We start from the raw sequence: 72,089 nt of genomic DNA on the forward strand, positions 1-72,089 counted from the left end.
ATTCATTCGGCCTCGTAGGGCTTACATCGGGCCCGTCCTCCTCGTACATCAACCTGGCTGCAGGCTTCCTGCACATATGCGCCAAGTGACTGCTGACGTTGCAGTTTCTGCAGGTATATTGCTGATACCTGCAAGCTCTGGCTGGGTGTTTGCCTCCACACCTCCAGCATGAGCTGGAGGCCCCGTTGTTGGAAACAAAAGGTTCATTACCAGTCGATCATCTCTGACTGTCTCTGTATCTGTCCTTGAGCGCACCATTAACAGGTGTTGATGGCCCCATTACTGGCCGCATTGTCCATTGCAATGGCATGAATCGCTGTTCAGCTAGCCATTTTCTTTGTTGAATTCCCCCTTTGGGTTCGACTGCATGCTGGGGCATGTCCAATTGCCCTGTCTGCCTAGAGAACTGTGTGCCGTGTTAACAATGTTGCGTCCCGCATTTGCCGCATTTGAGCCAAGATTTTTGCCATAAATCATTCTGGTCTCTTCCTCCCCTGAGATAATTGTCTGGGCCATCAGAGCCACCGCTTCCAAGGTCAAGTCTTTGGTCTCAATCAGTTTCCTGAAAACCCCAGCGTGCCCGATGCCCTCAATAAAAAAGTCTCGCAGTATCTCCGCTCTGCATGCATCTGGGAACTTACATTGGCTCGCCAGTCGCCGGAGATCTGCCACGAAGTCTGGAACGCTTTGGCCTTCTCGCCACTGGTGCTTGTAAAACCAGTGTCTCGTCATGTGCATGCTGCTTGTCGGTTTAATGTGTTCCCTGATCAACTTATTGAGCTCTTCGAACGTCTTGTCCGCCGGCTTCTCTGGCGCTAGAAGGTCCTTCATCAGGGAGTACGTTCTGGATCCACAAACTGTCAGGAGATGAGCCCTGCGTTTGTCAGCCGAATCCTGTTCCAACCATTCCTTAGTGACAAAACTTTGCTGTAGTCTCTCAATAAAGTCGTCTCAATCATCACCAACACAGTACCTCTCTTCTGTGCTGCTAGTGGCCATGCTCATGTGGTTTAAATCTCAGTTTCTCGTCACCAATGATATGTCCTTACTATACAGTATAAATGCACACGAGGCCCATACTTGGGAGAAGGTCACTCTGTGACCAGTTACCTTTATTACCAAGACCTCAAGAGAGCGAAAGTGGGCGGAGCTTCCCCTTTTATACCGGAAAGTCCAGGTTAGGAGTGACTCCCACAAGTTCGCCCCCTGTGGTCAATGTTCTTAAGGTGTACAACTTAGGTCAGCTTATGCATGGGTTACAATGATAGTTGAATACATGACAGGTTCCAGCAAAGTGCTCAACCCCAGTAGAAAGTTACCAAAATAGTTGAGGAGTCCCAGGAACGAACGCAGCTCCGTCACGTTCTGTGGTCTGGGTGCATTGTTGATGGCCTCCGTCTTGGTTTCCATGAGTCTAATGCCGTCTGCCGCTATCTTTCTCCCCAAAAATTCGACCTCTGGTGCCAGGAAAACACACTTGTTTCAGCCTGAGTCCCACTCTGCCCAGTCGCTTTAGAACCTCTTCCAGGTTGTGCAAGTGTTCGGTGGTGTTGCAACCAGTGATCAAGATGTCATCTTGGAACACCACGGTGCATGGACCCGATTTCAGCATACTCTCCATGTTCCTCTGAAAGATGGCCGCAGCCGAGCGAATCCCAAAAGGGCATCTGTGGTACCCAAACAGTCCTTTGTGCGTGTTCATGCATGTCCATTTCTTTGACGGTTCAGCCAGCTCCTGTCATGTAAGCAGAGGTTAGATCTAGCTTGGTGAATAACTTTCCCCCTGCTAACGTTGCGAATCGGTCTTCCTCTTTAGGTATTGGGTACTGGTCCTGTAACGAGACTCGGTTGATCGTTACCTTGTAGTCCCCACAGATTCGGACCATCCCATCGCTCTTTAGCACCGGCACGATTGGACTGGTCCACTTGTTGAACTCAACTGACGTTATGATTCCCTCTCGTTGAAGTCTGTTCAGCTCGATCTCGACTTTCTCCTGCATCATATATGGGACTGCTCGGGCCTTGTGATGAACGGGCCATGACCCAGGAACAAGATGGGTCTGCACCTTGGCGCCTATGAAGTTGCCGATGTCTGGCTCAAATAACGCCTGAGCGCACGAGGCGTCATCCACCGAAGACAGAGCTTTGATGTCATCCCAGTTCTATCGGATCTTTCCTAGCCAGCTTCTGCCGAACAGCGTTGAGCCATCGCCTGGTACAATCCACAGTGGTAAATCATGCACCATTCCGTCGTACGATACTTTCACTGCCACACTGCCGATAACTGGTACGAGGTCTTTGGTGTAAGTGCGCAGCGTTGTGTGAATCGGGCTCAGTTTTGGCCACTGTGCCTTATTGCCCCACAGTTTCTGAAAAGCCTTCTGGCTCATGATTGATTGACTCGCCCCCGTGTCCAATTCCATGTTGAGACTGGAATGCCGTCAAGTTTTACTTTTAACATTATTGGAGGGTTTTTGGTGGTGAAGGTGTGTACCCCATATACTTCCTCTTCATCCTCAGGTTGAGTTGCCTCTCCTGCTCGTTCAGCATGATCCGCGCTGGATCAGTCGTCCTCTGCTGACTCTGCTACATGATGAGTCAAAGGTCATTTGCACATTCGCTGGAGGTGCCTCATTGTTCCACAGCCCTTGCACGCATACTGTTTGAATCGACATTGATGGGCTCTATGACTGCCCCCACAGCACCAACATGGTGTTAATGGATACACATTCACACCCCACAGCGGCCTCTGAGTCACCCTAGGCCTGGCCTCTGCAGTCGTGTGGGCCCTGCCATGTACAGTTCTGCCTGCTGAAGGCATTATTTTATGCACAGTACTTGCCGGTGAGTTTTGATGCTGTGAAGATATCTGTTTCGTGTTGTCATTCGTGGATATGAAAGCTTGGGCTATCATGATAGCCTTGCTCAGATCTAGGGATTCGGCAGACAGCAGTTTGCGAAGAATGACCTCGTGGCCGATTTCAAGTACAAAAAAGTCCTGCAACATTTCCCCCAAAGATCTGGCAAATTCACACTGTCCCGGGCATCTTAGGTCGGTGACAAAGCTCGTCACGTTCTGGCCCTCAGAGCGATGGTGCGTGTTAAAGCGATATCTGGCCATTAGGATGCTCTCCTTCGGCTTGAGGTGTTCCCGAACAATCTTGCACAGCTCTATGCAAGTCTTGTCCATTGATTAGACCGGTGCCAGCAGTTTTTTGACGAGGCCATATATCGAAGACCCACCTACGCCCTGTGCTTGACCGCCGTCTCAGCTGTGTCCAGCTCATTGGCCACGAAGTACTGGTCGAGACGCTCAATGAAGGCTTCCCAATCATCACCCTCAACAAATCTCTCACGAATACCAATGATAGCTATTACCGCGTGAAAGTTTGTGATCTGTAACTCGTCGCCAATTATTATGTTCAGAATAACTCCACAAGACTGTGTTGGAAGCTCAACCATTGTGACCTTGGTCTCTTTAATGTAACTCCTAAGTGAGGAAGCAGCATGGTGGATTGCCTTTTAGACCTGCTTGCCCAGAGTGCACAGGTGACCCTTAAGTCTCCCACAGGTGTGCCCCCTGGTGGCAAGTCTTACACACTGGTGAGGTTTGCATACATAACAAAAACCATATCATTAATGCTTACAACTGTCTTCACAGAGTGTGATGTAGGAAGTTAGGATGTGTCTTTGGCACCTCCTCCCCATGGACATTTATGTGCTGCAGATGACTGAGGTGCACCTAACCGCGATGTGATCGATCGGTACAGAGACAAGATACAGTGCCCCCGTGGGCCCAGTGGGGAAGGTGTTTTTGTGCATCTCACCCACAGTACAATCTGCCCACATTGACCTTCCATGTTTCATTGGCTTTCAATCTAATTGTGGAATTCATCTTTCAAGAGGGGATTGATTAGGTATTTAATCAGGCTTTTCCCTAAAATGATAGGGGATGAATGGCATCACCATTTTCAGCGCAATAATGCGGCATAAACGGCGCAGGAAGGTAAACGTCATTTCCGACCGTTGTATGCCTGTAAAATGATTCCCCAGAGTTCCCCCGCTTCTTTCGAGCCTTCCCACAATTTGTCCGCCCACTGCCCGACGGCCTCATCTGATATCTCAGAGTGACTGCCAATGGTGTGGAAGCTGCAAGCTCCCTGGGTTTGCACCATTAATGCACTGTGGGTAACTTAGATGGAGATTCACCAGACCCAGCAGCTGCCGGAATCAGCTGGCTCAAGCGGAGATGAGGAGAGTTTAAACGTAGATTACTAAAGTTAGGAATTGCTTTTTAAAGCTGTTATTTTTTCTCAGATTCATCACTACTACTGCTTCTCAAACAGTTCGCCCACCGGGATAGTTCCAATGCCCTCTCCACTCAGAGTCGGGGCTTCAGGAGCAGGTCTGACACTCCCTGTGGGTACACCGCTGTACGCCATTTGCATGGAGCAGAGTCAGGTAGCACAAGGAGAATGCAGCTCACCGGGTATTTCTCCTCTTCCCATAGAATATTCAGGCAGCACAGATCTTATGAGGACTTGTTTTCTGAGGAACTGTGCTTAGGAGAGTGCGCTTCACCAAAGGGGCAAGAGGGCATCTCTCTGACCTGTTGCAGGTTGGCCTCATGTGCATGCACTGATCTCCAAGTGGTCACAAAGAATCTGCCCTAAAATTCAATGGCAGAAGGTAACAGTCCACCAAGGGAGATCTCTGGAATATTGCTGAAGTCATCAAGAGAGCTCTCTCTTCTTTGTCAAGTAGTGCATGGGATTTTTAACATCCTGCACATGTCCTCACTTTATCATCTTACATGAGTGACGGCACCTCCAGCAATACAGGAATCCCGCGGTACTGTAAAGACTTGCATTTATATAGCGCCTTTCACGACCAATGGACGTCTCAAAGTGCTTTACAGGCAATGAAGTGCAGTCGCTGTTGTAATGTGAGAAATGCGGCAGCCATATTGCAGCATCCCCCGAGATTGTGTGCACAAGTCCCGATGTGGATTTTGAACCTATAACCGACTCCGAGCCAAGAGTGCTACCAGCTGAACCAAACTCATTACTCAATAGCGCATGCAGGCAGAATATGCCAAAAGTGTATTTAATATGTATTCAAACAAAATGGAGACATCCCAGTTTAGTACAAGACACGTATTCATCAGGAACCAGTGACTGATGGTCTGTTTGTTACGTGACTGAGAATTGAGAAGCTGGTGCCACAGGAATAAGTCCCATTGAATGAAGAACTAAAGTGGGACGGATGTGAAGTGGTTGGTTGTTTCAACATGCACATGGTCACGTTAAATCTGTCACTTAGTGAGTTGCAGTCATTCTGTAGTGTTGTACACACAAGGACGTTCTTGAGATTTTCACATGTGTGACATTTTTGCACCAGCGAGAGAAAAAAAGATCTTGCATCTCATCAGGACGTCCCAAGGTGCTTTACAACCAGTGAAGTACTTTTTAAGTGTAGTCACTGTTGCAATGTAGGAAACGCAGCAGCCAATTTGTGCAAAGCAAGATCCCACAAACAGCAATCTGATAATCTGTTTTAACTGAAGTAGGTTCAGGGATAAATATTTACCAAGACACAGGGGATAGCTCCCCTGTTTTTCTTCGACATAATGCCATGGGATCTTCTATGTCCACCTGAGAGGGCAGTCGGGACCTCGGTTTCACGTCTCATCCGAAAGACGGATTCATGAGTTACAGGGATAGCCACAGCCTGAGATGATGAAATAACTTACTGTATGTACTATGATACTACTAGGGAGGGGAATTATCGTCATTGGTGCTTCTGTTTACCTTCATGTGAAATCAAATCATCGAAATCTCAGAGGTGCCGGACATTCTGTGAATGAGGAACTCATGGAGCAGCTGGTGTGCGATCCATGTTGTACCAAAGGCGGCCTCAATATATACAACCAAAGGAAGCCAAGTAATAAAAGCGAAACTGACCTTAATGACAGTGCTCGATCGGATAGAATGCAGTGCGGTTCTGACAGCTGGGTCCCTCTCCGTCCTCGGCCAGTGATAGGCTCTGAGTCCGGGTTACACCAGTGACACATCTGGACTGGAACACTTGGATCACAAGGTAATATTGAAGAATGCCGAAGTTTACGAAATTGAAATCGTGGAAGAAGAAAAAAAAACAGGCGTGGAGAAAATCAAAAGTAAAATTGGAAAAGGCTGGAAATGTAACCAGATTCCGTCAGTGTCTTTTTGATGAAGGGTCAGAGCTGAAACATTAACCTAGCTTTTGCTTGCAGACGGTGACTGACCTGTGAAAGAATTTTAAACGAATTTATTTCATAAAAATAAAAGTATAAAAATGTACTCTGTATTGCGAGCGACAGATTCACCAAATTGGGCAGATAATTATATTGTCTAGCAGCTTAACACAGCAGTTATTTATCCATTTAATGGTTTGACAATGTGATCTGTCAGCGATGAACCAATTATACCATTGAACACTGATCTGGTTCTCAATGGCTGATCTTACCCTCTAACTACCGAGCCTGGCAGTGGGACTCCCTCTGGTCTAATTCAGGGGCCCAGTGTCCTCGCAGCGATTGCTGACTCTGGCACAATCGGCTGGGTCCTATGCTGAAAACTTTCCTTGCCAGCACTGCTCTCCGCAACACTGATAAGTCGTCAGACAGTATTCGGTGCTCTTCGCCCATTCCAACTGTTGCTTCTCCCCTCCATACAAAACACTGTGGGCCTCGCCCGAGCTTTTCTGGGCGCTGCAAGTAATGCTGCGTGTTCAGACTGTTGACAAGCAAGGTCAGGGAGGAAGTGCTCGTTGCTGTTTGTGGGATCTTGCTGTGCACACCTTGGCTGACGCCATTCCCCTGCACTGCAACAGTGACTAAACTTCAACATCGCGCCATTGGCTGCAACGCGCTTCGGGAGGTCCTGAGGTCTTGCAAGGAGCTGTGTAAATGCAAGTCTTGCTTTTCTTTCTGAGCAGCGTGGGCTGCAGCTCACAGACAGCTGGGTGTCTGCACAGCCTTCACTGCCACCTTCATGGGCAGGAGACGGGCAGGGGGCTTCAAAATTCAACACTGGAAACCTCGACTCCAAAGCGCCCACGTCTGGTTTTAACTGAGGCAGGTTGGGGGCTTTCTGGGGGTGGGGGGCTTCTAATTTAAATATTTTAACGAGACTGAATGCATTACATTTTATCTGTGTTTCAGATTTAAGGCCGGTGGCGGGTTTCCCAGGGCTCAGGAAAACCAGCTGCTGAAGGGAGGCGAGAAAGGTCAGATCCGGTAGATAAGTGCGTTTCCAGCACTATTTACAGGAGCAGAAATGGTCCCCACGCAACCCCCCCCCCCCTGCCCCCGGCCCCTCAAACTAATCTGTTTCCCAATCCCTCGTTATCGGACCCCCCTCCACAAACTATGCATGCCCCCCACCTCCACCCCCACCCGATCCCTCCAGCCCCCAACTGATCTCTCCACGACCCCCCCTGCCCCAATCTATCCAAACCATGATTTATCCATGCCACCCCTCCAATGTCACTCACGAGCTATTCCTCGTTCCCGTCTCTCCGCGCCTGATGCCGGAGGCCTTCCCGACCGATAGCCAGCTGGCCTCGCAGTCAGCCGGTGAGTAGAGTCCAAAAATTTCAATCAGGTCCTGCCATACTTCCGGGTTTCCCGGCTGCTATACCTTCAGCTCCCGTCCCGCTCCCCGCCTTCCCCTAAATATCAAGACCAATAGTTGTGCCAGAGTACTCTTTTATTTAGTAAATAAACTATGAGGTCTGAAAAAAATCAAAGTATAACACACTGTGTTATGTCTTTAGATGCTCTGATAATGACTCCATGAGGCAATGTATTGCACTTGAACTGTAGTGACCTTAGTCCATTTAATATAACTCCAGAGTGAGGATATCACATGGTGGACTCCCTTTTATATCTGGGTACCTGTGGTGTAAAGGTGACCCTTGGGCCTCCACCAGTTGCACCCTCTGGTGGTGCCAACATAGTGTATACAGTGTGAAGCTTGTTGATGGCACTTCCAGTAAACAAGTCTCCATCTTATGTAATTATACAGTGACTACACAGAGAGTATATCTATAGTATACATATATAACATCACTCTCCCCCAAGCCTTTTGTGTCAATACCTTTGCACTATGTGCTCTGGCTTAGCTCTCCCCATACTTAAGTGCCAATAGCCCTTGCACCTTGGCTGTGCTTTGGATTGGCTCTCTCCCTGTTAACACCCAAGTCCCGATTGCCACGTTTCATTGCTTATTGTAGATAAACTGTAGCTCCGATCGCAATCGCACAACTTTTCTTTGCTTATTACATGCATAATACTCTGATCATCAATTGCAAGCATTACATTTAGCTCACAGTTATTATTACATTGAGTGAAAGTGTGGGACTGCCCCTTTCACTGTGATGGGTTGCTGGCCTCCTTTAAGAGAGCCTTGCTATCTTTACCCCAATCCTCTTCTTCGTTTGGTGCCACGTGTTGCTCCATCAGCGCTGCACCTCATGGTCTGGCCGCCGCCATCTTTTCCTTTAGCACTTCACCTCGTGGTTTGGGCGCCATCTTTCCTCCATCCATGATGTCGGCTGCTGTGATCCTCTTCTCCCTGGGTTCTGCCACCGAAGCTGGGAAGTTGTCTTTGTATCCGATTTTCTTCCTCTGGTATCCTGCCACTGGAGCCTGGAAGGTGCATTCAGGTCGTTTCAGCTGGATCATCTCCACGCAGTCGTGCTGAGCAGTCTGTGCCTCGGGTGCTGTGCTGGTCTGCTCTCTGGTGCCGAGTCCACCCTCAGGCGAGGGCTTGCTTTTCCTCTGAGCACGAGGGACGTCGATCGCTGGAGGGATGAAATCTTCCCAGCTCCAATGGATCTTCTCTATCCACCTTCTTCTGCTTTGCGTTGGTCCATCACCTGCAAGCATCCACAGTGGTAACTTGTGCATTGCGCCATCATGGAGTACCTTAACATTCACACTACCAACGACTGGGATAAGTTTACTGGTGTAGGTGAGCAGCTTTGCTTGAACCGGGACCAATTTGGGTCATTCAGCCTGATTGTCCCATAGCCTCTCAAAGGCTTCTTCATTCATTGCTGACTGGCTCGCCCCCGTGTCCACCTCCATGAAGACTGGAACGCCGTTTATCTCGACTTCCAACCTCAATGGGGAACATTCTGTGGTGCAGGTAAACATTACGTACACCTCATCGTGGGGCTGAGCTGCCTCTCTGACCACCTCTTCATAATCTGCGCTGGATTCATGGTCCTCTGCAGACTCTTCATCAACACGGTGAGTCCTATTTCTTTTACACATTCCCTGGAAGTGGCCCTTTGTGCTGCACCCTTTGCACTCATAGTCCTTAAAATGGCACTGGTGAGCCCTGTGATTCCCTGCACAATGCCAGCATGATGCTAACCGATTAGCCCGCCTGGGCAGACTCAGAGTTAAGGGACTTGGGAGCCTGTTCTCTCTCCCCTGAGGAGATTCACGTTCTACAGTCCTGCCTCTAAAAGGCGCCACTCTGTGTACAGTATTTGCCGGGTTTGAGTCCTGAGGAAGAGTCATCCGCCTGGAGCCGCAGGTCGAGGTCATGAATGCCTGGCTCATGGTGATGGCCTTCTGCAGTGTGACTGTGGTATCCGCAGATAGTAGTCTGTGAAGAAGGCCCTCGTGGCCGATTCCGATGACAAAGATATCCCGCAGCGCTTCGGTGAGATGTTTATTGAAATCACACGGTGCCGCCAGCCTCCTGAGTCTGCAGCATATTTTGCGATTTCCTGGTCTTCGGGTCGTCTGTGGATGTAAAACCGGTGTCTAGCTATGAGGATGCTCTCTTTGGGCTTGAGTTGTTCTTGGATCAGTGTTACAGGCTCCTCGTACGTCTTGGTCGTTGTTTTCGCTGGTGCCAGCAAGTCCCTGATGAGACCATAGATGGTGGGCCCACAACTGGTTAGCAGGATAGCTCTGCACTTATCAGCCAGTGTGGCCGGATCATTGCCTGCCAGGTCATTTGCTGTGAAGAAATGGTCGAGCCTCTCCACAAAGGCGTCCCAGTCATCCCCATCGGCGAACTGCTGTAACGCACCAAGGTTAGCCATTTTTGCGTGAAAGTCCGTAATCTCGTCACCAATTGTTATGTCTTTAGATGCTCTGATAATGACTCCACGAGGCAAAGTATTGTACTTGAACTGTAGTGACCTTAGTCCATTTAATATAACTCCAGAGTGAGGATACCACATGGTGGACTCCCTTTTATACCTGGGTACCTGTGGTGTACAGGTGACCCCTGGGCCTCCATCAGTTGCACCCTCTGGTGGTGCCAGCATAGTGTATACAGTGTGAAGCTTGTTGATGGTACCTCCAGTAAACAAGTTTCCATCTTATGCAACTATACAGTGATTACACAGAGAGTATATCTATAGTATACATATATGACACACTGGGATCATGCTTTTTGAAAGAGCTGTCCAATGATTCCCACTCTCCAACTCTTTTCCCACAGTCCTGCTCATTTTTCCCTTTTAAGTATTTGATTAATTCCTTTTTGAAAGTTACTGTTGAATATGCTTCAGGCATTGAATTCCAAATCACAACAACTCGCTGTGTAAAAAAAAATCCTCTCTCGCCTTTGGTTCTTTTGCCGATCACCTTAACTCTGTGCCCTCTGGTTACCGACCTTTCTGCCACTGGAAACAGTATCTTCTTATTTACACCATCAAAACCGTTTATCATTTTGAACATCTCTATCAATCTCTCCACATAACTGAAATCCCTCATCCCTCGTACCATTCTTATAAATCTCCTCTGTGCCCTCTCCAAGGCCTTGATATCCTTCTTAAAATGTGGTTCACAGAATTATGTACAATACTCCAGTTGGGGGCCTAACCAGTGTTTTATAAAGGTTCAGCATAACTTTCTTGCTTTTGTAGTCTATGGCCTGGAAATTGGCCTCGTTAGCACCTCCCATTATCGCCTCTGGGGGCGATAACGAGGCGCTAACCAGGGTTGCCATAGCATCGACCCTCACCATATTTTGCGATGGTGGTATAGCTTTGCGCCCCAATCTCCTTCGGCCAGAGATCGTGACAACATCGCCGTGTGCATCGCCTCGGTAACACCTTAGACCCAAACTCACGTTCCGCTGAGATGAAGGGGTTGTCATATGAAGAAAGGTTGAGCAGGTTGGGCCTATACCCCATGGAGTTTAGAAGAATGGGAGGTGATCTTATTGAAACATATAAGATTCTGAGGGGGCTTGACAGGGTAGATGCAGAGAGGATATTGCCCCTCGTGGGGGAATCTAGAACTAGGGGGCATAGTTTCAGAATAAGGGGTCACCCATTTAAAACGGAGATGAGGAGGAATTTCTTCTCAGAGGGTCGTGAATCTTTGGAATTCTCTACCCCAGAGAGCTGTGGAGGCTGGATCATTGAATATATTTAAGGTGGAGACAGAGATATTTTTGAGTGATAAGGGAGTCATGGGTTATGGGGAGCGGGCAGGAAAGTGTAGTTGAGGCCAGGATCAGATCAGCCATGATCTTATTAAATGGCGGAGCAGGCTCGCGAGGCCAAATGGCCTACTCCTGCTCCTATTTCATATATTGTTATTTTCTTCTGCCCCCTGCGGCATCGGCGGGTGAAAACACCGACAGCTGCAGGAGGTGTGCATCGGGAGGTCGGCGCTTCAGGGGCGATACTTAACGGCGAGGTGGCCAAGGTAAGTCATTTCTCCCCTTTACCTCTATTAATAAAGCTAAGGATCCCATGTACCTTTTACCAGCCTTGTCATCATCAAAGATTTATGCACGTACACCCCCCGATCTCTCTGTTCCTGCACCTTCTTTTAAATTGTACCATTCAGTTTATATTGCCTCTCCTCATTCTTTTTACCAACATGAATCAGTTCACAATTCTCCATGCTAAATTTCATCTGTGATGTGTCTGTACATTTCACCAGTCTGTATTTCCCCCTCAAGTCTGTTACTATACTCCTTACTGTTCCATGTCATCTGCAAACTTTAAATGATATCCTGTATATGTAAGTCCAGGTCAAAAAGTACAGTGGTCCTAATAACCCCTGGGGGCCACCACTGTATACGTGTCTAAAAACAAGTTTTCACCACTACTCTCTGCTTTCTTAGCCCATCTTGTATCCACGCAGCCACTGCCTCTTCAGTCTCATGGGCTTCAATCCTGCCCATGTGGCACTTTATCAAACACCTTTGAAAGTCCAGGTACGCAAGATCAACTGCACTACCCTCATCAACTCACTCAAGTTAAATCAAACACGATTTGCCTTTAATAAATCCGTGCTGATTTTCATTTATTATCCCATGTTTTTCCAAGTGCCAATTAATTTTGTACCCGGAATATTGTATCTAAACGTTTCCCCACTTCTACTGTCAGGCTGAATGGCCTAAAGTTGCCGGGTTTATTCCTCTCTCCTTTTATGAAGAATAATATCTCACAAAAATCCACGAATGCTCGCTTCTCTGCTCTCCCCCACTCCCTATCCAGCACCAATGAAAAGACTACGTTCAAAATCCCTGGGAGGAGACTACTAAGAAACGCTGATAAAGTGAGTGCACCTTGTTCCATTATGCATCACACAAAGACACTGTCGAATTGGGTCAAAGGAAAGAAAATGAAAGACAGAGTGCACAAGTGGAGCAAGGAAGGAGCCGGTGAGACTGAGGGCAAGATGGACTGGTGACATCAGAGAATGACATGAATGATACCAGACGGGCAGAGGACGATGGAGACAATTCACGGCTGTTCTCAGCATAGCCCGACTGGCAGCTGGAGAGATAGTATCAATTTGTCAGTCCCAAGGAAGCTGCTATTCATCAAAGTGGATTAGGATAATAAAACTTCATTCGTTTATTCAATAAGTTACTGTCATAAAGAGTGATAAGGAAGGATGACCTTTATTTTCTTATTTAAATTCCAGTGGAAACTATCAATACAGTAGCAATGTACAAGTAACCGTAATGATTTCACTGAGCGAGGATGCTTCATAGAGAGCAAGAACATTCTGCTTTATTTACACCTTTAGGACACACACATAGTTTATGCAATCAGAGTGTAATTTGTATTCATCATCTCCTCTTTACTGAAATAACTTTTTTTGCAATTAATTAACAATAAGGACGTCTATGAAAAGTACAAGAGGTTGAAAATGGGTCATATGGTATTTCTGGCAAGCACGTTTCTGTGTTTGTATGAAATTCTTTTCTCCAGTATTTTAACAAAAGCAGTAAACCCATTTATTTTAGTATTGCACAGCAAGAGTTCAACCCCCAAGCTTCCACATTTCAATTGTAACTGCTTCAAAGCATCCACAGATACAATCGAATCCACACAAAGTACAGATAGGTAGTAATATAAAATAACATACAGTGAAACCTTCAACATCCTCCAATGGAGGGGAGCCCACCTCATGCATGCTCAAAACTGGCAGAAAATCCACACCCCAACATTTGGTCCTACATGCAGTATAGGGTAGAGTAGTGCAGTGGTTACTGGAGGCCTACACTAATAAGCCAGGGAAAGTGAGTTCAAGTTCATTATGGCAGTTTGAGAATTTGAATTCAATTTAAAAATAAAATCTAGAAATAAAAAGCTGGTTTCAGTAAAGTGACCATGAAGCTGTCAGATTGTCATAAATGCCCAACTAGTTCACTAATGTCCTTCATGGAAGGAAACTTGCCGTCCTTACCTGGTCTGGCCTATGTGTGACTCCAATCGCATACCAATGTGGTTGACTCTTAACTGCCCTCTGAAGTGGCCTAGTGAACCACTCAGTGGCTTCAAACTGCTACAAAAGAATATCACACAGACTCTAACGGTTCAAGTAGAAGCCTCATCGCCATGGGGATGGGCAATAAACACCGTCCTTGCCAATGACGCACAGATCGTGAGAATGAATCAAACAAAACATGCACTCGGCCCAGGAGTGGTGCCAGTCAGGTACTAGGGGAGCAGATTCAGTATTCCAACTGAAGATTTTGTACAATAATAAACAAATAAAATCATTAATAAATAACAAAAAAAATTAATAAACAACAAAAAATCAATATTACACATAGGTGGAAATATCTGCTCCATTGCTGCTATCACCCAACACCCTTTCTATAATATCTTCATACTATAATTGTATTCTCTTGAATATTATAAATATTAGAGGATGTGTTCTTTTTTATGATTTACTCCTCAAATCAATAAGGGTCTTAAACACTGAATATCAGATATCACAGGTTTATACAGTACTTGTAATAATACTTAAACATAAACCTAATAGTCAGCCCTACAACTGAACCTTGCTGGTTTAGTTGAAGGCTAAATGTGTTACAGTTACAAATTCAAATACTCATTATACTATGAGGTCTTCTTCTTAGGCAGTCTCTCGAAGCGAGGATGACTTGCTTCCACACCAAAAAGGGATGAGTTCACAGGTGTTTCGATGAAAGACCAGATATTCTCAGTCCAGAACTACATCCTGAAGGGTGGAAGATGCCTGTGCGTGGATTTTTTTAACGTGGGGTGGCCGTTGCACATCAGCCACCACACGGGTTTGACAGAGCTAGGTCTTGGTCCAGTGGCAAGGATTAACCAAGACGACTGGAGACCAGCTCTGCTGCACGGACCTAGTGCGCACACACAATCGCAGTGTGGACTGGCCCATGCTGCCCCTGGGCCCTCGCCTCCCCTGGGCCCCAAACTCACGCCTCTCCTGGGCCCCAATCACGTCGCTCTATGATCACTCGCCATTCCTTCGCCCCGACCTCGCTGATCCTGCTGTACCTGCCCACGCTCCAATCACCGACCTGAATCTTGGTGATGTCCAATCCAGTCACCCTCTTCACTGCCGTCGCCCTCTTGCACCAGCTCGCACTGCTCCCTGAAGTGGTATGCCTCCACGTTGTCCATGGGGCCGCTCGCCGCTCATCTTTTATGGCACCGACCTGCCGCTGGTACCAGCATGGCGGCCCGACCTGCGAGGAATATGAGGTACACTTGCTGTAGTGCACTTGCCATTCAAACAACACTCAATGTGCAGGATATGTCTTGATGAATGATTATCATGAATCAGCACAAACTGATTTGCAGGTTATGAGGGGACACTTGGTGGAATACTTTTTGGGGCAGGTACTTGACATTCAAAGCTTTACTGCTTTCTTGAGGTAGGCCATCTTCTACCTCACATCTACCTGGGTCCATGCCTTTGTCAAATTGCATTCTCCTTGTCTGCTATTTATTTGCAATCTAGTGCAGTTCTGAGGAAGTGCTGTGTTGGACAACCTGGAGAGTTGTACAATGGACATCTTGCGGAGTTAAGGGATAATAGGCAAACCTTTTTGTATTTTAGAGCAACAGGCTTTCCAATATAAACAGAACGGTGTGAGAGGAAAGCCTGGCTTGTCTTATGCTTTTAGTGTCTGAGTATTGTATACGAGAAATACTTGTGACAGCAATGGCATCAGTGATTAAGGTGTAACTTTAATTGCTGGGGTAATAAACAAAGGTAGAGGGATCCATTAACTATAGATAGAAAAATAACAGTCAATAAATCCAATTCTTTAAAGAGGTTCAGAACAGTTAGGTCAGGAGGTCTTGATTGAAGGAAGTAGCTTTGGAGCAAACAATTACACTGTTTACATGAATAGAGTAACTGCAGAGAGTTTGGGAATAGATACGTCATGGGGTCTTATCTGTCATAACTACCTTTGATTTAGGCAAAATATGATACATAAAGGAGCATGGATTTCAATAGTACTTCAGAGGGCTCGAAAGATAGAACTTGAAGCCAAAAGCCACAGTCTGATTTGGGTTGAGCTGATCCTTCATCCTAGATATCAATAAAGTATGTTCCGTATGCTCCACCATCTTGTGCTTACTTGTAGCGTGTTCCTGTGAACCATTGAAGGAAGGAGGTTGGCTGCTCACATGCTGCACTGTCGGAGGTGCCATCTTTCGGCTGAGACACTAAACCGAGGCCCCGTCTGTCCTCTCAGATGAGCGTAAAAGATCCTATGACACTATTTCAAAGAAAAGCAAGGTTGTTCTCCCTGGTGTCCTGGCCAATATTTATCACTCAACCAACATCACAAAAAAGAGATTATCTGGTCATCATCATATTGCTGTTTGTGGGAGCTTGCTGTGCACAAATTGGCTTCTGCATTTCCTACATTACTACAGTGACTACACTCCAAAATTACTTCATTGGCTGTAAAGAGCTTTGTGAAAGGTGCTATGTAATCACAATTCTTTATTCCCCTTCCCCTCCTCTTTCCCCTGCCCCACTCCTCCCTATTCCCCTTTCCCCCTTCCCCTTCCTGCTTTGTCTCCCAGTATCTGGTCATCAAAGCAACTCTTGAGAGCCTTTTACAGCAATATTGCTGAATAATCCCCTGGCTCGCTCTACCCTGTGCAAATAGAAGAATTCAAAAGGTACCTTAACGCAACAACCACGTTATTTTAACATCCATCTCCAATTGGCCTTGTGATTGATTCTGATGCTCCACTGTGCAGATATTATGGGCTCAATTTTCCTCTTTGCCGATTTTTGCCGCCCAGGAGGATGTATGGCTGATTTGTTTTGTGCCCGATTGCGCCGGAAAAAAAGTACAACTTTCGGCAAAGTAAAATGTAATTTTGGCGCTACGGTACCTGAAGTTAAATCTGGGGGTGGAGCTTCAAGTGTGTGCCAAAAAGTCAGTGAGCATGCGCCGGAAAAAAATAATCACTTTGTCAATGTGACTGGTGTGCCCACGCATCCACAGTGAACTTCCTGGTCTGGATCAGCAACTTGTGAGAACACATTGGCATCGGAGCTGGATCTGGACAGAATTTTAGCTGCAAAAGATAGATCCAAGGCAAGGGGAAGGGCCAAGATTTCTAGCAGAAGAAATTGAGCCCCTGGTAGACATCATTGAGAGGAGATGGGATGTGCTTGAGAACAAAGGAAGAATGGGACAAAAGAAACTGAAACCCTCTCTACTAGCAAAACTTTGGGACCAAGTTGCAGGTGAGTTTAATGCAGTGACCATGACCCCGAGAAGTGACGTGCAGATCAAAAAGAAGTGGCAGGACCTTGGCCAAGCAGTTACTGTAAGAAATATTTTTATTTATGCGCTGCAATTACATTTATACATGTGCGTGTGTGTGTGGCCACCACAGCAGAAGGACCCTCTCTTAAAAAGTTATATTTTCATCTTTGCAGAGGAAGGTGAAACAGATCAACTGAGAAAGGTCAAAAACTGGAGGAGGTGCACCATGTAAGCTGCAACTAACAGTCGTGGAACAGAGGATCGCTGATATGATTGAATCTCGCAAGATGGGCCCAGGTTACTGACAGAGGGTAAGCCCTGAAAATTGCACAGTCTGGGTTGGCATCGTGGTCTTTGAAAAGAGCCTGCGCTGTGTGACCCGCGCACTCATGGCATCGTGCCCCCTCTGCCCCCTCCCCTGCTGCTAACCAAACATTGCCCTGTTATGTTTTGCAGATGTTACACATCAGGAAGAGACAGAAGCTGAAGCAGAAGTCGAAGCAGAACATGATCAGGAAGTCGTCAGTCCAGATATTCTTCATCAACATCAGGACAAGGATGAGCTGGATGATGAAGGGCAGCAGGAAGACCGCAATACAGAGATACTTACATTGGAATTGGAGCCGGTGAACCCCCGGAGGATGCCAAGCCCTTTGCTGAGCGATACAACTGACGGGACATTTCATGGGGTACAGACTGAGGCTGCGGGTCCCAGTGGGAGATGGCCGAAGAAGGTGGGAAGGAGAGCTCAATCTGAAATGCAGGATGCAGGGACATAGGACAGCTCATGGGAATGAGTGGGGAGAGCACTGAGCTAACGAGATCGCTCCTGGACACCATGGCCCCAAGTTTCCACATGATTTGCTCCTGATTTTTAGGAGCAACTGGTGTAGAACGGAGTATCTTCGAAATCGGAATTCTCCACATTTAGTTTTCTGCAATTCTACTCAGGTAGAACAGTTTCACTTTGGAACTGAATTTTTTTTTCAAAAGGGGGCGTGTCCGGCCACTGACGCCTGATTTGAAAGTTTCCACAGTGAAAACGTACTCCAAACTAACTTAGAATGGAGCAAGCGAAGATTTTTGTAGGCTTGAAAAAACCTTGTCTACACATTAAAAAATCAGGCGCAGGTTACAAATTAGGCGTCGGGAACAAGGAGGGGGGGGAAGGGAAGTCATTAAATTCTACAATAAATCCTTAGTTATACTTATACAAATATTATACAAATAAATCCAACCTGAATAAAAATTTAGAAGCAAAGAAAAGATTAAATAAACCATCTTCCTACCTGTGTGAATGTGCTTCAGGCAGGCATTTCAGTCAGCGGTGTGGCGTCGGTCCCGACGATGGGCGGGGCAGGCAGGCAGCCGTTCCCGACGGCAGTGGGGGGAGGCAGGGAGAAGGCTGCAGGAAGCCTCAGTACTTGAGGCAGCCGTTTGCCGTTGGGCCCGACGGACGACAGGGGGAGAAAGCTGCAAGAAGCCTCAGTGCTGATCATGGAAGGGCAATGTGGTTTTATTAAAAAATGTTAAAAATTGAACAGCTACAAAGAATTTGAATAGTCTCAAACAAGTGCATGTGTCCCGTTTATCACAGTCTAGCTTTAATTACAGAATGCACTCCCTCATCCTCACACACAGAAATATCAAGAAAATTAAAATACAAGCCTTTGCAAGGGTTCAATAAACAAATTTTCACTTTTTCTGCAGCACTTTTTAAAATGGCCGAGTGCCAATGTTTCCTTCAGACTGCGCATGCGCGAACGCTCCAACGCGCACGCGCAGGGTTGCCGGCACGAAAAAAATTCATTTAAATTGTACCCGCCCCCTCCTACTTACAAAATCGGCGTGAGTGGTAGGCTCCGCCCCCTGGGCGCCGCGCCAAGCAGACATCGAGCTGCAAAGCGCTCGAGAATAGTGCGTTTTTTTTCAGGCGCCGTTTTCAGCACGAAAAACGGGCGCCCAGCTCGGAGGGGCACCTGTTTTGCCGCGTGTGGAAACTTGGGGCCTATGGGTGGGGTGAGGGTAGAATTAGCGGGACTGTCAGTAGAAGTAGCAACACTGTCTGGAGGAATGGGAGCAGTGTCGGAACAGATTAAGGAGGGAATGTTGGAGATCAGAGAGAAAATGTCGGATATTAGGGAGGGAATGTCAGAAATTAGGGAGGGAATGTCAGCGATTAGGGAGAGAATGTCGGAAATTAGGGAGAGAATGTCGGAGATTAGGGAGAGAATGTCGGAGGCAGCTGATGCAGTGTCTGGACAGATGAGGGAGGGAATGTCGGAGATTAGGGAGGGGATGTCGGAGATAGCTGCTGCAATAAGTGGACACGCCCAGTCTGTCATTGCCCAACAGCAATTGGCAGCATCAACTGCTGACACTCACTTACCAATCCCCAGACCAACCTCAGGTAGTGTGTCGCGGGTTGATCCACAGCTGAAGAAGAGTCCGACGATGAACCCGGGCCTTCCACAATGCTGTCTGCTAGGTCTGCCCCTGTCCAACCCCACCAACAACAAATGCGCCTTCGCGCAGAAAACAGAAAAAATCCTGGGGTTGGAGGGAGGAAGCAGAAATCTGAGACAACAGGCATGGGTAGGGGTAGAGTCAACAACAGGGGCAAAAGATCTTTGAATAAGGGGGAGGAGAGATGGCTGCAGCTAGAGTTTGTTTGTTGCTGCTACTTGTTGTTTTCTTCATTGAAAAGTTTAAAGTTTGATTCAAAATGTTTTATTAAAGTTAAGTAAAACTATACAAATGTTTAATAAACCTAATTATTTTTTTAATTTAAGCAGAATCCTGCACATTATTTTTTGAATAAAAGCAACAAAAACCAACACATTACGTACATTATTATGTATATTATTTTTTCACACTAACAGGTGCAAAGAGTCAACACTGTCGGGCCGTTTAGCCTTCAGGCAGCAAAGCGATCACAGATTAGCTGCTGACGCAAGTCTCTAGCTATGGCTATAGGTGCACGAGGCCGCCTCCTCCGCCGTTGTCCTGCGGGTTGAGGTGGTGGCATGGGTTCATCATCGTCCTCCTCCTCCTGCTGCTGGTCCTTCTCGTCCTCCTCCTGCTGCTTCTCCTCCTCATCCTCGTTGTCAGCCTCCTCCTCGTCCTCCTCCTAACCCCCCCCTTCTCCCCTCAGGAGGATCTTCAATGCCCAGTACCTGGCCCTTCATGATGGCCAAGTTGTGCAGCATGCAGCACACGACGGTGAAGTGACCGACGTGGTGAGGGACATATTGCAGGTAGCCTCCAGAGTGGTCCAGGCATCGGAAACGCTGCTTCAGTATGCCAATTGTCCACTCTATGATGCTCCATGTCGTTATGTGCGACATGTTGTACCAACGCTCTGGTTCAGTGCGCGAATTGTGTAGGAGGGGTCATAAGCCAGGTGGTGAGCCCGTACCCGTTGTCGCTGAGCAACCAGCTGTGCCTTTCTGGTAGCTCCTGAAACATCGCAGATATAACACTCTCACATAGGATGAACGCAACATGGATGCTATCTGGGTATTTGACATCCACTGCCATGATCCGATGCAGATCGCTGCAGACGAGCTGCACATTTAGGGAATGGAACACTTTCCTGTTGCGATAAACCTCGGAGTCGTCCAAAGGTGCTCTCAAGGCAATGTGGGTACAGTCGATCATACCCTGGGGAAGCCAGCAATTCTGGAGAACCCCACAGCCCTGTCTCACATTGCCTGTATGATCGTAGGGAAATTGATGAACTGGTCCCTTCTGGCATACAGTGCAGCAGTCACCTGTCGAATGCAACAATGTGTGACATGCTGCAACGTGCAGCACATGTTACTAGTTGCTGCTTGAAATGAGCCAGAAGCATAGAAGGCAAGTGCTGCAGTGACCTTCACTTCCACAGGTAGCTCAGTCCTCCTGCCACTTCTTGTCTGTATGTCTGTCCTGATTAGCTGACAGATCTCGGTGATGACCTCCTTTCTAAATCACAGCCTGCGAATGCAGTCTGCCTCACTCGGGTGTAGATATGAGTGCCTGTCCCTGTCAATTCAATCAGGATATGGCCTCCTCCCATTAATACCCAAGCAATCTGGTTTCTGCGATGGTATTATCCGTCGCCTCTGCATGGCCTGCATGTAAACCAACCTTATTACATGAGGCATAGTATTAGTTGCATCCATAATTATTATTCTTAATTGTGATATTTTTGTTATTGTAAGACAGTACGTGCTGAAGCACAGCAGACACACCTTTGCTGGGTGACGCCCTAGCAGAACGGACCACACCCTGGTCTGCGCATACGCAACACTAAGCTCTGTCTCTATGGAGACGTGACGCACAGTGATTTATGGCACTTTAATTATAGCTTGTGCCGAAATGCGTATGTTTGCTGCTGTGCTGTCTCCACAGCAGGATCACTCCCTCGGCTGGACAGAAACATAGGAGCTTGACGCTCAGCTTGGAAGAAGCCCAGGGGAGAGTGGAATCCAAGCGCCGAGCTCCTGTGCTTGTGTCCGGCCAAGGGAGCGATCCTGCCGCTGGCTGGCCGGCACTCCTCAGACCCGTGCCTGGAGCCCCAGGAGCAGAGATTCTGTGGTCGGGTGGAGTCACAATTTGCCCATTCTCAAAAACATTCTGTGGGGAAAATTAACTTTCCGAGTTATTTTCCGAGTTCCCTCTGCAAAAATCATAATGAATTTGTGTTTTAAATTGTTTTCTTCCCTCACTTCAGAAATAAACTCAGCGCCGATTTCCTAAAGTTAACGTAGGATTTTTCTGATCGGTATTTAAGGCCACTGTGCACCGCCTTGAAATAAATCGGTGTTGGCGAAAATCGGTTAAAGGGCCAAAAATGGCCAAAAACGGCGCGGAAATCAGTTTTCACCCAGACCTGCAGCAAAAAATCTGCCGTACAAAAAACAGCCGCTGCCGGTGTACAAACTTTGAAGAAAGTTGCAAAATCAAGATTGCTCAAAACAAAATCAGCGGACGCCAAAAAAACGGCGCCCAATGGTTGCAAAAATAAAGCCCTAAAGCTGGTTATTTACTCCTGCGATTGTAGTCAGTGATTTCAGGGAGTCTCAAACTCGCCCACAATCCTCCAGTAACCCGCAGTTAACACCTGAGTAGCACCAGCAGCAATTCCTGCACCGACAGAAAAAGAAGCCTTTCTGAAGGACAATCCACCTTTCAGAACAGAAAGAGACATCAGAAGAAACTTTTACAGAACGCAGTAATTCACTCAATAGTCAGTCCAGATTCCTGCGGCTGAAATATTTTTTGAAGGTCTTAAAGCAGATCTCAGTTTCACTGAAGAAGGCTTTCTAGTTCATCAGGTCTAAGCTAAAGGATGAATAAATGCCTGAAGAGCTCGACTTCTGTTCTGTTCCAGCTGGGCTATTAATATAGATCGACTTACATTATTTTCTACAGAATAAGCATTTCTCATTGCTTTGATAGGATGGTTTGTGAATACTGGATGGTGATATCACTGCTCCAGATAACCTGTCTGGCCATTTTGTTCATGACATTGAAAATGCACAGAAACGTGTTTAAAACCATGTTAAAGATTATCACAATTCATTGTAACAACAACTTGCATTCACATAGCACCTTTAGTGTAGTAAAACATCCCAAGGCACTTCACAGGAGCATTATCAATAGCATTTGGCACCGAGCCACATAGGAGATATTAGGACAGTGGTGTAGGTTTTAAGGAGTGTCGTAAAAGAGAAGAAAGACGGAGATGTTTAGGAAAGGAATTCGATCTTAGGACCTTGGCAGCTGAAGACACAGCCACCAATGGTGGTGTAATGAAAATCAGGGATGCGCAGGAGGCCAAAATTGGAGGAGCGCAGAGATCTCCAAAGGCTGTAGGACTGGAGGAGGTTACAGAGATACAGAGGTAAGGCGCGGAAGGATGAGAATTTTCAATTGATGCGTTGCCAGAGCGGGAGCCAATGTAGCAGACACAGAGGTGATGGGTGAGCGGGACTTGGTGCGAGTTAGGACACGGGCAGCAGAGTTTTGAATGAGCTCACGGAGGATGCAAGCTGGGAGACTGGCCAGTAGAGCATTGGAATAGTCACGTCTAGAGATAACAAAGGCATGGATGAGGGTTTCAGCAGCAGATAGGTTGAGATAGGGACGGAGTTGGTAGATGTTATGTGGGTTGAAGTAGGTAGTCTTGGTGACAGAGCGGGTATGGGGTTGGAAGCACAGCTCAAGGTCAAATAGGATGCCAAGGTTGCAAACTGTTTGGTTCAGCCTCAGGAAATAGTCAGGGCGAGAGTAACTGGTTTAAGAAGGATTGTATCTGATAATGAGCCTCCCTCAAGAATCAGGGTTTTCATATTTTGTCAAGTCTAGAATAGACAGAGTTGATGGAATTTAATCGTATTCTTCTTCCTAAGTCCTTATAGACATTTAAGCTCCCAAATCACAAAAGCTTCATGAATTCCATTATAAAAAATACAGTCATCACCAGCTTTTCCAGAACTAGTCATTTGTGGAATATTTTGACTTGATTCAAGTATATGTGTCCTTCAGATGATATGTTAAACCAAGGCCCTATCCAATGCCTGCCTAGGTGGATGTGAAAGATCCCATGGTGTATTCGAAGAGCAGGAGGTTCTTTTGATGTCCTGGTGAACCCCAAGAAACAACATCAAAAAAATTCCAGACCAACTGGTCATTTACCTCATTGCTGTTTGCTGTGCAAAAAATGGCCAGCACATTTTGTCTACATAATCGTCACTGCACTTCAAACAAATTCATTATATGTGAAGCACTTTGAGACATTTTTATATAATGAGGCACTATATAAATTCGTTTATTATTATATGTTATTTACAAACCACTGCTAATTAGTTAATTTAATAATTAAATAATTCAGAGTCCCCTGAACGTTGCCATGAAAGTTAAAAATCTAAACGATTGGTGGAGGTTCCCAATTTCATATTATAAAAATTGATTAGTCTAAAATGAGTTTGTTTTTTAATTTGTAATTAATTTTTCCTTATTAATTGCCAGCTGTGGCTCAGTGGGCAGCACACTCGCCTCTGAATCAGAAGGTTGTGAGTTCAAGTCCCACTCCAGAGACTTGAGCACATGAATTTAGTCGGACACTCCAGTGCAGTGCTGAGGGAGTGCTGCACTGTTGGTGGTGCCGTTTTTCGGATGAGGTGTTAAACCGAGGCTTCGTCTGCTCTCTCAGGTGTATTAAAAGATCCCATGGCACTATTTCAAAGAGCAGGGGAGTTATCCCCGGTGTCCTGGCCAGTATTTATCCCTCAATCAACATAACAAAATAACGATGATCTGATCATTATCACATTGCTGTTTGTGGGAGCTTGCTGTGCACAATTTGGCTGCCGCATATCCTACATTGCAACAGTGACTGCACTTAAAAAATAGTACTTCATTGGCTGTAAAGCGATGTGAGTCGTCCAGTGATTGTGAAAGGCGCTATATAAATGCAAGTCTTTCTTGCTCTTCCTTTTTTCTTCAGATATTTAGTGTGTATTTCCTTTTACTGTTGTTGAATTTCCGTGTTCTTTGGGTCCTGGGCTGATACCTGCCGCTGAGATAACAAGCACTCAGCCTGCTTCTGGGTCCTCTGAGATCTGGCCTGACGCCCCCTGCAGCTCGAAGCACAGCGATGCCTGAAACCATTCGGGCGTGATTCTCTCCTCCAATCTACTCGCTCCACCTCCTGCTGGGATAAGCCGCAGCCTCCACTTGGTGCCTCTCCGCACAGCGTGGCTCAGGTCGGGAGCCGAGCGGACCAAACCTCAAGCCTGCCCCTCTCCTTGCTTTGTGATACTGACCCTTATCAAATATCAGCCAACCCCTCATGGATCAGGGAGGAACCTTCCTCATCTACATGGCTCAGTACCGCACAGGTGATGCTTTTAAGAACTGAATAGTAGGCTGGGGTCATTAGGGGGAGCAGCGTGCGGCAGCATGCCACTTCAGGGAGCAGCGCGTGCTGCTGCAGGAGGGCGACGGCTGATTGGAGCGCGGGCAGGTACAGCAGGGGCAACGAGGTCGGGGCGAAGGAGTGTCGAGAGATTGTAGAGGGATGTGATCAGGGCCCAGGAGAGGTGAAAGTTCGGGCCCAGAAGAGGCGAGGGCTCAGGGGCAGCCCACACTGCGATATGTGTGCGCACTAGGTCCGTGCAGCAGAACTGATCTCCAGTCGTCCTGGTTAATCCTTGCCACTGGACCAAGACCTAACTCTGTCAAGCCCGTGTGGTGGTTGGTATGCAACGATCACCACGTGTTGAAAAATCCACGCACAGGCATCTTCCAGCCTTCAACATGTAGTTCGGGATCTGGAATATCATTGAAACACCTGTGAACTCATCCATTGCTGGCATGGAAGCAAGTCATCCTCATTTCAAGGGATTGCCTTTGACGTTAAAGAATTGAAGGATGTTTCTTAATCTGTAATATTGAGAAAACAGCCCCTCCCCAAGAGAAAACTGCCATCTAGTGTTTAGATTTGATTTAAAGGCAATTCACATTCATGGACCATGGGAGCACTTGTCCTCTTTGCCAGATATTCCATGCTTCCCTCCCCTTATGCCTTAACCACTTACACCTCCTCGGGACCCATGTTTTGTGTCTTTACTTGTCCCATTGCCAGCCCCTTCCACCTTGCACCATCAGCCCTTATGTCATTTAATCACTCCAGCCCTCCACTCTATCACAGATCTGTTCCTTTGTTCCTCCCTCCTCCACCTATCCTATTTTTCCCTGGCTCTGTTCTTGCTGTTCATCTCTAACATCCTCCAGTTCTGATGAAAGTCATTGACCTCTGTTTCTCTCTCCACCTTTGCTGCTCGACCTGCAGAGTGCTCCCAGTGTTTTCTGTTTTCACCTCTCCCTGTTGCTTTTAGCTTTCTTTCTCCACAGAGGCCAGCATCGCTCACAATTAAAAATTCCACAGCTTTCCATTCTCAGCCAGCCACACAGCAAGACAGTCCACCTCCTTCCTGGTAAATAAACCGTCAAAACTGCAGCTCTCTGTGGGCAGCCACAGATCTGCCAGCTGCCTCTGCTTTGTAACGGTGGGGCTGGGGGCTTGTGTGGGTACAGAAGCTTATGTCGTGAAATGAGGATGAAAGTGCACTCTTGTCAGTGATGCCCTTCAACTGAGTCACTACATATAGAAAGAAAGAACTTGCATTTCTATAGCACCATTCACAACCTCAGGACGTTGCAAAGCACTTTGCAGCCAATGATGTACTATTCAAGTGTAGAAGCTGTTGGAACGTAGGAAACACGGCAGCCAATTTGCACACAGCAAGATCCCACAAACAGGAATGCGGTTAATGATCAGATAATAGTTTTTTGCTGGGTGTTAGTTGAGGGATAAATAATGGCTGGTAGAACTCCCCAAATAGAACTACCTCTTCTTCAAATAGTGCGGAGGGATCTTTTACGTCCAGCGGAGAGGGCAGATGTCTCATCCGGTTTAACGTCTCATCCGCAAGACTGCATTTCCGACAGTGCAGCACTCCCTGGAGTGTCAGCCTGGATGTGCTCAAGTCTCCAGAATGGGACATGAACTCACGACCTTCTTTGATTGCTACCACTGAGCCACGGCTGACACTGAGCTCTCACATACCTGTCCAGGGGGCAGAGGAGCAGGAGGGAAATACAGTCTTCCATAGTATTAATCAGAAACAACACCATTGATTCTTCGCACCCAACTTTAGCTCCATTCAGGTTTCGGGTGGTGAGGTGAGTTGGAAAATGAGCTGCTGCTACAGAAATGATGCCCGGGCTATTTTATCTCCTGGGCCTCATTAACATGCCACCAGTCCGCTCCTAAAACAAATCCTTTGTGCTACAACATGCATCACTATTTTCCAATTTTCACCTGTCCTGCCTTAAATGTAGTGACGTACGCTGGGGTACAGTTTCAGTGATCATTAACAGGATATTTTGGTGTGCTGGGATCTCAGTTGATGCTGTCTTCACCAGATTGTCCACAATTTCCAACAGGAGTCACCCAACAGTGATCAGGAGCGGGGACTCCAGTTAATATTTTTGGCCTCCTCTAGCTCAGGAGCACTGTAACCAATTGCAAAAGGCTGGGTACCGGGTTAGCCAATGGAGATAGGCTGGAGTAAGTTTAAAGTGATTGGATTTCTGTCTAAGATACATGTTTAAAGAGAAAGCATGGGTTGTCTTTTTTATTTGATACAACAAAGAGTTTAGAGAATTCTACATCTCACTGTATTAAACTATGTACTGTTTGTTCATCTATCCGATATAAATAAAGCCATTTATTGGCTCGGAGCCTTTGTCTCGTTTTGGCAAGAGGGTCTATCCAAACTGTAATTCAGTGAGAGGAGAACTCACTTCTCATGCTATATTCTAGTTGCCATTGTACGGACTATGGTTTATCTGCTATGATCCATTGGTCTCACTATCATATTCGGCAGAAAAATGTGCACTCAGAACATATGGGACATGAGGTCTACTTATGGGAGTAGGCAGTGAGGCATTACTCGAGGAATAGCTAAAGAAATAATCCAAAAATGTGAAAACCCAAAATGGATTAAAAGCCAAAACCTAACATTCTTGCATATATTCTAAATTAGAACAAGTCCTGCAAGGGTCACCACCTTTGTACATAAGAACATAAGAGCATAAGAAATAGGAGCAGGAGTAGGCCATTTGGCTCCTCGAGCCTGCTCTGCCATTCAATATGATCATGGCTGATCTTCTACCTCAATTCCACTTTCCTGCACTATCCCCATATCTCTTGATTTCCTTAATATCCAAAAATCTATCGATCTCTGCCTTATATATTCAATGACTGATCATCCACAGCCCTCTGGGGCAGAGAACTCCAAAGATTCACCACCTTCTGAGTGAAGCAATTTCTCCTCATCTCAGTCCAAAGAGGCCGACTCTATATTCTGAGATTGTGACCCCTGGGTCTCGACTTCCCAGCCAGGGGCAACAGCCTCCCTGCATCTACCCTGTCAAGCCCTGTAAGAATACAACTTACCTATATATAGCGTTGTATCATCCGCAAACTTGGATATATTACATTTGCTCCCCTCATCCAAATCATTGATATAGATTGTGAATAGCTGAGGCCCAAGCACCTATCCTTGCGGCACGCCACTCGTTACAGCCTGCCAACCTGAAAATGACCCATTTATTGCTACTCTCTATTTTCTGTCCATTAATCAATCCTCAATCCATGCTAGTATATTACCCCCGATCCCATGAGCCCTCATTTTGTTTAATAACCTCTTGTGTGACACCTTATTGAGTGCCTTCTGAAAAACTAAATACATTACATCCACTGGTTCCCCCTTATCTATCCTGCTAGTTGCAACTTCAAAAAACACTAACAGATTTGTCCCTTTCATAAATCCGTGTTGACTCTGCCCAATCCTATTATTATTTTCTAAGTCCTTAATAATAGATTCTAGCATGTTCCCTATTGCTGATGTAAGGGCAACTGGTCTGTAGTTCCCCGTTTTCTCTCTCCTTTCTTAAATAGTACGGTTATATTAGCTACCTTCCAATTCGCGGGAACCGTTCCAGAATCTATGGAATTTTGGAAGATGACAACCAATACATCCACTATTTCTATCGCCACCTCTTTCAGAACCCTAGGATATAGGCCATCAGGTCCAGGGGATTTATTGAGTAGGCTGTCTAGAATTTTCTCAGTTAACCCAGACATTAAAGGCCTGTTATTTATGTCTCTTATGATTTGGTTACTAAGCTAATTAAAGATTTCAATAAGTTACACTGTAGCAATTGAAACATCAGAACTTGTGCCACGATTCTCCCACCCCACCCTGTCCCCATGTTTGGTTTTAGAAGTGGCAAGAGGTTGTGATCCTCGATACGGATGAGTGGATGCAAGGCAGAAAGCCAACGTCACAACTCAAACAGCATACATAAAGCACTAGTTCCTTGCTGTTGTGGTTAATGACATCCTCTAGAGCATTTGATTGGATTTCTACCGTATAATTCCTTTAGAGCGGTTCATTATCCTCCAAGCAATACCACTGTGTCAATCAGTTGATGGTATAATCCTTCTCTGATTATATCACAAATGAGGTCATATTGCAATGTGCCTTCTGTATGTTACACAATCTAACTTACAACATGCAGTGTGCCCAACAGGAACTGACAGCTCAGCTGAAGCTAAGGCAACACATTTTAATGATCCTTTTCAATTCAACACAGGCAATCTACAAGGTAAGAAATTACAGCAACAGAGGGAATTAAGGTTTGATTAAATGACGTTTGGAAGCCATTTAAAACTCATCCTTACAGCTTTCAATGTAATCTAAATCCTCTGTTAGTTCCCAGACTTGTTATCCGTTCCTGGATAGCCATTATTTTTATACTTCAGTCCTACATATTTATATTCCAGGCGTAATTGCTGTCAGATACCTATCCTTTCTTTCTCTCCCATTATTCCTCCCCCCTCTGTTGAAGGTGTGAACTCATGCTGGTGTACCTTTCCATAGCATAGTAGAATTTCAAGTTCAGTTTGAGGGTGAGAAAGCTAGGTCTCAAACTAGTGTCCTGAACTTAAATAAAGGTAATTACAAAGGTATGAAGGCAGAGTTGGTTAAAGTGGACTGGGGAACTATATTAAAGGGAAAAACTGTAGAAAAGTAGTGCAAACATTTAAGGAGATAGTTCATAACTCTCAGCAAAGATATATTCCGGTGAGAAACAATGGGGCTGAAATTAGTGGACTCACCGCCCACTGCCGCCAAGTTTTCTGAACATTCTCCCCTCCGAACGAGTTTGGTGGAGGCCTCCTGCTGGCGGGGAGGGAAGACTGCTGTGGACCACCCGCTGACATCCGCTGGTGTGCAATGCCCGTAAGTGTTCTCCCGCCTACTGAGCTGCCAGTTTGGTACGAGCGGGAGTCCGCTGCAGCAGGGGGAAGGACTGTCGCTTGGAGGCAGGTTGAACCTCAACGGTAAGTATGAAGACCTGCAAAAAAAGGTTAGATAACTTCTTTTCAGTATTTTTTTTTGGGCAACGATTCAGGTAGATTGGGGAAAATTTTGGAAATTTTACATTTTATCTGTTCCCCCCCTCCTTGGGCCCAGCTCCATCCTCGACGGTACATTGCCGAGGATTGCATTTGCCGCCGAGAATGGGAGTTCCCGCCCGCTGCCGCCCAGATTCAGGGTGTAATCCGTTTTTTGCCGTTGGCAGTCTTTCCAGGACTTTTTCATGAAACTTCTGCCTAAAGTACCGTCGGGATCTCAGCGGTGGGTAGATCTTAGCTTTCACCAAGTTCGGGGCCATAGACTCTAAGAGTAAGATGAACCATCCCTGGCTAACTAATATAAGAACATAAGAATTAGGAAAAGGAGTAGGCCATCTAGCCCCTCGAGCCTGCTCCACCATTCAACAAAATCATGGCTGAGGACGTAAAGGATGTGTATCAAATTGAAAACAAAGGTATACAGTATTGCAAAGAACAGTGGAAGGCCAGAGGATTGGGAAATTTTTAAAAACCGGCAAAGGGTGACTTAAAAAAATGATAACGACAGAAGAGATAGCTTATGAAAGTAAACTAGCAAGAAATATGAAAACAAACAATAAGAGCTTCTACAGGTATATAAAAAGGAAGCGAGTAGCTAAAGCAAACATTGGTCCCTTAGAGGATGAGACTGGGGAATTAATAATGGGAAAAAGGGAAATGGTGGAGACTTTAAACAAATATTTTATATCGGTCTTCATGGCAGAAGATACTAAAAACATCCCAATAATTGATAATCAAGGAGCTATTTGCGGGGGACTTCCACTATCACTAGAGATAAAATACTCGGCAAACTAATGGGACATGTCTTCTGGACCTGATGGTCTGTATCCTAGGGACTTAAAATAATTGGCTGCAAAGATAGTGGATGCATTGGTTGTAATCTACCAAAATTCCCTGGATTCTGGAGAGATCCCAGTGGATTGGAAAACCGCAAATGTAACACCCCTATTTAAGAAAGGAGGGAGACAGAAGGCAGGAAACAATTGACCAGTTAGCCTAACATCTGTCATTGGGAAAATGCTGGAGTCCGTCATTAAGAAAGAAGTAGCAGGACACTTAGAAAATCATAATGCAGTTAAGCAGAGTCAGCATGGTTTTATGAGAGGGAAATCATGTTTGACAATTTTGCTGGAGTTCTTTGAGGATGTAATGAACAGGGTGAAGAAAGGGGAACCAGTAGATGTCATGTATTTGGATTTCCAGAAAGCATTCGATAAGGTGTCACATAAAAGGTTACTGCACAAGATAAGCGCTCACTGGATTAGGGGTATATTAGCGTGGATAGAGGATTGGCTAACTAACAGAAAACATAGAGTCGGGTTAAATGGGTCATTTTCAGGTTGGCAAACTGTAACTAGTGGGGTGCCACGGGGATCAGTGCTGGGGCTTCAACTCTTTACAATTTATATTAATGACTTGGATGAAGGGACCAAGTGTAACATAGCCAAATTTGCTGATGATACAAAGATAAGTGGGAAAGCAAGTTGAGAGGAAGATGCAAATAATCTACAAATATAGATAGGCTCAGTGAGTGGGCAAAAAATTGGCAGATAGAGTATAATATGGTAAAATGTGAGGTTATCCACTTTGGCAGGAAAAATGAAAAAGCAAATTATTATTTAAATAGGAAGAGATTACAAAATGCTGCAATACAGAGGAACCTTGGGGGTCCTTGTGCATGAAACACAAAAAGTTAATATGCAGGTACAGCAAGTAATCAGGAAGGCAAATAGAATGTTGGCCTTTATTGCAAGGGGGTGGAGTATAAAAGTAGAGAAGTTCTGCTACAACTGTACAGGGTGTTGGTAAGACCACACCTGGAGTACTGTGTAAAGTTTTGTTCTCCTTATTTAAGGAAGGATATACTTGTATTGGAGGCAGTTCAGAGAAGGTTCGTGCGGTTGATTCCTGAGATGAACAGGTTTCCATTTGAAGAGAAGTTAAGCAAGTTGGGCCTATACTCATTGGAGTTTAGAAGAATGAGAGGTGGTCTTATTGAAACATATAAGATTTTGAGGGGGCTTGACAGTGTAGATGCAGAGAGGATGTTTCCCGTCATGGGGGAATCTAGAACTCGGGAGCATAGTTTCAGAATAAGTGGTTGCCCATTTTAGACAGAAATGAGGAGGAATTTCTTCTCTCAAAAGGTCGTGAATCTTTGGAATTTGCTTCCCCAGCGAGGCTGGGTCTTTGAATATATTTTAAGGTGGAGATAGAAAGATTTTTGAATGATAAGGGAGTCAAGGGTTATGGGGAGTGGGCGGGGAAGTGGAGTTGAGGCCAGGATCAGATCAGACATGATCTTATTGAATGGTAGAGCAGGCTCGAGGGGCCAAATGGCCTACTCCTGCTCCTACTTCTTATGTTTTTATATTCACTAACCAATAATTCCTATTGAATGGAGTCCTTGTACAGACATTGGGTAAAGGTCGGGTCAAGCTTGGCTGTGATGCCACAATGGACAAATTATCTAGAATGGCAAATTTGGAAAAAGTAATAGAAAGCACATGTAAGGTAAATTTACCAGCCCCACACTCCCGGCAGGGTGCTGTGCTCAGAGACTGAGCTCCCACACTGATTCTCTGACCTACAGGTTGATCTCCTCACTGAGAGCATAGGACTGGTGAAGTTACTGTTGTACTCTTGAGCACAACAATACATCCAGAGAAAACTAGAAGAGAAATTGCCCTTGTAATGAGTTTGCCCTTTAAAAATAAAATCTTAGCTTCACTCACAAACATCAGAGGTAAAAGACAAAGAAAGTTCATGATTTCATGCTGAGCTCTGCTGCTGAAACAGATTAGTATAGCTCTCCATCCTTGTAGCGTTCCTAGCAATAGGTTCCTTCCCTGTAAACCAACTTAAAGAGATCTCTCCTTCTTCTGATCTGGCCTTTCAACGTAGTGAGACTTCAAAGAGTTGGCACCCCCAGAGATCAGCAGCGCGCTTGCATAAGCTAGAATTCTTTCACCCAACAGCAGCCCAGGCAGAAAACCAAAAGGCAAGGGCCACAGCAGGGCAAGACCAAGGGAAAGCAGCAAGTAGCCTTACTCTATTTTTTTGTACCTGCCTCACTGTCCTGCTAAAGACCAAAGTAATATGGCAGTGTGTTATGTATGTAAACTTTACTAGTGTGTAAGACTTGCCAACAAGGGGCGCACCTGTGGGAGACCCAGGGTCACCTGCACACCCTGGGCAAGCAGGTATAAAAGGCAGCCTACCATGCTGCTTCCTCACTCTGGAGTTACATTAAAGAGACCAAGGTCACAACAGTTTGAGGTTACAGTATACAGTTTTGTGGAGTTATTCTGAACGCAATATAGTGTAAATCATGGGTTGCATGAGCATCGTCTGCGATGAATGAATGTGGTGTTTAGAGCCAATTGGACCTGAAATTCCTTTCTCATGAAAAGGTGGGTGTTATATATTCAGTACAACTCACAAATACACACAAGCTGTAAGATGGCTGTTAACATCAGGTGCTGTTTTTTTCAAGGTAACCTCACAAATTAAGCATCTGATTGTGTTAGGATCAGTAAAACGTATGAGTCGATTATGACTTTCAACAGTTAACATGCCACTAAACCATTAGAACCGAAAGCAATATTAGTGCTAGATTTGTAAGGTGCTTTTATAGGAAGAGGGAGGAGGACCAAGGTGACCTGGTTATGAGAGAGTACCAATGATCAGCTGGCGATAGTGGAGGTTAATGTGTGAGGAACAAGCAGTAGTCAGGTGTCAGAGCAATGGAGGGCCAGAGAGTTGGGATGTGTGGTTGAAAGAGATTACTCAGACAGGGTGGGATGAGACCATTAAGGAATTTGAAGATGTCATTGTACTGGGGGCAAGAGGTTTAGCAAGGACCAGGAGTGAGTGATGGGTCTGTGTGTGAGAAAGAACTCTGGTTGTGGAATTCTCGATTAACTGAATTGGGTAAAGGGTAGAGGAGGGGCGGTAGCTGAGGATGGCATTAGAGAAATTTATTCTAACAGTAAAGAAATCGTAAATTAGGGTCCTAGTAGCAGATAGAGAAAGCGAAGGTGTAAGGGGAAATATTCCAGAGATGAAACATAGGAACATAGAAACAGCAGTAGTCCATTCAGCCCCTTGAGCCTGTTCCACAATTTAATACGATCATGTCTGATCTGTATCTTAACTCCATCAACCCACCTTGGCCCCATATCCTTTATACCCTTGGTTAGAAAACATTTATCTATTTCAGATTTAGAATTATTCATTGAGGAAGCATGTACTGCTTTTTGTGGGGGAGAGTTCCACACCTCTACCACCCTTTGTGTGAAGAACTGTTTCCTAACTTCTCTCCTGAATGGGCTGGCTCTGATTTTACGGTTATGTCCAATTGCCCTAGACTCCTCCACCCACGAAAAAGTTTCTGTCTATCTGCCCAAACTATTCCTTTCAAAATCCTAAAAATCTCAATCAAGTCACTCCTTAACCTTCAATATTCCAGGGAATACAAGCCTAGTTTACGCAATCTCTCCTCATAATCTAACCCATGGAGCCCTGGTAACATTCTGGTGAACCTATGCTGCACTCCTTCCAAGGCCAGTATACCCTTCCAAAGTTGCGGCGCCCAGAACTGTACACAGTACTCCAGATGTGGTGTACCTGACTATTACATTTTAGTGAGCTGAGTACACGGACCCCTAAAGCTCTTTGTACTTCTACTGTTCCTAGCTTTTCACCATTTAAATAATACTCAAATCTATCTTTTTTTGGTCCAAAATGGATGACCTCACACTTACCTGCGATGAAATCCATCTGCCAGTTTCACCCACTCACTTAATGTCTCGTTGTAATGTTGTGCTCCCATCCACACTACTTATTATACTACCAATCTTTGGGTCGTCGGCAAATTTGGATATCTGGTTCTCTATTCTGTTATCTAATTCATTAATAAATATAGTGGGGGAGAAACTGGCCTGGCCTCCGGGGGGCGGTAATGGGGCGCTAAGGGGTTACCGACCGGGCGCAGCAAATTCACCGACACCCGTGAACCTTCCTGGTGGTTTTGTGCTGGCGCTAACACTTACCGCCTTGCGCTGTAACGCCCCGTAGATCGTGACGTCATCCGGTGCGCAACACGCCATTACCGCCCCGGATATAATATTCCCTTCTGCCCCCTGCAGTATCGGCGGGCGTCAACAACGACAGCTGCAGGAGGCTTTGTCACCCGGCTGACCGCTTGGGGAGTGCTATTTAAAGGCAGTGATGGTCAGGTAGGGCAAAATTTATTAATCTCCCCAATCTGGTGTCTTTTGTTTTTTTGGACCCCGCGATTTGTAAGCCTGCATTCTCTTGGAGTGCTTGGGGCTGCTTTGCATGTAGTGCTGGTCCCATGGCCCCACAGAGATAGGATGAAGATTGAATTAAACCAACATTGGCCCTTCCCTTTAAGTGAGGAAAGGTGCCTCCAAAGACGGCAGTGCTGCACGGAACATTGCTCAGCGCTCTGCCGCTACCGCCCCCTCACTCCCGTTAGCGCTCTAAGAAAGTGACAGCACTTGATTTAGCACTCCATTTTCCTCTTTGAGCGCTAAAGTGGAAATTTCTGTCAGCTGCAAATCTTTTTCGCCCAGCGATACTTTTGCACTCCTGCAAAAGCTATCGCCTCAAACGGGGCGGTGAAGTGAATAGTTGGTGCCCCAGCAAAGATCATTGTGGGGCACCACTAATCACTTCCTTGCAGTTCGAGTACATACCCATTATCTACTTGTTGTCTGCTGCCGCCTAACCAATCTCTGAACCAGGTGAATGATTTGCCATCAAGCGCATGAACTTTAATTTTATCTAAAAATGGGGTCGTGATGAATTGGGGTTAATGAAGTCAGCTCAGGGTTGAGCAGAATGCTGAGGCAGTGCACCCCTTAGTTCAGTTTTGTTAAAGAGTAACAAAAGAGCAAAAACATTAATCCTGTCTTACAAATGCTGCATTGGAGCGTTGCAATAACAATTTTGGTGATCTGCACCAAGCTCAGTTCGTTGATACTGGTTGAGGGGTCACTGTGATAATCTGGGCCATGAGCACAAACAAAGAGAGACACAGAGATGGAATGGTCTATTTACAATGTACAGGGGTACTATGGATACTCGGATCCATTTCTGTAGCAAGAAGGCCTTGAGCGATAGGATAAGGCGATTGCAAGAAAGGGAGTGTTTTTCTCTTCCAAATTTTTTTTTTGCTCTTAAATAGTAGTCTATTCAGCGACCCAAATAATTGTACACTTGGCAATGGCAGTCTCTATTGTACACTTGGCAATGGCGGTCTCTATTGTACACTTGGCAATGACGGTCTCTATTTTACACTTGGCAATGATGGTCTCTATTGTACACTTGGCAATGATGGTCTCTATTTTACACTTGGCAATGACGGTCTCTATTGTACACTTGGCAATGACGGTCTCTATTGTACACTTGGCAATGACGGTCTCTATTGTACACTTGGCAATGACGGTCTCTATTGTACACTTGGCAATGACGGTCTCTATTTTACACTTGGCAATGGTGGTCTCTATTGTACACTTGGCAATGACGGTCTCTATTGTACACTTGGCAATGGCGGTCTCTATTGTACACTTGGCAATGGCGGTCTCTATTGTACACTTGCCAATGATGGTCTCTATTTTACACTTGGCAATGACGGTCTCATTTTACACTTAGCAATGACGGTCTCTATTTTACACTTGGCAATGACGGTCTCATTTTACACTTGGCAATGACGGTCTCTATTTTACACTTGGCAATGGCGGTCTCATTTTACACTTAGCAATGACGGTCTCTATTTTACACTTGGCAATGGCGGTCTCTATTTTACACTTGGCAATGACGGTCTCTATTTTACACTTGGCAATGACGGTCTCATTTTACACTTGGCAATGGCGGTCTCTATTTTACACTTGGCAATGACGGTCTCTATTTTACACTTGGCAATGACGGTCTCTATTTTATACTTGGCAATGACGGTCTCTATTTTACACTTGACAATGGCGGTCTCTATTTTACACTTGGCAATGACGGTCTCATTTTACACTTAGCAATGACGGTCTCTATTGTACACTTGGCAATGACGGTCTCTATTTTACACTTGGCAATGGCGGTCTCTATTTTACACTTGGCAATGACGGTCTCTATTTTACACTTGGCAATGACGGTCTCTATTGTACACTTGGCAATGACGGTCTCTATTGTACACTTGGCAATGGCAGTCTCTATTGTACACTTGGCAATGGTGGTCTCTATTGTACACTTGGCAATGACGGTCTCTATTGTACACTTGGCAATGGTGGTCTCTATTGTACACTTGGCAATGGCAGTCTCTATTTTACACTTGGCAATGACGGTCTCTATTGTACACTTGGCAATGGCGGTCTCTATTGTACACTTGGCAATGACGGTCTCTATTGTACACTTGGCAATGGCGGTCTCTATTGTACACTTGGCAATGACGGTCTCTATTGTACAGTGGGCTTGGACACTGCCCTGTCACCTCTGACTTTTAGATACTTCAAAGAACTCACTTTGGCTCAGTTGCTCACACCCTTACTTCTGAGTCAGATGTCCAACTCTAGGTTTGAGCTGCCAGTCTAAGTTAACATTCCAATGCAGAACTGAGGGGCACTGCACTGGCAGAGATTAGCTTCTTCAGATGGGACATTAAACATCTGCCTGCTCACGCTAAAGGTCAGTGTCAACATTTGTAACAGTAGAAAGAGTTCTTCCAGTGCTCTGGCCAACATTCCACCCTTAACCAGCGCCACTAAACAATGACAGATTAACTGGAAAATTAGCTCATTGCAATTTTGTGGAATCTTGCTGAATGCAAAATGGCTGTCATGTTTGCTTGCATAACAATCCAGGCCTCGGGATTATTAGTCCAGGGGCATAGCCACTATTACAATTACAATTGGGGGAGAATGGTAACAGAGTGGTAACATTACTGGACTAGTAATCCACAGTCCTGGACTAATAATCCGGAGACACGAGTTTAAATCCCACCACGGCAGCTGGGGAATTTAAATTCAGTTAAATAAATCTAGAATTTAAAAACAAGCTAGTATCAGTAATGGTGACCATGAAACTTGGTCCATGTTTGTCTTAAAAACCCATCTGGTTAACTAATGTTCTTTAGGGAAGGAAATCTGCTGTCCTTGCCCGGTCTGGCCTATATGTGACTCCAGACCCACAGCAATGTGGTGGACTCTTAACTGCCCTCTGAAATGGCCCAGCAAGCCACTCAAGGGCAATTAGGGATGGGCAATAAATGCGGACCTTGCCAGCGATGCCCACATCCCGTGAATTTTTTTTTATTACAAAGTTACAATTACAAAGTACTTACAGAAACAGGCCATTCAGCCCAATAGATCCGTGCCAGTGTTTATGCTCTACATGAGCCTCCTCCCACTCTTCTTCGTCTAACCCCATCAATATGTCCTTCTATTCCTTTCTCCCTCATATGCTTATCTACCTTCCCTGTAAATGCATCTATGCCATTGACCACAACTACTCCTTGTGGTGGCAAGTTCCATATTCTAACCATTCTCTGGGTAAAGAAATTTCTTGTGAATTCCCTATCGGATTTATTAGTGACTATCTTATATTTATGGCGCCAAGTTCTGGTCTTGACCGCATGTGGAAACATCTCTATACCTACCATATCAAACTCTTTCATGATCTTAAAGACCTCTATCAGGTCACCCTCTCTGCCTTCTCCTTTCTAGAGAAATGAGACCCGAGCCAATTCAGGCTTTCCTGATAGGTGTAACCTCTCAGTTCTGGTATCATGCTAGTAAATCTTTTTTGCACCTTCCCCAGTGCCTCTATGATCTTTTTATAACAGGGAGACCAGAATTGTTCACAGTATTGTAAGTGTGGCAACCTGCTGTAGGTGTTATGGTAATATCGTGGTTATGTTACTAGGCTAGCTAATCGTACAGAATGTTGGTACCAATCCCACTATTGCAAATTGAGAATTTAAATTCATTTAAAAAAATGTAGAAATAAAAAGCTGTTGTCAGTGAAAATGACCATGAAACAGGATGGGACTGGTGTCCTCGCCAAAAGGGTAAATAGGGAGGTGGCAAAGGCTTTAAACTAGTAAGATGGGGGAAGGAATCTACAAGAAATGTAACCAGCCTAAACATAATCAAAAGAGGAAAATAGAGCATAGGAAAGAATAAAGTAAGGGAGGACTCTGATGGCAAGGGAATAAATAGAGTTATAGAACAGAAGTCTAAAAAGATGGTTAAACATAAAGTGAGAGGAAATCCTAATAAAAATGAGTTATACTATCTGCACAGCAATGTACACAGCATCCGCAACAAAACAGGGGAGCTGGCGGCAATCATGCGTTGCGAGGAACCAGACATAGTAGGGATTACTGAGACATGGCTACAGAAAAATCAGGACTGGGAATTAAACATTGCAGGTTATAACATGTTTAGTAAAGATAGAGGGAAAAAGGGGTGGTGAAGTAGCTGTACTTATTAGAGATAACATAATGGCAGTAGAAAAAAGTGATGCAGCTATCAGCAAGACAAAAATAGAATCCCTATGGATACAGATAAAAGATAATAATGGATCAATCACACTAATAGGTGTAGTCTATCGACCACCTAATAGTGGAAAGGAGGTGGAGGAAGAAATATGCAGAAAATTAGGGAAATAAGTAATAAACATAGAATAATAATCATGAGGGATTTCAACTACCCCGATATTAATTGGACAGAAGAGGTAGGTAAAGGGGATAAGTGAATGGAGTTCCTACAATGTATACAGGACTTCTTTCTAACCCAAGATATAAAAAGCACAACAAGGGAGGATTCACTATTGGATCTAGTAATGGGGAATGAAGCAAAGCAGATAATAGAAGTAAAAGTAGGGGAACATCTAGGCAATAATGACCATAATATAATAGGCTTTAAGATGATAATTGAAAAGGACAAAATTATGATGAAAACCAGGGTAATAGCTTGGAGAAAAGTTGATTTTGGAGGGCTAAGAAAAGAACTTGGGGAAATAAAATAGGGAACAATATTGGCAAACAGCGAGATAGAACTGCAATAGGAAACATTTAAAATGGTGTTCAACAGAGTGCCGGAACAATACATTCTGCTAAAAGGAAAGAACAATCTAAATACTAATAAGACCTCATGGATGAATAAAGTTACAAGGGAACAATTAAGGGTAAGGAAAGAGGCATACATTAAGTACATCGACAGCAGGGGAGTGCATGATAAGGGAGAATACAAAGAGATTAGGAGAGAAGTAAAAAAAGACAATTAGGAAGGCAAAGAGGAACTATGAAATTTAATTATCAAGGATCATAAAACAAAATAGTAAAATATTTTACAGGCACATCAATAAAAAAGGAAGGTTGGGATGGGAATAGGGCTATTAAGGGAGATTCAGGATAATACCACAGGTAACGATAGAGAAATGGCAGAAATATTAAACAATTATTTTGCTTCAATATTTACCAGAGAGATAGAATAGGTAGATATGACATTGGATGATGAGATGAATAATGAGAGAAGTGTATTTGAAATAAAAAGAGGGGATATATTAAATAAACTAATCAAACTCAGAGGATAAAACCCCTGGTCCAGATGGTTGTATCCACACATTTTAAAATAATCTAAGGAAGAGATAGCAGAGGCATTACTACATATATTTAATAATGGACCCAGTTATTTGCACTGTTTCTCGCTGATTGGCTCTCCATTATCACATGATCTGATTGCTGATTGGTCCCCTTGGAGGATAAGCCACATCCAGAAGTTTCTCTGGAGTGTGTAATTGGAACTGCCCAGCCCAAGTCCTGAGTGACTTTGCAAAGTGTAATTTGAGCCATTCTAACTTCAGAACTCGCCTGCAAGCAGTCACAGAGAGGATAGAGCTTCACAAACACAGCAAAAGCCTCCCAAGTCCCTAACCCCAACCCAAGTTCCTTATCCCCCTCCAGCCCAAGTTCATGCCTCCCCAGCTGAAGTTCCTGACACCCCCAGCCGAAGTTCATCCCCCCCCCCGCCACCCACTTGTGGGGAAGAGCAAAACTAGAGGCCATCAATATAAAATAGTAACTAAGAAATCCAATAGGGACTTCAGAACAAACTTCTTTACTCAAAGAGTGGTGAGAATGTGGAACTCGCTACCACAGGGAGTGGTTGAAGCAAATAGTATAGATGCATTTAAGGGGAGGCTAGACAAGCATATGAGGGAGAAGGGAATAGAGGGATATGCAGATAGATTTAGATGAGGAAAGACGGGAGGAGGCTCAAGTGGAGCATAAACGCCGGCATGGACTGGTTGGGCCGAATGACCTGTTTCTGTGCCATATATCCTGTGTAATCCTATGTAACAGTCATTTTTTTAATAAAAACCATTGATGCACTGATGTCCTTTAAGGTAGGAAACCTGCCGTCCTTACTCGGTCTGGCCTATATGTGACTCCAGTCTCACACAAATGGGGCTGACTCTAAACTGCCCTCAGAAATGGCCATTCAATAGTTACCACTTTCTCAAGACAAAGTGAGCTGGGCAATTAATGCTAGCCTTGCCAGCGATGCCCAAATCCTGAGAATGAATTTTTATAAAGCTTCACGTTAAAGTAATTCACTGGGCGGGGGGGTGGAAATTGCGTAGCGCCCCGCTTGGGGCGGTAATAACTACAAGGTGGGAATTCCTGCGCCAGGAGCGGAAGCCCTGCACTGTGACCTAAATTCGGGTTACTGCCCCCGAGAACAAGTGGAGTGCAAAATAACGCGCTCCACATGCCCTGTGGGGGCGAGTGGGGCGGAAGGAATCCAGGAGGGGTGCAGCGTTAGGCCAAGTGGGGGGCCAAGCTGCCGACTTTGCGGGTCCCTACCTGGACCACCGGGGAGTGGGTTGCCGTCGCATCAGCTGCAAGATCACGGATCCCGCAATCTAACAAGCCATTTTTAAAAAAATGGCACCTCCCCTTTAAATTTCTCACCGCGAACGGCCTACAGCCCAGTATGTGCCCAGCACAGCTTTGGGGCGCTTCCAAAACTTCACTCCAGGATAAAATGGGTCGCTGCACATGGTGATGACCTCATCATCACCGGCGCAGCAGAGCAGGGTGCTATCAGTTTGTTAGTGTCGCCGCGTCCGGGCGAACAACTCCCTGAATTCTTCCCCCATTGTATGTGAAGTGATTTGAAGTGTTTCTGAGAGATGTGATAAGATGCTATATAAATACAAATATTCAAAGTTGGTTAGCTTAGGACACTTAAGTGCTTTTGAGAATATTTATCCCTCCTAGCTGAAGTGTATTTCGAGAAGCTGGAATGGAACAGACAGATATCTAGTGCTTAAACAAAGTACTGCGGATGCTGGAATCTGAAATAAAAACAGAGAATGCTGGAAATCTCAGCGGGTCAGGCAGCATCTGTGAAGAGAAAAACAGAGTTAACATTTCAGGTCGACAATCCTTCGTCAGAACTGGCGAATGTAAGAAATGAACGGATTCTTAAGGAGAACTGAAAGGGGGAGGGGAAGAATGAACAAAAGATAAGGTCTGTGATAGGGTGGGAGACAGGAGAGATTAGAGAGACAAAAGGGATGATAGGCCAACTTGAAATGGTAATGGCAGAAGTTAGAGAAGGGTTAGTCTTAATATCTAGTGCTGTTTGACATCTAATTCCTTGAGTAAGGATATTCGAGAATAAAAGACACTTCTGTAAGTGTTATCTTTAATTTATCAGGCGTCCCTTCATTGATTACTCTGACAACTAGAAGAAATTGGGGTGAACGTATTAAAGGCACATTTTTCAGTGACACAGATGTAACATCTGTCTGCCATCAGTCCTGATACAGGTAATCGTTGAATGTATTCGTGTGAGCTAGGACTGGTCTATTCATCCCTCTTCCTGTGATGTGGAGCACTCTGACAAAATAGATACAAGTAGATTATTTCACTCACACCAGACTGTCATCTCTCATCCTGCAGAAAACAGAGTTAATCTTGAATGAAAGCCATGGGAGATTGCCAAGGAACCCATCATACCGCTCACATAATTCAAGAGGATCGAGACAGCAAGCCTTCACATTTGTACACACAATCGCCTACTCATGGAAGAATCTTTTGACTGGAATGTTATTCTTAAAGAAAAAGAGCTTTGGCGGTTTACCGCTCTGTGGGGCTTCTACTTTAGCCTCAGTTTTTTCTGATAAACAGAGCTAAACCGAGTCAATGGTTAACAGAGCTCTCAATGTTAATTATCCATATATACTGCTGAAAACAGTCAAGCAAATTGGAACTGATGCAAATTCAATAGATGGGTTTTTTAAATGCTATTCACTAAGCTAACATATTCCGCTGTTAGATGTTCTGAACAGAGATCTTACCTGTACTTCCTTCCTGCTCTACTTAGAGATGTAAAGCAAGTTTTTGTATTTAGAAAGTCGCTCCAGCCAGTGTAAATATTAAACAGATGATTTATTTACCTTTCAATATTTTTATGCAGAGTATTAAAAGAATGGCTTATGTTTTTTTTGTTCAAAGGAACAATTTCAATAAAACAAGACATTTGCAGTTGTAAATCATTGGAGAAGACTTTGATCTGGTAATCAGGTTTTATCCATGTATCCATTTAAATCAGGGCATCTGCTAATCCAAGTAATAGAGATTATGGCTGGAATTATACCGGCGCTGTGACTGCGAGTTTGGAGGCGGGTCCGCTGTCAAAATGGCTGTTGTAATGTATTTTTGCTTCATGGGTTCTTTGCTTAAGAATTCATAGGAACACATTGCTATTAAGAATTAATTGGTTTATTAACAAAGGTTTAACAATCACACTACACATTACCAGTTCATCCACCAGGCTCACAACTGCATACCTCATCATAGGTGACCTAGACCCAACTCAAAGGGGTTTTATTGAGTCTTGTGAACATCTTGTGACTGGCTAAACCACTCACAATGCAACAGCTCTACAACTATTTTGTTGTAATCTGTAAAATATAAATCGTTAACTCAAATGCCCCATGATTAAAGGGCAGGGAGGGCACTAAAACAGAAACTTTCAAACAAGTGCCCCATGTTTTTTGTTTTTTTGGGGGGGGCTTTGAGGGCACCAACACACAAATAATACAAGTGCCCCCTGGCTAAAAGGGGGGGCACTAAAACTGACACAATAAACAAATTAAATTTTGGACATCAACTCAATTCAAATCAAAATTTGGTTGCCGGGGGTGATGATGCACTCCAGTCCCTCCGGCGCCCACCTCTCACGGAAGGCTGCGAGTGTACCGGTGGACAACGCATGCTCCATCTCCAGGTACACCGTGTCTCGGATGTAACCGCGGAAGAGAGGCAGGCAATTGGGCTGAACGGCCCCCTCGACCACCCGCTGCCTGGACCGGCTGATGGCACATTTGGCCGTGCCCAGGAGCAGTCCTACGAGGAGGCCTTCTGACCTGCCCACTCCCCTTTGCACAGGGTGCCCAAAGATCAGGAGTGTGGGACTGAAGTGCAACCAGAATTTGAGGAGCAGCCCCTTCAAATATTGGAAGAGGGGCTGCAACCTCACACAATCAACGAAAATGTGGAACACAGACTCCTCTAGACCGCAGAAATTGCAGTTGGCCTGGGAGCCCGTGAACCGACTTAAAAACTTATTGCACGGGACTGCTCCGTGCAACACCCTCCAGGCCAAGACCCCAATAATTAGAGGGTGGACTCCCGCGTAGAGTGCACTCCATTGGGGACCCCCGCCTCCTCCGCACAGCAAGATGCAACAGTTCTACAACTATATTAGTTGTATCAGTAATCAAGTGCCCCCCCAAATTAAAGGGGGGGTTGGCACACCCGAAAATTTTTCAAGTGACCCCTTTTTTTAAAAATTCTTTTTCAGGGCATTAAAAATACAAATTATACAAGTGCCCCCTGGCTAAAAGGGTCGGGACACTAAAACCGACGAACTTAAACAAATTAAACTTTGGACATGGTTCAAATTAAAATTTGGTTGCCGGGGATGATGATGCACTCCAGTCCCTCCGGCGCTCACCTCTAACGGAAGGCAGCGAGCGTACCGGTGGACACCGCGTGCTCCATCTCCAGGGACACCCTGGCCCAAATATAACCGCGGAAGAGAGGCAGGCAGTCAGGCTGAACGACCCCCTCGATCGCCCGCTGCCTGGGCCGGTTGATGGCCACCTTGGCCATGCCCAGGAGCAGTCCTACGAGGAGGCCCTCGGACCTACCCGCTCCCCTCCGCACAGGGTGCCCAAAGATCAGGAGTGTGGGACTGAAGTGCAACCAGAATTTGAGCAGCCACTTCAAATAATGGAACAGGGGCTGCAACCTCGCACGTTCAATAAAAACGTGGAGCACGGATTTCTCCAGACCGCAGAAATTACAGGCGGCCTGGGAGCCCGTGAACCGACTTAAAAACTTATTGCACGGGATTGCTCCGTGCAACACCCTCCAGGCCAAGTCCCCAATAAATAGAGGGAGGTCTCCCGCGTAGAGTGCACTCCATCGGGGACCCCCGCCTCCTCTGGATGCCAAGATGCAACAGCTCTATAACTATTTTTGTTGTAATGCTTTAATCAAGTGCCCCCTGATTAAAGGGGGGCGGGGGGGGCACACTCCAAAAACTTTTCAGGTGCCCACTTGTTTTTTTTTTGTTTTTTGGGGAGATTTTTTGAGGGCATCAAAACATAAATTATACAAGTGCCCCCTGGCTAAAAGGGGGGCGGCACTAAAAACCAGCAAATTAAACAGATTAACATTTGGACATTAAATCAAATCAAAATTTGGTTGCCTGGGGTGATGATGCACTCCAGTCTCTCCGGCGCACACCTCTCACAGAAGGCCGCGAGCGTACCGGTGGACACCGCGTGCTCCATCTCCAGGGACACCCTGGCTCGGATGTCATCATGGAAGAGAGACAGGCAGTCGGGCTGAACGACCCCCTCGACCACCCGCTGCCTAGACTGGCTGATGGCACCCTTGGTCATGCTCAGGAGCAGGCCCACGAGGAGGCCCTCGGACCTACCCGCTCCCCTCCGCACAGGGTGCCCAAAGATCAGGAGTGTGGGACTGAAGTGCAACCAGAATTTAAAGAGCAACTCCTTCAAATAATGGAACATGGGCTGCAACCTCGCACACTCAATAAAAACATGGAACACAGACTCCTCCAGACCGCAGAAATTGCAGGCAGCCTGGGAGCCCTTGAACCGACATAAAAACTTATTGCACGGGACTGCTCCATGCAACACCCTCCAGGCCAAGTATCCATTAAATAGAGGGAGGTCTCCCGCGTAGAGAGTACTCCATTGGGGACCCCCGTCTCCTCCGGATGGCAAGATGCAACAGTTGTACAACTCTTTTGGAGTAAACAATAATAAACATTAAATCTTAAACATTGAATCATGCCCCCGATCTGGGGGACAATCCAAACATTTCCCAAGGCCCTTTTTTTTGTATTTTTGTAGTATTCTTTTGGTCTCTAAAACCATAATTTACAAGTGCCCCTTATAAAAGGGGAGGGGGACACTAAAAACCCGGCAATTAAAACAAATTAAACTTTAAAACATATAAAATCAAGTTAAAATTTGGTTGCCGGGGGTGACAATGCACTCCAGTCCCTCCGGCGCCCACCTCTCGCGGAAGGCCGCGATCGTACCGGTGGACACCGCGTGCTCCATCTCTAAGGACACCTTGGCCCGAATGTAGGCGCGGAAGAGAGGCAGGCAGTCAGGCTGAATGACCCCCTCGACCGCCCGCTGCCTGGACTGGCTGATGGCACCCATGGCCGTGCCCAGGAGCAGTCCTACGAGGAGGCCCTCGGACCTACACGCTCCCCTCCGCACAGGGTGCCCAAAGATCAGGAGTGTGGGACTGAAGTGCAACCAGAATTTGAGGAGCAGCCCCTTTAAATAATGGAACAGGGGCTGCAACCTCGCACACTCAATAAAAACATTGAACACGGACTCCTCTAGACCGCAGAAATCACAGGTGGCCTGGGAGCCTGTGAATCGACTTAAAAACTTATTGCACAGGACTGCTCCGTGCAACACCCTCCAGGCCAAGTCCCCATTAAATAGAGGGTGGACTCCCCGGTAGAGAGCACTCCATTGGGGGCCCCCGCCTCCTCCGGACAGCAAGATGCAACAGTTGTACAAACCTGTGAGCAGACTCACAGGTGCATACATTACAGCAGTGATTGACAGCGGGGCAGAAGTCGCTTTCAGTCCACCTCCAAGTCAGTTTCCCAAGTGTCGGGGTCTGCCTGTATTTCACAGACCCGATACCAAATGGTGGCGGAGCCAATTAAAATCGTTAACAGCTTGTTTAAAGGTAGTTAAAAAGCATTTTACGAGGTTCTTAACATTTTTCTAGCTTTTTTACATCAGGGAAGTGTATCGGGTTCTCAATGACTCTCCATTGCTATGAATAGTTGACAGCTGCAAAAGTAGTATAAAACTACCATTTCACAGCTGTTCAATTGCCAATCTTAGAAGCTGGGACCTTCAGGATTTGGAATGCACTTTTCAGTTTTATGGAGGTTTGAAGTCTTTGGAGTGAACTCTCTATCCACTGTCACCTCCTTGGAGCAACCTCTCTCACCATTGACAGATCACTTCTGTCATCTCAACTTCAGCTGCCATCTATTCCATCAGCATCAATGCCTTTGAAACTCTTTCACCTTACTCCTCAGAAACCCACCATGATCAGCCCCAACACCAATATAACCAGGTACACCAGCAGCACCAATAACAACATCAACCTTCTCCATAATCACCTGATGCTGCACAGGACACCAGGCATCAGCACCAGACCACATTGCTGCCTGGGACGCCAGTGATGGCCTCACCATGGCCAGATTTACTTCACTTGATGCTGTACACCCTGGCTGCCACATGATGTGCCAGGTTAGCAGCAGCCCACACCAACATCATAAAGCATCCCTACAATGCCCAAGCCATTCATAAGAACATAAGAAATAGGAGCAGGAGTAGGCCATACGGTCCCTCGAGCCTGCTCCACCATTTAATATGATCATGGACTCAGGTCCACTTCCCTGCCCGTTCCCCATAACTCTTTATTCCCTTATCAGTTAAGAAACTGTCTATTTCTGTCTTAAATTTCCACAGCTATCTGAGGCAGCAAATTCCACAGATTTACAACCCTCTGAGAGAAGAAATTCCTCCTCATCTCAGTTTTAAATGGGCGGCCCCTTATTCTAAGGTCATGCTCCCTTCCTTTCACACTCATCACCATTGGGAGGGGGAGCTCAAAGTTGCACACTGGCCTCTCCAAGAAGGTAAAGTGTTGAAAACAACACATCAACATAAACGTTACATGACCATTGGCTAAAAGGCCCAAGTTCTTACCCTGATGTGTTGATAGCTGGTATGATTGGACAATGATGAGGGTGAGTTTGAGAGGTGGTTAGAGAGATGGAGAAGTGATAATGTAGATAGAGAGAGAGAGGGATGGGTGGAGGTGCAAGGTAAGTTGGTGTGAGTAAGGATGTGCAGGAGTAGGGTAGGGAAGGCAGAGTGATGGGATTGTGATGAGTGGCACAGCAGGATGAGGTTGAGTGTGTCTTTGCAGTAACGTTTTGTGATCCACTGAGATCATTAAAAGGTTTGCGCCACTGCAACCAGATCCTCCTGACGACATCGCTGCTTGTGCCCTCCTGTAAAATGTGCAACCAGGCTGGGTTGGTCTCCTGGGGAGGACTCCTCCGTCCATGGGAAGGGCTGTGTGCTGTGACTCCCTCCAGAAGCATATGGAGGGAGTCATGGGAGAGCCTGGGTGCAGCCGTGCACCTTTGTGCAGTGCTTGTCAGTACTTGCTGGACCTTAATGCTGCTGAACACTGATGGCACAACTATGAAAATCAATGAAAACCTGGTCCCTTTAAGGAAACCAGCTGATGACATGTCATCAAATTACATCATCAGACCCGCTCCCTTTTAATTGGTCGGGAACCTCGCATGGCGAGCTTAACAAGCCCAATCAAAGGAAAGTCATGGGAGAAGTAGAATGAATCAAAAGGTGACGTCACAGCCAAAGGGGTAAGTGATTGGCTGGTGATTGGTGAGTAGTTTTTCTTTTTCTTTTTTATATCAGTAAGTAACCTGTTAACATTGTTGTCACCAAATTAAGTGTATCTAAGGGTTAAGTCATGGCAGGAGTGCTCGGTCACGTGATATGCTCCTCCTGTACCATGTGGGATCTCAGGGACACTTCCGGTGTCCCTGACGACTACGTGTGCGGGAAGTGTATCCGCTTCCAGCTCCTGATGGTCACATTGCGGAATTGGAGCTGAGGGTGGATTCACTCTGGAGCATCCACGATGCTGAATGACGTGAGTAGCACGTGTAGCGAGTTGGTCTTACCGCAAGTGAAGGGTCCACAGCCAGATAGGGAATGGAAGACCAGCAGGAAGAGCAATGCAAGGAAGGTAGTGCAGGGGTCCCCTGCAGTCATCCCCCTGCGAAACAGATACATTGCTTTGAGTACTGTTGAGGGGGATGACTCATCAGGGGAGGGCAGCAGCAGCCAAGTTCATGGCACCATGGCTGTCTCTGTTGCACAGGAGGGCAGGAAAAAGAGTGGGAGAGCGATAGTAAAAGGGGATTCAATTGTAAGGGGAATAGATAGGCGTTTCTGCGGCCGCAACCGAGACTCCAGGATGGTATGTTGCCTCCCTGGTGCAAGGGTCAAGGATGTCTCGGAGCAGGTGCAGGATATTCTGAAAAGGGAGGGAGAACAGCAATTTGTTGTGGTGCACATTGGTACCAATGACATAGGTTAAAAAAAGGAATGAGATCCTACGAGACGAATTTAAGGAACTAGGAGCTAAATTAAAAAGTTGGACCTCAAAAGTAGTAATCTCATGATTGCTACCAGTGCCATGTGCTATTCAGAGTAGGAATCACAGGATAGCGCAGATGAATACGTGGCTTGAGCAGTAGTGCAGCAGGGAGGGATTCAAATTCCTGGGGCATTGGAACTGGTTCTGGGGGAGGTGGGACCAGTACAAACTGGATGGTCTGCACCTGGGCAGGACCGGAACCAATGTTCGAGGGGGAGTGTTTGTTAGTGCTGTTGGGGAGGAGTTAAACTAATATGGCAGGGGGATGGGAACCAATGCAGGGAGACAGAGGGAAACAAAATGGAAACAGAAGCAAAAGACAGAAAGGAGATGAGTAACAATGGAGGGCAGCGAAACCCAAGGCAAAAAACAAGAAGGGCCAATGTACAGCAAAATTCTAAAGGGTCAAAGTGTAATAAAAAGGCAAGCCTGAAAGCTAGGTGCCTCAATGCGAGGAGTATTCGGAACCCAGGAGAGGGCTCTGAGCTAGTTAGAGTGGGTGAGAGCGCAGATGAACAGGACCCCAAGAAAGAATGCAAAAGGCAGGAGGCAACAGAGCAGAGTAGCACTGGGGTAAGTGTAAACCACAAGGTGATAGGAAGGGACAATATGTATGAATATAAAGGGGCTGCAGGAGGGGTCAAAACTAAAAATCATGGTTAAAAAGCTAGTATGAAAACACTTTACCTAAACGCACGCAGCATTCGAAATAAAGTAAATGAGTTGACGGCACAAATCATTACAAATGGGTATGATTTGGTGGCCATTACAGAAACGTGGTTGCAGGGTGGCCAAGACTGGGAATTAAACATACAGAGGTATCTGACAATTCAGAAGGATAGACAAGAAGGGAAAGGAGGTGGGGTAGCTCTGTTAATAAAGGATGATATCAGAGATGATATTGACTCTAATGAACAAAATGTTAAATCATTCTGGGTGGGGATTAGAGATAGTAAGGGGAAAAAGTCACTGGTGGGCATAGTTTATAGGCCCCCAAATAATAACTTCACGGTGGGGCAGACAATAATGAAGGGAATAATAGAGGCATGTGAAAAAGGAATGGCAGTAATCATGGGGGATTTTAACCTACATATCGATTGGTCAAATCAAATCGCACGGGGTAGCCTGGAGGAGGAATTCATAGAATGCATACGGGATTGTTTCTTAGAACAGTATGTTACCGAACCTACAAGGGAGCAAGCTATCTTAGATCGGGTCCTGTGTAATGAGATAGGAATAATAAACGATCTCCTCGTAAAAGATCCTCTCGGAATGAGTGATCACAGTATGGTTGAATTTGTAATACAGACTGAGGGTGAGGAAGTAGTGTCTCAAACGAGCATACTATGCTTAAACAAAGGGGCTACAGTGGGATGAGGGCAGAGTTAGCTAAAGTAGACTGGGAACACACACTAAACGGTGGCACAATTGAGGAACAGTGGAGGACTTTTAAGGAGCTCTTTCATAGTGCTCAACAAAAATATATTCCAGTGAAAAAGAAGGGCGGTAAGAGAAAGTATAACCAGCCGTGGATAACCAAGGAAATAAAGGAGAGTATCAAATTAAAAACCAATGCGTATAAGGTGGCCAAGGTTAGTAGGAAACCAGAAGATTGGGAAAGTTTTAAACGACAGCAAAGAATGACTAAGAAAGCAATAAAGAAAGGAAAGATAGATTACGAAAGTAAACTTGCGCAAAACATAAAAACAGATAGTAAAAGCTTTAACGGATATATAAAATGGAAAAGAGTGACGAAAGTAAATGTTGGTCCCTTAGAAGATGAGAAGGGGGATTTAATAATGAGAAATGTGGAAATGGCTGAGACCTTAAACAATTATTTTTCTTCGGTCTTCACAGTGGAAGACACAGAAACCATGCCAAAAATTGCTGGTCACGCGAATGTGGGAAGGGAGGACCTTGAGACAATCACTATCACTCGGGAGGTAGTGCTGGACAGGCTAATGGGACTCAAGGTAGACAAGTCCCCTGGTCCTGATGAAATGCATCCCAGGGTATTAAAAGAGATGGCGGAAGTTATAGCAGATGCATTTGTTATAATCTACCAAAAGTCTCTGGACTCTGGGGAGGTACCAGCGGATTGAAAAACAGCTAATGTAACTCCTCTGTTTAAAAAGGGGGACATACAAAAGGCAGGTAACTATAGGCCGGTTAGTGGGGAAAATGCTTGAAACTATCATTAAGGAAGAAATAGCGGGACATCTAGATAGGAATAGTGCAATCAAGCAGACGCAGCATGGATTCATGAAGGGGAAATCATGTTTAACTAATTTACTGGAATTCTTTGAGGATATAATGAGCATGGTGGATAGAGGTGTACCGATGGATGTGGTGTATTTAGATTTCGAAAAGGCATTCGATAAGTTGCCACACAAAAGGTTACTGCAGAAGATAAAGGTACGCGGAGTCAGAGGAAATGTATTAGCATCGATCGAGAATTGGCTGCAATACGGTGGAGGAGGATTTCCTGGAGTGCATAAGGGACGGTTTTCTAGACCAATATGTCAAGGAACCAACTAGGGGGGAGGCCATCTTAGACTGGGTGTTGTGTAATGAGAGAGGATTAATTAACAATCTCATTGTGCGAGGCCCCTTGGGGAAGAGTGACCAAAATATGGTGGAATTCTGCATTAGGATGGAGAATGAAACAGTTAATTCAGAGACCATGGTCCAGAACTTAAAGAAGGGTAACTTTGAAGGTATGAGGCGTGAATTGGCTAAGATAGATTGGCGAATGATACTTAAGGGGTTGACTGTGGATGGGCAATGGCAGACATTTAGAGACCGCATGGATGAATTACAACATTTCTACATTCCTGTCTGGCGTAAAAATAAAAAAGGGAAGGTGGCTCAACCGTGGCTATCAAGGGAAATCAGGGATAGTATTAAAGCCAAGGAAGTGGCATACAAATTGGCCAGAAATAGCAGCGAACCTGGGGACTGGGAGAAATTTAGAACTCAGCAGAGGAGGACAAAGGGTTTGATTATGGCAGGGAAAATGGAGTACGAGAAGAAGCTTGCAGGGAACATTAAGGCAGATTGCAAAAGTTTCTATAGATATGTAAAGAGAAAAAGGTTAGTAAAGACAAACGTAGGTCCCCTGCAGTCAGAATCAGGGGAAGTCATAACGGGGAACAAAGAAATGGCAGACCAATTGAACAAGTACTTTGGTTCAGTATTCACTAAGGAGGACACAAACAACCTTCCGGATATAAAAGGGGTCAGAGGGTCTAGTAAGGAGGAGGAACTGAGGGAAATCTTTATTAGTCGGGAAATTGTGTTGGGGAAATTGATGGGATTGAAGGCCGATAAATCCCCAGGGCCTGATGGACTGCATCCCAGAGTACTTAAGGAGGTGGCCTTGGAAATAGCGGATGCATTGACAGTCATTTTCCAACATTCCATTGACTCTGGATCAGTTCCTATCGAGTGGAGGGTAGCCAATGTAACCCCACTTTTTAAAAAAGGAGGGAGAGAGAAAGCAGGGAATTATAGACCAGTCAGCCTGACCTCAGTAGTGGGTAAAATGATGGAATCAATTATTAAGGATGTCATAGCAGCGCATTTGGAAAATGGTGACATGATAGGTCCAAGTCAGCATGGATTTGTGAAAGGGAGATCATGCTTGACAAATCTTCTGGAATTTTTTGAGGATGTTTCCAGTAAAGTGGACAAAGGAGAACCAGTTGATGTGGTATATTTGGACTTTCAGAAGGCTTTCGACAAGGTCCCACACAGGAGATTAATGTGCAAAGTTAAAGCACATGGGATTGGGGGTAGTGTGCTGACGTGGATTGAGAAGTGGTTGTCAGACAGGAAGCAAAGAGTAGGAGTAAATGGGTACTTTTCAGAATGGCAGGCAGTGACTAGTGGGGTACCGCAAGGTTCTGTGCTGGGGCCCCAGCTGTTTACATTGTACATTAATGATTTAGACGAGGGGATTAAATGTAGTATCTCCAAATTTGCAGATGACACTAAGTTGGGTGGCAGTGTGAGCTGCGAGGAGGATGCTATGAGGCTGCAGAATGACTTGGATAGGTTAGGTGAGTGGGCAAATGCGTGGCAGATGAAGTATAATGTGGATAAATGTGAGGTTATCCACTTTGGTGGTAAAAACAGAGAGACAGACTATTATCTGAATGGTGACAGATTAGGAAGGGGGAAGGTGCAGCGAGACCTGGGTGTCATGGTACATCAGTCATTGAAGGTTGGCATGCAGGTACAGCAGGCGGTTAAGAAAGCAAATGGCATGTTGGCCTTCATAGCGAGGGGATTTGAGTACAAGGGCAGGGAGGTGTTGCTACAATTGTACAGGGCCTTGGTGAGGCCACACCTGGAGTATTGTGTACAGTTTTGGTCTCCTAACTTGAGGAAGGACACTCTTGCTATTGAGGGAGTGCAACGAAGATTCACCAGACTGATTCCCGGGATGGTGGGACTGACCTATCAAGAAAGACTGGATCAACTGGGCTTGTATTCACTGGAGTTCAGAAGAGTGAGAGGGGACCTCATAGAAACGTTTAAAATTCTGACGGGTTTGGACAGGTTGGATGCAGGAAGAATGTTCCCAATGTTGGGGAAGTCCAGAACCAGGGGTCACAGTCTAAGGATAAGGGGCAAGCCATTTAGGACCGAGATGAGGAGAAACTTCTTCACCCAGAGAGTGGTGAACCTGTGAAATTCTCTACCACAGAAAGTAGTTGAGGCCAATTCACTAAATATATTCAAAAGGGAGTTAGATGAAGTCCTTACTACTCGGGGGATCAAGGGGTATGGCGAGAAAGCAGGAAGGGGGTACTGAAGTTTCATGTTCAGCCATGAACTCATTGAATGGCGGTGCAGGCTAGAAGGGCTGACTGGCCTGCTCCTGCACCTATTTTCTCTGTTTCTATGTTTCTAACAGAAAGCAGAGAGTCGGGATAAATGGGTCCTTTTCAGGTTGGAAATCGGTGGTTAGTGGTGTGCCACAGGGATCGGTGCTGGGACCACAACTGTTTACAATATACATAGATGACCTGGAAGAGGGGACAGAGTGTAGTGTAACAAAATTTGCAGATGACACAAAGGTTAGTGGGAAAGCGGGTTGTGTAGATGACACAGAGAGGCTGCAAAGAGATTTAGATAGCTTAAGCGAATGGGCTAAGGTTTGGCAGATAGAATACAATGTCAGAAATTGTGAGGTCATCCACCTTGGGGAAAAAAAACAGTAAAAGGAAATATTATTTGAATGGGGAGAAATTACAACATGCTGCGGTGCAGAGGGACCTGGGGTCCTTGTGCATGAATCCCAAAAAGTTAGTTTGCAGGTGCAGCAGGTAATCAGGAAGGCGAATGGAATGTTGGCCTTCATTGCGAGAGGGATGGAGTATAAAAGCAGGGAGGTCCTGCTGCAACTGTAGAGGGTATTGGTGAGGCCGCACCTGGAATACTGCGTGCCGTTTTGGTCACCTTACTTAAGGAAGGATATACTAGCCTTGGAGGGGGTACAGAGACGATTCACGAGGCTGATTCCAGAAATGAGAGGGTTACCTTATGATGATAGATTGAGTAGACTGGGTCTTTACTCGTTGGAGTTCAGAAGGATGAGGGGTGATCTTATAGAAACATTTAAAATAATGAAAGGAATGGACAAGATAGAGGCAGCGAGGTTGTTTCCACTGGTCGGGGAGACTAGAACTAGGGGGCACAGCCTCAAAATACGGGGGAGCCAATTTAAAACCGAGTTGAGAAGGAATTTCTTCTCCCAGAGGGTTGTGAATCTATGGAATTCTCTGCCCAAGGAAGCAATTGAGGCTAGCTCATTAAATGTATTCAAATCACAGATGGATAGGTTTTTAACCAATAAGGGAATTAAGGGTTATGGGGAGAGGGCGGGTAAGTGGAGCTGAGTCCACGGCCAGATCAGCCATGATCTGTTTGAATGGCGGAGCAGGCTCGAGGGGCTAGATGGCCTACTCCTGTTCCTAATTCTTATGTTCTTATGTTCTTATGTTCTTCTGTAGAATCCGGCATGGAGCCAGGAGCGGAGTTCACACCCGCACCCGATGTCGCCTGCCTCTCTGCCGACCCGGTAGGAAAAATCGAGTCCTATAAATTGCCAAATCTGCATCAGTTGCATTCCCAAAACTACAAAAGATGCTAATATAATGCTTCTGCTGTGCTCCTATTGCCTACCTTGTGGTTATGGCACTTGGTTAGCACTCTGGATATTATGGGGCCAAAATTGCCCCGCCCTGGGTTTGGGGCGGTCAATTCAATTTATCTGATGTTTTTGCGCTTTCAGATGAAACACCGGCCTCAGATATAATGACCAGATAATCTTTGAATAAAATTATACAGCAGGAGTGTTAGCCCTGGTGTCCTGGCAAATACTTATCCCTCAATCAACATAACAAAAACAAATTATCTGGTCATTATCACCTTGTTGTTTGTGGGAGCTTGCTGTGTGCAATAAATGCTGCGTTTCCCACATTACAACAGTGACTACACTCCAAAAGTACTTCATTGGCTCTAAAGCGCTTTGAGAAGTCCGGTGGTCATGAAAAGCGCGATATAAATGCAAGTTTTTTCTTTCTTTCTAAAATTAAGGGCCCAAGTTTCCACAGAATAAAAAACGGGCGCCCCTCCGAGCTGGGAGCCCGTTTTTCGTGCCTAAAACGGCGCCAGAAAAAAAACGTGCTATTCTCGAGCGCTTTGCAGCTCCTTGTCTGTTTGGCGCGGTGCCCAGGGGGGCGGAGCCTACACTCGCGCCGATTTTGTAAGTTGAATGGGGCCGGTACTATTTAAATTAATTTTTTTCCTGCCGGCAATGCTGCGCGTGCGCGTTGGAGCATTCGCGCATGCTCAGTGTGAAAAAAACATTGGCACTCGGCCATTTTTGTAGTTCTTTGTAGCTGTTTATAATTTTTGAACATTTTTTAATAAAAGCACATTGCCATCAGCACTGAGGCTACCCTTCTCCCTGTCTCCTTCCCCTCCCCACCCTCCACGGCAACAAACGGCTGTCTCCTTCCCCTCCCTTCCCTCCGCGGCAACAAATGGCTGTCTCCTTCCCCACCCCCCGCGGGAACAAACGATGGCTGAAGCACTTTCACACAGGTAGGAAGATGGTTTATTTAATCTTTTCTTTGCTTATAAATGTTTATTCAGGTTGGATTTATTTGTATAATATTTGTAGAAGTATAAATAAGGATTAATTGTAGAATTTAATGACTTCCCTTCCCCCCCCTCCCCCCCCCACCTCGTTCTGGACGCCTAATTTGTAACCCGGGCCTGATTTTTTAATGTGTAGAACAGGTTTTTTCAATTCTACAAAAATCTTCACTTGCTCCATTCTACTTTAGTTTCGAGTACGTTTTCACTGTGGAAACTTTGAAATCAGGCGTCAGTGGCCGGACACGCCCCCTTTTGAAGAAAAAATTCTGTTCCAAAGTAGAACTGTTTTACCTGACTAGAACTGCAGAAAAAAAAATGTGGAGAATTGTGATTTCTAAAATAGTCCGTTCTCCACCAGTTGCTCCTAAAAATCAGGCGCAAATCATGTGGAAACTTGGGCCCTATATGTTGGTTGCAGTAACAGAGCGTTCGCCCGGCGTGTGTGTGCCGTGCCGATGTGCTAATCATGGGGTGCGGCACAAAACACTTTTCGCCAGCAGAGCCCCGGGGGTAATTCCAGGGGTGGCACGCTCTGGCCACCGCGCCCGGACAAAAACCCTTTAGTGCCCCATTAGCGCATCCCAGAGGCACTAACGGGTCTTTCTGAGAGGGGCAATTTCAGCCTCCCATGAGTTCAAATCCCCCTGTGGCAAACTGAAAATTAAATTCAATAAATCTGTGGCAATTTGTAGGCTAGCACCATTTTGATGTTAAAAACCCAATTATTTCGCTAGGGTCCTTCAGTTTTGGCCAACTCATATCTCCAGTCCCCCACCATATGCGGTGAGTCCCCTCAAGGTAACGATGGATGCACAATAAATATTGCCCTGCCAGTGTGCCCACATCCCAAGGGCACATAAACAAATTTACACAAATGCCTGTTCCAAATAGTTATTGTCACAGAATAATAAAATTATACAGCACAAAAGAGGATCACTTGGCTCATCTTTGAAAGAGCTGTCCAATTAGTCCCACTCCTTCGCTCTATCCTCATAGCCCTGCAAAAAGTATCCATCCAGTTCCCTTTAGAAAGTTATTTTTGAATCTGCTTCCACCACCCTTTCAAGCAGTGCATTCCAGATCACGACAATTCTCTAAGTAAAAAAATGTCTCCTCATGTCGCCTCTACTTCTTTTGCCAATTACTTTAAATCTGTGTCCACTGGTTACTGACACTTCTGCCACTGGAAACAGTTTCTCCTTATTTACTGCATCAAAACCCTTCATGACTTTGAACACCTCAATTTAATCTCCTCTTAACCTTCTCTGCTCCAAGGAGAACAATCCCAGCTTCTCTAGTCCCTCCACATAACTGAAGTCCCGCGTTCCTGGTCCCATTTTAATAAATCTCCACTGAGCGCCCTCTGAGGTCTTGACATCCTTTCTAAAGTGCGATGCCTAGAATACTCCAGCTGGGGTCTAACCAGTGAATCATAAAGGATAAGCATAACTTCCTTTACATCTCTGTTTAGCCAAGGATTCCAGATGCCTTTTTAACAACATTCTCAATTTGGCCTGCCAACTTCAACAATGTGTGTACGCACACCCCAAGGTCTCTCTGTTCCTGTATTCCCTTTAATATCGATTTCATTCAGATTGCCTCTCTTCACTCTTCCTACCAGAATTACATCAATTCAAACTTCTCTATTAAATTTCATCTGCCACGTGCCTGCCCATTTTACCAGTCTGTCTATGTCCTCCTGAAGTCTGTTACTAACATCATTATTACTTACTACTTTTCTGAGTTTTGTATCATCTGCAAACTTTGAAATTATACCCTGTGTAGCCAATTTCAGATAATTAAAATATATCAAAAAGAGCAGTGGCCCTAATAGCGACCCCTGGGGGACAACATTATATACTTCCCTCCAGTCTTAAAAACAACCGTTCATCACTACTCTCTGCTTTCTGTCCTTTAGTCAATTTCGAATTCATAATGCTACTGCCCCTTTAATCCCATGGGATTTAATTTTGACTATAAGTCTATTATGTAGCACTTTATCAAACACCTTTTGAAAGTCCACATACACAACATGAACTGCACTACCTTCATCAACCCTCTCCATAACTCCAAATCCGTTCAGTGGGGCTGCACTGCATGCATTGCACATCCCCCACTGATCTGCCAGGCAAGATTAAACATTGGAGTAGTACCATTTTAATTCTCCGCCCCATTCCCACTCTGACCTCTCTGTCCTCGGCCTCCTACACTGTTCCAAGGAAGCTTAACCCAAGCTGGAGGAACAGCACCTCAACTTTCGATAAGGTACTTTACAGCCTTCTGGCTTCAACATTGAGTTCAACAACTTTAGATGATAACTACTGCTTCCATTGTCTTGGACACTAGATGCTGGTAATGGTTCTGCTGTGACCATTTACTTCTTGGCCCATCTTTTGTTCCTTTACTTATCCCATTCTCAACCCCTATTGCTTTGCACCATCATCACTTCTGTCATTTAAATCACTCCTGCCCTCCAACCTATCACAGATCTTCCCTTTGTTCTTTCAACCCCAGCATACCCCGCCACCCCCCCCCCCCCCCACGCCCCAGCCGTTTTTCCTGACTCCATATTTATCGACAAAATGCTGAATCTCCAACATCTTCCAGATCTGATGAAAGGTCATCGACCTGAAACGTTAACTCTGTTTCTCTCTCCACAGATGCTGCCTGACTGGCGGAATGTTTCTAGAATTGTCTGTTTCTATTTCAGATTTCCAGCACTGCGGTGTTTGGCTTTAGGTGTTGAGTAGGGCAGCACAGAGTCCAGCAGCGAATGCCTCTATCATCTCAATGTGGATTTACATTCTTATCATTTCTCATTGCCATTCAGTAACTCACCATCTAAACATTGCTTTCCAACTAAAAATAATACCCGGGCTCCTGTGGGTATATTTCATTAGTTGGGAGTGGACCACACAAATCAGGAAAGAAGTAATTTCAGTCCCTGGATTGTGCTGGGTTATATGGCCTTAGTCTGGGTTACATGGCCTTAGTCTGGGTTACATGGCCTTAGTCTGGGTTACATGATGCGCTACAGCTAGGCTCAGCACCTCTGTTTAGGGTTCCTTCTTGTGACCATTCTCAGCCCCACTGGAAAATTGCCACATGTCAATGCCGGATTAGGAGAAAATCAAGCTTAATTTTGATACCCCATAATCCAATAGTTAACTCAGAACTCAGACCAAGGACTGAAACTGGGAGTTTGCGGATCGATGCCGTTCAATCCCAGCCATTGCAATGTTGATACTGTTCAGGTTCACACATGTCACACATGTCAAACACTCAGCTGTGGCTCATTGAGTAGCACTCTTGCCTTTGAATCAGAAGGTTGTGGGTTCAAAGCGCACTTGCGAAACTTGAGCACATAATCTAGGCTGACACTCCAGTGCAATACTGAGGGAGAGCTGCACGAACAGAGGTGCCACTTTTCAGATGAGATGTTAAACTGAGGCCCTGACACTATTTGGAAGAAGAACGGGGGAGTTCTTGCTGATGTGTTGGCCAATATTTATCCCTCAACCAACATCGCTAAAACAGATTTTTGGCTGTTTTACATTGCTGTTTGTGGGAGCTTGCTGAGAACAAATTGGATATTGTGTTTCCTACATTACAACAGTGATTACACTCCAAAAGTACTTTGTTGCCTGTAAAGCGTTTTGGGACATCCTGAGGCCAAGAAAAGTGTTATATAAATGCAAGTCTTTCTTTCTAAAGAATGATCACTCGCAATAGATACCAAACTCCGTAAAACCATGCCCAACATAGGAACAGGAGTAAGTCATTGTAATGTATGCACCTGTGAGGATGCTCACAGGTTTGTACAGCTCTTGACATGACCGTGGTTTTAGGTGGCAGGCGGACGAGAGGGCTGTGGCTGGCGAGGTGACCAGAGTCAGGGACCTGCTCGATGGCGGAGGAGCGGGCTGGATGGCGCCAGACGTGCTGGCACGGCGCTTATACTGGGCCAATGTCTGGCACACGACCAATGCCATCGAGTCGCTAAAAACAGCACTGGGCCGTGACTCCATAAACGCACCTTACCGCATCAGCGGACTCAACCCAACTGAAGATTGCACAGTAAGAAGTCTTCTCCGACATTCGAGGTGTGGCAAGCAGAACCTACAGAATTCAATGAACCCTGAAATCGTGAACTACCGCTAACTGACCAGAAAGGATTAGTAAGCATAGGCCCTGCCCGCCCTGGAGTCTAACCTAGCTAGAATTAGGTATTGGGAGGTGGGAGGTGTAATTTTTACTGTAACCCCCTTTGATTGTGTGATATATTGTTCTTTATTAGAGTGATTATAAGTTTGACATTGTATTTTTTTGACTGTAATAAAATCAAAGAAGGATTTAAAGTAAACGCCAAGAAGGCACAGATCGGCCTGAAGGAAGTAAAATTCTGGGACTGGCTGTGCCATTCAGTAAGACTTTCATCATCATGGGTGGCATTTTAGTGAATGAGCTGTGGACATCAGCCAAATTAACTCTCTGAACTTCAGCATCCATGATTGTTCCCTAGGCCTCATCCTGCATTGCAGATCGCTCGTCTGGTTCCTCTGTCTCGCAGACTAGCTCGCTACTGCCTTTTTGCACATCCTGGCCAAGTGTCCACTGACATTACAAATCCTACAGGTATAAAGCTGGAACCTGCAGCTTTTGGCAGTGTGTCTACCCCCACACCTCCAGCATGAGCTGGGATTGCTGTTAACAAAAGGACTATTCCCAGGCATTCCTCTCTGATGGCCCGATTGGCTGTTTCTAAGCACTCTGAATGGTCTCATTAGGGGATGCATTTATATGCATTGTTCCTCGTGATGGCGTGAATTGCCGATCCCCTTTCCATTGTCTCTGTTGCGGGCCCACCCTGGAACTTGTTGCTGCCTGGGCGGTGTTGAATTGCCCTTGCCTGCCTGCCTGGGTGGTGTCCAATTGCCCTTGCCTGCCTGCGAGGTTCTGTATCACTTTTACAACATTAACTCCCTGGTTCATCGCAATGTTAAAACCAGGGCTGCGTGCGTAAACTAGCTTGGTCTCCTCTTCCCCTGCCATAAAGGTCTGAGCTATCAACGCCGCCCCTTCTAAAGTCAGGTCCTTGGTCTTTATAAGCTTCCTGAAAATGCCGGCATGATTAATGCCCTCGATGAAAAAGTCCCTTAACATCTTTCCCCTGCAGGCATCGGAGAACTTACAGAGACTGGCCAAACGTCGCAGTTCCGCCATGAAGTCCGAGTCGTTTTGTCCCTTCCGACGCCGGTGAGAGTAGAACCGGTGCCAGGCCATGTGTACGCTACTCGCCGGCTTGAGATGCTCACTGATCAGCTGGCTGAGCTCTTCGAAGGACTTGTCCGCTGGCTTTTGGGGTGCGAGCAGGTCTTTCATCAGCGCATACGTCTGTGGACCACAGCTGGTCAGTAGATGCGCCCTCCGCTTGTCAGCCGCTGTCTCTTCCAGCCAGTCCTTTGTGACAAAGCTCTGCTGGAGTCTTTCCACAAAGTCGGCCCAGTCCTCACCCACACAGTGGCATTCCTTTGTGCCACCGGTGGCCATCCTTGTGGTTCCTGGTGATTCCCGATTCTCGTCGCCAGATGTAGTGTCTCTGCACCTTGTTACAAACTCACACGAGGCATGTATATATCAGACACAGTCACTCTGTGACCTTCGCTTTATTGCTAGGACCAAGGAGTGCTGACCATGGGTGGGACCTCCCCTTTTATACCTGGAAACCCAGGTGAGGAGTGTCTCCCACAAACTCACCCCCTGTGGTCAGGGTGTGTATTTCAAGGGTACAGGTACAGTGTGCATGAGTTACAGTTACATAACTATTCTCATTGCAAGATGGTGAAATACATGACAATAACTACTAAGGGAAGCACCGGTGAGATAACAAGCAAAACGGCTGTGAGATAAAAGTTAGAAACAGACATCAGTCCACAAGGAACGGAATAAGACAGCCAGTCGATGAAAGTCAATACTATGTCTGAAAGGAAGAGAGCCAAAATTGGAACTCGGTCACCTTTGTCAAGCCTGAGAGCTTTCTCAGGGATAGACAATCTGTTTTATGTGCCCCTACAGGAAATAGAGCACCATGAGAAGGATCCTGTTTCTGCTCGCCCTGATAAGGATGAGCAGCGGCGACCGAGGAGTTGTGGATGAATCCCTCATTTACAGATGTTCAGGAGAAAGAGCATCGATCGTAACCGCCGGGGGTGGCACCCCAGGCATGGAAGAACTCGCCGTTTACGCCCACGAGGGAAGAAGGCCAGGATGGCTGGGATCTAATTCTACCCGCTACTCCAGCCAGGAAGGTTTTACCTACGGGGAGGCCTCACTTCCATGCCCCGGATGCGGATCATCGCTGCCCGAGTCAGTGTTACAGAGGGAAAACGTGTATGTTTGACTTGCAAAGGGAACATTCCCCTGGGAAGATGGTGGTGGCTCAGAAAACTCAGCAAGGACGCATGGGACCAGGAATCAGACTGGGAAAGACTCGGTATTGATATGTACCACACCATCACGGGGACACGGGTAGGAGTAAAAGTGTGTTGGGACAAATGGTGGGAATCCAAACAAGGAATTTACGTTTGCATGTGGGGATCAGAGAGTATTTGTCCCGCAGGCATATCGATCACCTTCGCCAGGCAATGGCAAGATGAAGGGAAAGGGATGGAGGGGGACTCTAGCCTACACGGGTGCGCAGTCCCACACTCCCTACTCCCAATTAACGCCACCGAACTAAGAGCACACATTAAGAAACCCCTGCCCACAACCCCGCCAATACTCACAGTAATAGAAAGGTGTTCTACTATCACCAAGGGACCTGGGAACGGATTTGTATTGGTACGGACCGAAAAGGTGTTATACCAGGGGGTACATTATGCAGTAGCTTCAGTCATTTTAAACCTTACCGAGGTACACCTACCTGCATGATGCCCGAAGGAAACAGAGCTGCTATTCCAGGCCCTACTTAGAGATATGTTCAAGAAATTTTATGAGTTAGACTTTGGAAATGTAGACAAAGCAGACCTTTACACCCTAAATGCTAGGGACACCATGGGCTCGGGGAGACCTAGAAGGGGAATCATAAACGACGTTTTCATTGCCTACAATACATGATCCTCTGTAATAAATAGCCTAGATGACATAGCACTGCAAACACAGATAAATGGTTTAAAGAACCAATTGAGGAAAATCCTAAAACAAGAGAATACAGTAGTAGATTCATAACTACATGAGGACCAGGCTATGACAGTCCATTTAAAAGAAATAGTGGCTGAGCTGGGAAAACATGCACAGACAGTGGATGTACTCATATGGGAGGATAGAAACGCTTCGGACCAGGCTGCACAGAACAAGGTGCGTGTACTGTATGGGGCATGGTTGTTGGGCGAGAGCCGCAACAACCCGGAGGATTTAAAACAAGGTGTAGTCCTCTCTTGGATCAGGAACAAGCACCTCATAGCCCTCTACCCATACAGCAATTCACTAAGCCCGTGCCAGCTCCGCCTAGCCTCTGAAGCCGACCCTATCCCAGTAGACTGGGAAATCTAACCACACCATTAGGGGAATCGTACTAAGGATGCTGGTCATGGGTGGGACAGCCCGACCCGCACCGGTATACCGGGTGGAGAACATTGGAGTTATTCAGGGAGGTGCACACATTCATTTTGCAGCGGCCCCACCCTATGTCATAAAGTGGGAGCACGCTGTAACGGGTACTGACCTCTCCGGGTGCCGGAGCCGGGGTGCACACGTAATACTGTGTCCCCAGTACTTGAGTGCCCATTCAAAGTCACAGTGTGGGTTTAAAGCTGCTGGCGCACAGCCTATTAACTGCACCATGGAGGTAATGACACAAGACCATGTCCCTCCACAGGTAACATACATAGGGGGTGGGACATAGTGTGTCACCACCAGTGTGTCCCACTACCAACATGGACACTTCTGGTGTCCGGTCAGTGACAGCAGTTTTTGCTTCAAACCTGAGGCACCAGTTCAAGTGGCCCAGGAACGGATTGTCCCCATTCCTGAACCCTCCACTGTCCACCTCACTGTGAAGGAAAACATTACAAACCTGCAGGATTATGTTGTACATTTTAACTATGCAATTCCCCTTCTACCTGAACATCTCACCGCTCTGCTAAAAGCTGTAATTATCTCACAAAAACACTTCTACACTCTAGAACAGAAAAGAATTGAAATAGGGAAAAAGATTCTCGAGGTCAGCAATCCGCCTTGGTGGGACCTGTTCAGAAACATAGAAGTTCCAGTCTGGACCCAAATCGCTTCCCACACTTTAGTTATCTGTCAACTCACGATTATTCTTTACTTATGGTGTCTCACTTGCTGAGTGAAACGTAGAGGCCATCAGGTCAGGCACCAAAGGGTGCTGTACGCTCCTTGGCCGAACTTGGGAATCGCGCAGGGAGGGGTGACACCATACCACCATGTTTAATTTGTATTTGATTTTACCTGCTGTAAACCGCAAAATCTCGAGTGTTGTAAGAGTGTTACTTAAAATGTGTTTGAACTATGTACCTTTATTTTTACTGAACTTGAAATGTGTTTGACTATGGACCTTTATGTCACTTGAGAATGTGTTTTCACTATGTGCTTTTATTTTACTTTACTTAAATTGTGTTTGACTGAATACCGTTATCTTACTGTAAAAACTAAGTAAAGGAAGGGCTATAACCGAATTATAATGATTGTATTTGCCTGTAAATTGCATTGCATTTCAACGGGGGATGCACGTTAATGCTTAGCTAGTATAAATGCAGGAATGGTTGACTTTCGGGAGCAGGAATTTTGCTTACCTTGATTGACACTCAAGAGTGTGGAGTGTCAACAGCGGGGACAGAAAGATGCAAAATTCAGGAGAACCCTCCCCCCAGTGTTTGGGCTCATTCGAAAGGAGATTTAGTTTGGGACTATCTACCAGAAAGTTTGAAATCATAAAGTGCTTATGGAAGAAACTACGAACTTTAATCGAATTTTGGACTTTTACAAGACAAATTCAAGCTTGTGGGCGGGCCTAGGGAACACAAGAAGACCCTCCTCATAGGACTGTTCCTGGGCACGGCCAAGGGGGCCATCACCCAGTCCAGGCAGCGGGCGGTCGAGGGGGTCGTTCAGCCCGATTGCCTGCCTCTCTTCCGCGGTTACATCCGAGCCAGGGTGTCCCTGGAGATGGAGCACGCGGTGTCCACCGGTACGCTCGCGGCCTTCTGCGAGAGGTGGGCGCCGGAGGCACTGGAGTGCATCATCACCCCCGGCAACCAAATTTTAATTTGATGATTATTGCTTAATGTTTAATTTGTTTAATTGCCGGTTTTTAGTGTGTCCCCCCACCCCGCTTTTAGCTAGGGGGCATTTGTAAAATTTGCCTCTCGATGCCCTCGGAAAAAAAAGAAAAAACAAAAAAACAAGGGGGCACTTGTTTGAAAGTGTTTGGAGTGTCCCCCAGATCAGGGGGCACTTGATTTAACATAGAGCTCTTGACATGATCGCGGTTTTAGGTGGCAAGCGGACGAGAGGGCTGTGGCTGGCGAGGTGACCAGGGTGAGGGACCTGCTCAATGGCGGAGGAGCAGGCTGGATGGCGCCAGACGAGCTGGCACGGCGCCTAACTGGGCCGATATCTGGCGCGCGGCCAATGCCATCCAGTCGCTGAAAACAGCGCTGGGCCCTGACTCCGTTAGGTGTGTCGAGGATGGGCGGAATTCCTCATCGGCGCCTAGCCCCGAAACCTCCCTCGGGAGCCGGCGCCTCACAACTTGAGTCTCCTCCGGGAAATCCCCTCTGTGCCTTTCAGTTCTGCGCAGAGGGGATTCCTGTACAAGCTGCTCTTGCACACTCTCCACATCGTCATCCTCGTCTGCCGTCCGGACATGCTGTGGCGCACCATCTTGCCATCCGGAGGAGGCGGGGGTCCCCAGTGGAGCGCACTCTACACGGGAGTCCTCCCTCTAATTACTGGGGTCTTGGCCTGGAGAGTGTTGCACGGAGCAGTCCCATGCAATAAGTTTTTTAAGTCGGTTCACAGGCTGCCTGTAATTTCTGCGGTGTAGAGGAGACTGTGTTCCATGTGTATGTGAAATGTGCGAGGTTGCAGCAACTCTTCCAATATTTCAAGGGGCTGCCCCTCAACTTCTGGTTGCACTTCAGTCCCACACTCCTGATCTTTGGGCACCCTGTGCGGAGGGGAGCGGGCAGGTCAGAAGGCCTCCTCGTGGGACTGTTCCTGAGCATGGCCAAGGGGGCCATCAGCCGGTCAAGGCAGCGGGCGATTGAGGGGGTCGTTCAGCCCAAATATCTGCCTCTCTTCCGCAGTTACATCCGAGCCAGGACCTGGAAATGGAGCACGCGGTGTCCATCGGTACGCTCGCGGCCTTCTACGCGAGGTGGGCGCCGGAGGGACTGGAGTGCATCATCACCCCCGGCAACCAAATTTTAATTTGAACCACATGTCTAAAGTTTAGTTTGTTTAAGTTATTGGTTTTAGTGCCCCCCTCCCCCCTTTTAGCCCGGGGGCACTTGTATAATTTGTGTTTCTAGCGCCCTCAAATAAAACAAAAAAACAAGGGGGCACTTGAACAGTTTTTGGAGTGTGCCCCCCTCCCGCTTTAATTAGGGGGGCACTTGATTACTGATACAACTAAAATAGTTGTAGAGCTCTTGAGCTGGAAGTGGCTTAGCCGGTCACGTGATGTTCATAAGACTCAATAAAACCCCAGCCAGTTGGGTTTAGGGGATCCATGATGAGGCAGGTGGCTGTGAGGCTAGTGGAGGAACTGGTAATGTATCGTGTGATTGTTAAACCTTTGATAACAAACCAACTAGTTCTTAATAGCAATGTGTTGCTATGAATTCCTAAACAAAGAACCCATGAAGAAAATACATTAGAGCCATGAGTCCCTTGAACCTGTTCCGCTATTCAATCAGATCATGACTGATCTGTACCTTAGTTCCATTAAGGAGCCTTTGCTCCATATGCCTTGATAGCCTTACTGAAGAAAAACCGAGTGATCTAAGTCGTGAAAATTTCAATTGACCCAGCATCCAATGTCTTTTGAGGCAGAGTTCCAAATTTCCACTATCCTTTGTGTGAAAAAGTGCTACCAGATCTCACTCCTAAATTCCCTAATTTTAAGATGATACCTCCTTGTTCTGGATTTACTCACCAGAGGAAATAGTTTTTCTGTATCTAGCTCTTTCAGGACAGGAGATTAGAAAACTGTGCAAGGGCTGGGAGGATACTATCCCATGATACTATGCAACGTACTCCTTTAAATGGCCACATTTTACAGTAACACATATTAATGTGTAAAGCTGAGATAACATGAGTTCAAAGTTATAATAGGAGCTCCCTACAAAGGTTGCATGGCCTCAGCATGAGTTGAGGCATTTGGAGCTCAACTCTACAGTCGAGCCATGCAGGAGAAAAATCTTCTCAGGCCAACAAAGTGTTGATATTGAGCATGAATCAATGACCAAGAAAAACATACAGCATCAACTGTGCTCAAAGAATGTAACCAATTATTAATTGCAAAAAAAAAATCAGGACATTTCTCAATATTTGGCCTGTTTCATGAGCTCCTATTTCTAATTTACTTGAGAAGGATGGCACTTATTGTAGAAGAATTATTTTGTCATTTTCTCCACTGTTCTACTGTGTAATGAGATTGAATTATTTACTGCGGCACGGAATCAGTCACTGTCAACTACCGAAAGGGCATTTGTGAGTTAGTTAACCAGCCTGCCACTGTCACAAGAGGATCGATGAAGTGATTTCAATTTTCCCTTTATTTTCATGACTTTTTATTAAATTGTCTTCATATTGAAGAAACAGCAAGTTGGATTCATGCCAGGCCATGGGAGGACTACATAGAAATAACTATTGTCTCACTAAAGCTTAAAAGGGACTGTGTCATTGGCATGACATGCTTGATGGTCCCACTGGAAAACAAACTGACTGACCTGTGGACCCATGATGACAGTATTTTACAATTGCTATTTCAGATCTGTGTCAGCTAACATTCACACTCAGTCTTTTCCCCAAGTGACACATCATCTAGGATAAGGAGCTGTCTGACCTGAGCATCCCCAAACCACAGAGGGTAAATTCAGACAAGGTTCCCACTCTTCAATACTATTTAATGACTCCTCATGACTTCAGGTGGTCCTCATCTCAGAGGCACTAAGTGCTAAGGTGGACCTGCCATTGGCTGCACCTCTTGTGATTAGGTAGACCTGCTATTGGCTGCACCTCTTGTGATTAGGTAGACCTGCTATTGGCTGCACCTCTTGTGCCGAGGTAGACCTGCTATTGGCTGCACCTCTTGTGCTGACGTGGACTTCTTGTGCTGCTGATGCAGGGGCAGCCTGACACTGCCTCCTGCCACATATGCAGGCACCCGATGGGGCTGGCAAGAGGGCATGCCCGCGATGAGGGCAAGCGTTGATATTTGAACACATTACCCGTCATGCCACTAGTACTGGCACTGACTCTGCAAAGCCAATGGTTAGCAGGAAACTATGCTCAATAATAGGAATCAGATCAATAGGATCAGAGATGGTTATCTGTAACTGGCTGTCATGTCTGTCTAACCCAAAAGGGACAGCGTTATCCACCCAGGTACCCATCATCATCATCATAGGCAGTCCCTCGGAATCGAGGAAGACTTGCTTACTCTCTTAAAATGAGTCCTTAGACGGCTGAACAGTCCAATACAAGAACCACAGTCCCTGTCACAGGTGAGACAGATAGTCGTTGAAGGAAGGGGTGAGTGGGACTGGTTTGCCGCACGCTCTTTCCGCTGCCTGCGCTTGATTTCTGCATGCTCTCGGCGATGAGACTCGAAGTGCTCAATGCCCTCCCGGATGCACTTCTTCCACTTAGGGCGGTCTTTGGCCAGGGACTCCCAGGTGTCAGTGGGGATGTCGCACTTTATCAGGGAGGCTTTGAGGGTGCGCAAAGGTACCCAGGTACCCAAAGCCTTTATGGCAGCAGTCCAGGCATCATAGCAGAAGCTAAGACTCCAGGAACATTCGCCTGACTGTTTCCTGTTCAGATGCCGACAGGCTTCCTTTTCTGTCAGATTCCCAGCACTTACTTTATTTTATTTTTATTTGTACAATTGGTGTTGGGGGAAAAATCGACTTTATTTTGTAAGTGAGGCCTCATCTTAAAAGAAAAGCATATTTAACTGAATTTCAGATTGCAGCAGCCGATGCAGCAAAGTAATTCATCCTGTAACTCCTACACCCAATAGTAGTCGGGCCTGATCAATGAGCAATCTTTTCTTTTCTTAGTTATGGATATGTTCCGCATGATTAGATCCCATGAACAGTATAGACATAATAAACATTGCAATCTTTTATTAGCACAAGATTATTGTTCTGAAAGCAGAGGCATTAATATTAAAAACTTTTAAATCATGCTTCATTATATTAAGAATTGATAATGTCATGAGTTTGCTCAACTGTATAATTTCTAATTTCTATGCAAGATGTACTACAAGCTCCGATTAAATTTGGTGAGTGGTTTGTAGTCTATGTCTCCACTTTAAGATGTACAGTAATTATAAATAACAATAATGAATAATCCGTTCGGTCTTTCACTCCCCGTAAATTAGTACCACTGTATTAGAGGATGAAACTTAGATGCATAACCTGTGTCCTATATTATGTTGAGTTACCAAATAACTTTTACATTATTCATATAAAAATCACTGAATCATCAAGTGATTAGACAAGGATAGGGCTGAATGAAGCTGAACAAGCACCTCAATACCAAGCGTCCAATCGCAAATTCTAACAACTGTGACATGTCACACTCTAATAATCCATGGGTTTTATTATATGAAGTGAGTATTGACACAACTGTGCCAGCCAATGAGTTGGAGGCAGGCCGGGGTGTTCGGCAGGACTTACAGCAAACAGTCTACAGTACAACAAACAAAATCCATTCACTCAGCAAAGCTGTCTAGTTAAACAACACACTGCAGCAAACAAAGTCGGCTGTATAGAGTGACACCACAATTCCCGGGCAGAATGGAGATGATTGGGCAATTCCCCGGTCAATCACTCAGGACGCCGCACTGCTGTGAGTAAGTGATATTAGGCCAAAAATTGTGGTCTTGCCGGGTGTGTACGATGTGCGCATGCACCCGGCGAGGCCTCGCAAATACCGGCTCTCGGCGCGCGATGCGCAAATGTCAAGAACCGGCTTTTGCAATCTGTCAAAATTTCTTTAGATAGATCGCTCGCATTCCCGTAGGAAGGACATTTTGCGGGGCAGAGATTGGGCTATTTGCCCAACTCCTGCCCAGCGAATGTCCTTCAAACTCTTACGCCTGGTAAAAACAGGCGCATAGCTTACTTTTACCAGCGTAAGAGTTTTAAAACACAGAAAAATTAAATTTAATCATTTTTATATTAAAAACACTGTCCATTAAGAGTTGTGGTGAATGGCAGTTTTTCAGAATGGAGGGAGATACAGAGTGGTGCTCCCCAGGGTTCAGTACTAGGAGCACTACTGTTTTTGATATACATTAATGACTTCGACTTGGGGGTACAGGGCACAATTTTGAAATTTGTAGTAGAAGCTAAATGGTACAATTTTAAAGGGATGCAGGAAGTGAGAGACCTGGGGGTATCTTTGAAGGTGGCAGGACAGATTAACAAAGCAGTTAATAAAGCATATGGTATTCTGAGCTTTATAAATAGAGGCATAGAGTACAAAAGCCAGGAAGTTATGCTAAATCTATATAAAACTCTAGTTCAGCCCCAGCTGGAGTATGGTGTCCAATATGCGGCACCACACTTAAGGAAGGATATGAAGGTTTAGAGAGGGTACAGAGAGATGTGGTATGTTCTCTACGACATCACAAACACACTTTTACAAGATGGCTCTTAACACAGGAACTTGTCAGGTGACC

This window comes from Pristiophorus japonicus, chromosome 17, assembly GCF_044704955.1.
Source record: "Pristiophorus japonicus isolate sPriJap1 chromosome 17, sPriJap1.hap1, whole genome shotgun sequence".
Lineage (NCBI taxonomy): Eukaryota > Metazoa > Chordata > Chondrichthyes > Pristiophoridae > Pristiophorus > Pristiophorus japonicus.